Source organism: Eublepharis macularius, chromosome 7 (genome assembly GCF_028583425.1).
Source record: "Eublepharis macularius isolate TG4126 chromosome 7, MPM_Emac_v1.0, whole genome shotgun sequence".
NCBI lineage: Eukaryota > Metazoa > Chordata > Lepidosauria > Squamata > Eublepharidae > Eublepharis > Eublepharis macularius.
The window spans coordinates 54,746,413-54,797,763 of record NC_072796.1 but is presented as its reverse complement, the minus strand read 5'-3'; the positions used below and the strand labels follow the sequence as shown (position 1 = coordinate 54,797,763).

General features: G+C 46.8%; 1 protein-coding gene across 3 annotated transcripts; it reads left to right on the top strand.

Annotated features, from left to right (window-relative positions):
• The first annotated feature begins 8,815 nt into the window (after positions 1-8,815).
• LOC129333810 (cytosolic non-specific dipeptidase-like) lies at positions 8,816-42,651 on the top strand. Of its 3 annotated transcripts, none has more exons than XM_054985698.1 (11): positions 8,817-10,070; positions 10,180-10,323; positions 13,318-13,480; positions 13,697-13,779; positions 13,873-14,070; positions 22,406-22,490; positions 27,441-27,601; positions 28,753-28,917; positions 32,118-32,259; positions 41,450-41,597; positions 41,913-42,651. In XM_054985698.1, the coding sequence occupies exons 1-11, from the start codon at positions 8,919-8,921 to the stop codon at positions 41,974-41,976; spliced, it is 2,505 nt and encodes an 834-aa protein (XP_054841673.1). In that variant the 5' UTR covers positions 8,817-8,918; the 3' UTR covers positions 41,977-42,651. The 3 variants fall into 3 exon arrangements, with proteins under 3 accessions (XP_054841674.1, XP_054841673.1, XP_054841672.1); XM_054985697.1 differs by having other exon boundaries at positions 8,818-10,070; positions 13,870-14,070; XM_054985699.1 differs by lacking the exons at positions 41,450-41,597; positions 41,913-42,651 and adding an exon at positions 34,663-34,973 and having other exon boundaries at positions 8,816-10,070; positions 13,870-14,070.
• The last annotated feature ends 8,700 nt before the right edge of the window (positions 42,652-51,351 follow it).

Below are 51,351 nucleotides of genomic sequence, written 5' to 3'. Positions count from 1 at the left end.
AAGAAAAGTAGGAAGAAGAATACATTCAGCAGCAGCTGGAACAGCAGTTCTGTACTGGTGGCTGCTGCTGCTGCTGCTACTTTGTCACCACTCCAAGATTCTCAAGAGCATCACCAGGCTGATTTGCCCACCATTTCCCTTCCTTTAACAGGTTCTTCTCAGCTGCTCTTAACATGCAATCTCGTGGCAGCACAACAAGGGGCGTCATCAGAGGGCATCAGCCCCTGATGCCACCTCCCCCTTTTGCTTGTCGCCACCTACTTCCCCTGTCCCGAGCAGCCCATGCTCCTTCCAAGCTCATTCTGCAGGTTAGTGTTAGCAAACCCAAACTATTGGAAGAAGTAGTCTTGTGAGAGTTTGATGTCTGTTGCCATATTGTGTTTAAAGATCCCAGAGGAAAGAAGAAGTAAAAAGTGCCCTGACGTAGGAGTGAAGGCAGCAGCAATGAAAGGAAAAGGCCTCACCAGCGCTGATGCCATCCCTTCTGGGGACTTCCTTCCTTCCGTTACTTTACAAAGTCCTATTTTTCTGCATATAAGCCAAGGGGTGGGAGTTTGTCAAGTATTTAGAGACACCTGCCTTAGCTGTGGGTAGCCCTGTTGTGCTGCTTTCACCACCCATGCTAATTCACTATGGTGATGTCGCCATGTTAGTTTTAGAACCTTTACCACTTTTTGCATAAATGTTATCTTTGGGCCACTTGCATGTAGTGATCGAGTGGAGTGCAAGTGAACAGGGATGAATACACGTGAGTCTGTTCACTTGCCGTTCAAGTGTAATTCGTCTCTTCTAGCTTGGCCCTCAGGGTCCTAGAGAGTCATGAAGTGTTTCCCAAAGGCTTTCAACTCATTTGGAGTTTTTAGAGTAGTTTTACCATTAATATGCTAAATTTGTGGGGTTGGTCTATAAGGAATGATTGAGGCCAGAATCGAATTTAGCATATAAGGAATGATTGAGGCCTGAATCAAGAAGTTATTTTTGTGGATTCCTCAGGGGAGGGGAAGAAATGCTGGTTCTTGGTTTTACAGGTATGAGGTACCAGAGCACTAAGAGGGTGGTTGTATTAGATCAGTTGATGAATACTATCATGTGACTGGCACTAGATGAGGCCAAAATTTCATCAAATGCTATCTGGAATGCATAAAATTTGTCCTGGAACAGCAATTTACTTTATGAAATTGGAATCATCTGGCTCAAATGTTATTGATTATTATCACCCACCCAACCAGACAAGGCAAGGATTCTATGATAGGTCTGAATTACTTCATGAACTAATCTGTGTTAAATGAAGCTAAATGTGTATTCTTGTGGGAAAGCATACAAAATGCTTGCATTGTCTTGCTGGATCATCTAGTGTCAAGTATTCTTTGCCAGAAATACTTATTTAACCCACAAGAAATAGGACATGAGATTTACCAGATACCATGGTGTACTTTCTGCCCATCACTGCCCTGTCTGATTCAACGATGTAGCTTAAATAAGGAGCTGCGATTTACATGTCTGCACCCCAAAATAATCTATGAACTATCGCTAACTGTAAAAAGAATGGAATGCGCCTGGAACACAAGATACTTTGACCAGATCATGAATTCATCTGGGCTTTTCATAGGGCTGAGACACAAGTGCTGCTGTCTCTTGAATTTTCTTTCCCTTTCAGTCCCAGTGTATCCCTATTGTTGTAGTCATATGTGGAGGGAATGGTACATATAGAGGTCCTTGTTAAAGCTAAGGCCAAGTGAACATTATATGGTCTTCAATGGCATGCTCAAGTTGTAGTGATACAGAATCAGCAACCTCACCCAGCTCAAGCTGAGATCAGCTGCCTCCTGTCAGCATCTTCATCTCCTTTTATGCTGGGATCCTCCCAAGCATGGAAGACTTGTGCTTCACCCAGAATGCAGCAGATACATCAGGCAATCCCACATGTATCTGGGAATAGAGGAGGGAAGGATTAAGCACTTGCCGTTCATTACCACTAACCTTCCCTCCCTGCAGCTTCACAGTACCGAGTTTCCCTGGCTTATGGAAGGATGACCCGGGAAACTACAGGCTGGTCAGTCTGACTTCTGTTGCTGGGAAGATATTAGAGCAGATTTTAAAAGGATCAGTCGGTAAGCATCTGAAGGACCACTCAGTGATTCGGGGAAGTCAGCATGGTTTTGTTCCTCACAGATCTTGCCAGACCAACCTGGTTTCCTTCTTTGATCGAGTGATCAGCTTACTGGATCGGGGGAACTCTGTTGACGTGATTTATCTGGATTTCAGTAAAGCTTTTGATAAGGTCCCCCATGACATTCTGATGGGCAAACTGGAAGACTGTGGAGTAGACTATAGGACAGTTCGGTGGATAGGGAACTGGTTGAAGGACCGCACTCAAAGAGTGGTGGTCAACGGCATTTCATCAGATTGGAGGGAGGTGTCCAGTGGGGTGCCGCAGGGCTCGGTTTTGGGCCCAGTACTTTTCAATATTTTTATCAATGATCTGGATGAAGGAGTGGAAGGGCTGCTCATTAAATTTCCTGATGATACCAAATTGGGAGCGGTAGCAAACACCCAAGAAGATAGAATTAAAATTCAACAAGACCTGAATACTCTGGAGAAGTGGGCAGCTGTGAATAGGATGCAATTCAACAAAGACAAGTGCACAGTATTACATCTGGGCCACAAAAATGAGAAGCACAAATACTGGATAGGGGATACACTTCTGGGCAGTAGTATATGTGAAAGGGATCTTGGGGTAAGAGTGGACTGTAAACTGAATATGAGCAGTCAGTGTGATGCGGTGGCAAAAAAGGCTAATTCAATCCTGGGTTGTATCAAAGGGGCCATAGCATCGAAATCGCAGGAGGTCATAGCCCCTCTCTATACTGCCTTGGTCAGGCCACACCTGGAGTATTGTGTGCAGTTCTGGAGGCCTCACTTCAAAAAGGATGTGGACAAAATCAAGAGGGTGCAGAGGAGAGCGACAAGAATGATCAGGGGTCTGGAGACTGAGCCCTACGAGGAAAGGCTGAGGGCCTTGGGAATGTTTAGTTTGGAGAAGAGGAGGTTGAGGGGGGACATGATTGCTCTCTTTAAATATTTGAAAGGCTGTCATTTGGAGGAGGGCAAAGAGCTGTTCCAGTTGGCAGCAGAGGGTAGGACGTGAAGCAATGGGCTAAAACTACATGCACAAAGGTACCGGCTGGATATTAGGAAAAACTTTTTCACAGTCAGAGTAGTTGAAAAGTGGAATCAGCTGCCTAGGGAGGTGGTGAGCTCCCCTTCACTGGCAGTTTTCAAGAAGAGGCTGGATGAATACTTGTCAGAGATACTTGTCAGAGATGCTCCTGCACTGGGCAGGGGGTTGGACTAGATGGTCTGTATGGCCCCTTCCAACTCTATGATTCTATGTTTCCATGTACTTCCATCCTAAATCACTTGATTCAGGGCAAGGATATGAAGAGAGTAAAAACAATGCACTGTGAACAATGCTATCTATCTGTTTTGCTGTACTCCCAATTGATGATGTTTGCATAATAGTCCTACAATGATGGATTCTTCACAGAAGATCTCTCTCTCTAGATCTTTAATCTCTTTGAGCAACAATCTTTGCCACTCTTCTCTTTAGTGACAGCAGCCCCCCCCCACCGCCCATTTTCTGAATATACTTTTGTCAATATGTAATTTAAAGCTGCTAAGACATCTCTCAATACAGCTGTCTTTACTGGTGCAATCCTCTGTGAAGCATTAATTGCTTGCAGCATTTCATCAGAATCAACAGCGCTGATGCTAATTACATCAGAAAAGTGCTAAGACTAAAAGCAAAAACAATTATAGCACATTAATATGTGAGAACTTGCTCATGGCTATTTCGGATGAACGAATAGGGGAAAGGAAGCTTTCCCTATTTTACTCATATTTGTTAGATGATAATTATGTCAAGGCTAAAAGCACTAATCAACAGTGCAATTAGATTTTTTAAAAAATCCGTTAAAACAAGAATAGAGGGCCTGTTTGCACTTTGTGTATTTCAGTCACATGCCTGCAGAATCTTTATACATGGGGTGGGGGGAGCGTGATGCATCCCCCCCCCCCCTGGGTGCAGCATTCATCGCTATCGTGACTGCTGTGTGTGCAGCTGTCAAGGGCACTCGCTGGATCTCATTCTATCATCAGGGTGGGGGGCGGAGGGTTACTTGGCCTGGGCTTAAGCACAAGGGAGGCCTCAGATTTGACAGTTGTTAATTTTTTGGCATTTTATACATTTCATAACTTTTATGTGCATTATCTATCACCATTTGTTATTTTTATTATGGCTACCTGGACCTCTATGGACATCTGGAGGAGGGATGGCTGGAATTAACATCCACATTACTAATAATGACAGACAGACTTTCTCAATGTGCTCATGCCATGTTGTGTTCCTTATTTTTCTTAATCCTTCCTCCCCTGAAACTCTGCATTTCCCATGCTGTGCAACCTCGATATAGACCTGCATCTCTAGATGGATGTTTTTAAAAGGGGCAAACAACAATGCAGCTGAGTGCCTGAAAGAGCTCTGAATTCCTTTCCTCATCTGTTAGGTGCAGCCAGCAAGTAAGACCTTGTAATTGAAAACTGCTTGCTGCAGAATCATGCAACAGGTACACAGTGCTTGTACCGCTGATGTGGCCATACAGAAGGCCCCTAAGTAATGGATTATGCTCCTCTAGCTGATCCTAACCTTCCCTGCAGGAACATGACTGCTCTACTGCGCCCCTCCTCTTGCTGTATTCTCCTCTCCTTTGATTTGTAGGAGAACCCAACCAAAGAAAGTCATGGTTAAATTGGTGGCAAAGGACATACAGTCAAACCACTAAGAGCAGCATCCAGGATCACAGCCAAATATGAACCTGCTCCTTTGGCCAATACTACCCCCTCCACAAGAGGTTAACTCCACAGCCCCAGAGCAGTTTTTCCTTTGGCCAGGATTGAGTTGCAGTTTATTGGCCCTCATTCATCCTGTTGCCTTTTCTAGGCACCTGTTTAGGACTTCCACAGTCACACCTGCCTCAGCCGTTAAGGCGTAGAGTGGTGTATCATCCATACCTTACTTCAAATCCCTGGATGACTCTTCTCAGCTATGGATGGAACTCTGTGGGACTCTGTAGCATAAGTGCCACAGGGCTGAGCAGCTTAGGACTTGTGGCTGCTCTAATGTCTAGGTTGGCCCTAAGTCATGGTGGATGCAAGCAATTTTATTTGCAAAATGCATGGCAAAGGAATCACAGTGAGCTTGTATGTTTTCAATCAACATTCTCTGGGGCTTGACATAAAAGCCCCTTCACAACCCAGAAAATCTCCACTGGATGACATTGTGCAGACTCAGTGGTGCAGAACAGTGAGCTCACTTTGCTGCCATCACCACCACAGTGTAGACAGAGAATGTGTTAGGTTACATTGTTTTTCAGGTTTTCTCCATTTGTGTTGCCATCTGACTAAATGTTTCGTCATTGAAAGTTCCTTAGTTAACCAAGGGGCATTTCAGACTCCGTGGAATGAGAGGGGGCCCTCAAGGTCAATCATATTCACAGTCCGAGCCATCTCCATAGTTCAACTTCAGCTACATAGTTCAACTATGGATGCAACTACAGCTCTCCAGCCTTGCTGACCCAAGAGACATCAGGAACCCCTCTGGATCCATCAGCTTCCTGGGCCAGACTGACCTAATTGTCCTCCTCCCTTGCAGAGGTTCTGAGTGTGCAGGTCTAACTCTCATTATATAATGGTCAGTCCATGACAAGAGCAGAGTGGAAAATTCCCCCATTACCAAACCATGTACTTTACCCCCAGAGAAAACCAAATCTAATGTATGGCCTGCTGTATGTCTTATGTTCTTAAGTCTCCTATCTGTACAGTTGTGAAGATGGTTAAGAAGAAAGCCATACAGCACAAGTGCTCTGTGGCTAAGGATATGGGATTCTGTAGGGTTTGCCAGCTGATAGTTTAGGGCAAAGAGCTGAGCCACTAAATAAATTAGACCAAATTTAAATCTATTTTAATAAAAAAATAGCAGCCTGTTAAAAATTAACAAAATGTTTGGACAGCTTAAACAAACAGAGAAATGGAGAGAAGAGTTGTGAGAAATGACAAACCAAAAGGCCTTGGAAGTTACAGGGGCAACACTCATTGGTTGCCTATAGATGAAAAAACACTAGAGACATGGTGACTCTATGATGTGTGCTTATTTACAAATGTACCAAGTAATGCATACTGGACGGTGGAAGTAAAGAGGCAATGTGTACAAGGCCAGAGACCCACTGCCCTGCATGATTCCTAAAAGAGACCCTGCCCCCCCAAAGTGCTTCACCTTTAGCCATCCCACTGTTCATTCTTCAGTCTGTTTCTCTCCCTTCCTTCCCAAAACCTGTTTTTACAAGCATACCCTCCTGCCAGTGCCTCCTCCTTTGCTTCAGGTGGAAGCGCACTCATCTGGTCCAAGCCACTATTCAAGTTCGCAACTGTCGGGAGACCACCCTCTCAAGCCAAGCTCCCACTGAGGATGCAACTACAGTGTTATGCAGTCTTTTATTAAGGTCCTTTTCTCCCTCTGAGAATCATGTTAGGCAAAAAAATCCTATTCACATACAGGATTCTGACAGCAGTCTCACAACAGTATTTTGTACATAACAGGAAAATTCTGCAATGTGTCAAGGAAATGAAGAGGTGGTTTCCTTATAACTGAATACATAGCTATATCGGTGTGCAATTCTGAACTCACCTCCTGTGGGAGTCTTTTCCCTGGTTTCAATGGATTATTTCAGGGTAGATTATTTATGAAGTACAATGAGCCAAATGGTATCCCCTCTCACCTTTAATCTAAAGTAGGGACCTTCTATTATGATATCATTTCAGGTGCCTACCACAGTGTATGTGTGTGACAGAAAAGTAGTTATTCCAGAGGGGTAGCCATCTCAGTCTGATGCAGTAGAAATAAATAGGAGTCTGATTGCACATTAAAGACTTAACACATGTTATAATAACAACAACAATAACAGTGTGCTTATATACCCCTCTTCTAGACAGAGGGTTGAACGTAGTCAGTGTTGTTATCCCCGCAGTACAGCTGGGGATCTGGGACTGAGGGGATTGCAAATTCCAGCACAAAATTTCATGGATTAGAGCCCATTTCTCCAGATGCAACATAACGGGTTCTCATTAGGCAGATCTTTTGCACTGGAGATATGAAAATACACACACAACATAGTCAAAGGGGCCATGAAATGCAGAGTAAAATGTAATCAATGGAAATACAGGCATCATTTATTAGTTTTGCTAACACCTGTAATGGGTATAGGGTTGCCAACAGGTCTGGAGAAGAATGTCCTCTCTCTTTAATAGAGGCTTAATGAGGGGAAATGGGTTGTTCAGAACAAATGTTTCATGGTGGGAAGGTAAATAATTTCCCATACAGCCTCTGTTAAAGAGAAGTTCTGGAATCTGAAGTAAGCAGGGACAGCATGCTTCTGATTGTCGAAGGTGGTTTGTGACAAGGGGGGGGCAGGTGGATACTGCTTTAGACTCTGGTGTTGTCTGTCTTGGTACTGGCTTTCCCCTCCCCATGTCAACATTTTATATTTATAAGTAAACAGACACTATAGAAGCCACCCTAAACCTCCAGTGATCTTTCACCTCAAATTCCCAGCTGATGCCAACAGTGCAGTCCTAGGAAGAGTAACTCCAAAATAAAAGAAAGGCACCTTGAAGACTAACATTTATTTCTATATGACCTTTTGCGAGTCAATGGCCTCTTCTTCAGATATGTAGAGATCAAACTGGGAATCGTTCTTATAGGAAAATTACAAGAAGGGGTGAGGCAGAGAGGTTGGTGTGAATTCTATCATGAATCTTTCAAGTGTAAATCTTCAGTATGCGGGGGGGGGGGGGGAAGGTAGGAAGCTTAGGTGTGAATCCTGCCATAAATCTTCAAACAGTGAATTCTCTGTCTGCCTGGAACAGAATTAGCAGTTACTAGGTCAGATTTGAACAGATAAACACGGTGATAAGTTTAAGTGAAAATTAACTGATATTGGTGCAATATACAAAACATATTACGAATAGCCAATCAACATTTCTGTAAACTGGGGCCTGCAGAGCTATTACAGATTGGAATGTGTAAGGAGACCCAAGTTTCTGTTTATGCCAGAATAACATTTAATGTTTAGTTTCCTGAGTGATAATTCAGCTCTTTAATCTTATATATCCCCTTTGAAGTATTTTTGTAGAACAATGAGACCATTGAGCGGCTCTGCCTAGGCATGTATATTCAACCATGCAGCACCGTCTCTGAACTTCTTGCCACTTGATGAAGTGGGGAGCACACAACTGTGCAAAGAAGAAAGGGAAGCTATTGCAAGGAAGAAGGTGGTCGACCCGTTTGCTCATCGCAAATGAGAATCCGCTTAGATTCCCAAACATTAATCTGGACGAGAAAATCCACTGGTTACATAGGGTGGGGGTTAGTTACAGCTTCATAATTGGCATCCTTCGATGATAAGCAAAAGATTTCGCGCAAACGGTTTAGATTAGACTCAAATAAAGCTTCTGTTCCGCTGTTGAAATGGAAGCTTGCGCAGGCGAAGCTGCGCGGACGAGTCTCGAGAAGCGGAGAATAATGCGAATAACAGTCGCGGGTCTCTGGCGGATCGGCCCGGCGTCCCTCTCTTTCCCCTCGCAGTTGCTGGCGAAGCACCCCCTGCCAAGAGACCTGAGACCAGGCCGGAGCTCCGCCTCCCTTGGGCCGCCAGAGGCGGAGGCGGAGGCGGGCGCGGGCATCGGGGCACCTGCGGGCTGCGCTGCCTCGGCGCCACTCTCGCTTCGCCCTCGCCGAGAGACTCAGCCGCCGCGCCCGCAGCGCATCTCCGGCCGAGCCGGCGGCGCTGCTCCTGGAGAAGCAGATGCCCGACGAGGGCGACCCCCGGGCGCCCCGCCTGCGGGTGGGCATGCCGCGGCTGGCTCCCCTCCTGGGCCTCTGCCTCTGGCTCCAGCTCCCTTTCCCGGGCTCGGGCGCTCGGCTGGACTTCCGCGTGCTGGAGGAGCAGCCTGCCGGCACCTGGGTGGGCAGCTTTCCCGCGGATTTCGTCTTCCCAGACTCCAATGCCTTGTACCGGCTGGAGACGGGCGCCCCCCACCTGCGTGTGGACGGCAAGACTGGCGAGATCTACACGGCGACCCGCCTGGATCGGGAGAGCCTGCCGGAGTGCCGCCTGCTCTTCCCGTGGGAGCCCTGCTACCTGGACTTGGAGGTTCTCTTCGTGGATCTGCTGAGCAACAGCCCGCGCCTGCTGCAGGGGCGTGTGGAGGTGCTGGATGTCAACGACAACAGCCCCCGCTTCGAGTCTCCTGTCTTCACGCTGGCCGTCCCCGAAAACAGCGGCGTCGGGACGATCTTCCCGCTTCCACCGGCCACGGACGCCGATACTGGAACCAACGGGGTGGCTTCCTACCAGCTCCTGCCTGGTTCTGATGCCCGCCACCTTTTTGGCTTGCGGGTGGCTGAGGACCAAGACGAGAAGCAGCCTCAACTGATTGTCATGGGAAACTTAGACCGGAAAGAGGCCGAGTCCTACAACCTCACCTTCCGAGCGCAAGACGGGGGCCACCCACCCCGTGCTGGCAGTGCCCTGCTGCACGTCAGAATTCTGGACGTGAATGACAACGCGCCTGCATTCGAGAAGCCCCTCTATGAGGCGGAGCTGCTGAAGAGCAGTCCCGTGGGCCGCTCCGTACTGCAGGTTAAGGCTGAGGATTCTGACGAGGGGGCCAATGCTGAGATTGATTATTTCTTCCACTCCGCCTCGCCTGCAGTTCGTAGGTTGTTACAGCTGGATAGGACCACGGGACGTATCACTGTACGAGCTCCTGTTGACCGGGAAGATGTCAAGGTTCTCAAGTTCATAGTGCTGGCCAGGGACAGGGGGGTCAGTCCCCAAACTGCCCATGCCCGGGTAGTGATCAGCATCAGGGACATAATGAATGGCACCCCAACCACAGAGAGCCATGATAAAATATTTCAGTACATTGATGAACATCAGAATGAATACGTGCAGGTAAACGTAGATGGCAACTGCATTAGTTTGGAATGCATTCGGGGAAAATACAGTGAAGGAGTGTTACTCAGAATGTAGATTTTTCACTTCCAATTTCTCTCTTCTGCAGAGGCTCAAAGACTGGGTGGCCATTGAAAGTGATTCCAGTGACCCTCTGAAGAGGCATCTGCTAATAAACATGGTGCATCTAGCGGAAGAGCGGATTAAACAGTTAGGAGGAACAGTTGAATTGGCAGGACTGGGTGTGCAAGAAGTAAGCCGTTTCTGTTCTGCTTTCAGCATGCAAAGGTGTCTTTCATTGAGGTTATCATATAGCTACAGCTTTTAATGCACCAGGTGGATCACCCTAAGGTACTTGCTGTTATCCATGTATTTAAAGGGACTGTAATCATTCCAGTTCTGTCCCATGGATAAATCACGCGCAGACTTTATTGACGGTTTAAACAGGTGTTGGTCGTTGATCCAGAAACTTGCTTGTTTGTTTGGGATATTTTAGACAAAACCTGAGGCTTCTGAGGCAACTAAAAAAAAGAGAAACAATGCAATAAAATCAGTAAGATTTCCAATTACTCCTGAATTCCCAAGAATTCTGAGTCATAATAATAAATGTCTAAAATACAATTGGAGTAGCAGCACTTAAAACGAGTAAAAAAACCCAGCAGCAGTTAAAAATGCCAACTAAAACACTAATTGTTGCCAAATGCCTGGGAATATAAAAACAGTCATAAAGCACCTAAAACTCAAAAGCGTAGGTGCCAGGAGAAAGTATGCAGGAAGACAATACCATAGATCTGATGCCATCATAGAAACAGCCCTTTTTTTGTAGCCACCATATACAGGCATATGGATATAATGGTGACACATGTAAGTTACAGCCTCAGTACCCTCTAGCAGAAGAATATACTAAAAACACACATAGTACCTCCCATTGTACATGTGGAATATTTTATTACTCATAGAAGGGAATGTGGCAGTACCTGTAACATATATTTACAGGTACGCATTGGATCCCCCCCCCCCCCGAAATTTGCAGTGTTCTCTGCGTGTACACATTACTTCTAGTCAGGGGTCATTTCGTAGAAAAAGAGCTGGAGGAACTCATTAGCATAACCAGGGCCGGCGTGCCTATTAAGGCCAGGTAGGCAGTGGCCGCAGGCGCGGGGTGCCGGAGGGAGCGCTGGAGGAGGCGCGGCGGGCGGGAGCGCGCGCCACAAAGCACCAGCCTCCTATCCCTCCCACCCCGTGCCGCTGCCGCCGCCAGCACAAGCCCCTGGCCAGGCACAGCCACCGCGGGCAGGCATCTGTGGCAGCGCAGGCAACCGAGCGGGAGAGCTCGGAGGCTGCCCACCGCAGCAATCGGGCCAGCGGCGGCGCGCGCTCCCGTGATGATGTCATGCGTGACATCATCATGCAGGCTGGTGTGCACGCGCGTGCTCGTGTGTGTGCGGGGGCGGCCGGCCGGCCGGCCGGCCGGCCAGCCGCAAGCGCAGCAGACCCTTGCGCCGCCCCTGAGCATAACTCATTAGCATAAGCCACACCTCTTGCCATCACCAGAAGTGTGTCATTCGTATAGCTGATTTGCATATGCCACACCCCCTGGCATCACCTATCCTTGCTGTTTTGGACCCAATCCTGGCCATTCCGGGCCAAAATTGGGCCTAAAATGGCAAAAAGGGGCTGAAAATGGCTGAAAAGGGGCCCAAAATGGTCAGGATCAGGCCGCTGATGAGCAGGAGAGTGATCCTCCACCCGTAAGAGGCCCAATCCAGGCCGTTTTGACCCCAATCCAGGCCGAAACAGGCCCCCCCAAACGGCCGAGAGTCAGGTGGACAGGGGTACTTGACGTGACCTCTTTGGAGAACTGCTGGAACTGCGTTCCTGTGCGTTCCCCCTCGAAATGAGCCCTGCTTCTAGTTATGAATTAAAGGCTGCTGTGAGCCCAAAGGACCCACTCTTTGTAGAAGGATGACTGGCTTTCGGCGAATAGGACAGTTTCTCCCTACATACCCTTGCTTGTCAATTTCGATCAGCAAACAAATGTTTTCTGACCATGCAAGTAGTCTGCTATTGGCTCCTGCCAGGCCACTTCTCTTACCATGATGTCCTCTGCTATTCGGAACAGCCATCCAGATAAACTGCCTCATCCCTCTGATCTTTTTGTCAGGCACTCGAACCCATTTTGTTCCAAAGGGCATTTGGCTAAAAACAATCTGCTATAACAATGACAACAACAACAACATTCAATTTATATACCACCCTTCAGGACAACTTAATGCCCACTCAGAGCGGTTTACAAGGTGAAGGACATCTGATCAGAAAGAGCTTCTTTGACTGGCTGCATTATTGTAATGCTTTGTGTATTGCACTTAAATTGTTGGTTTATCGTAAACTTTAAACCATGGGGAGAAGTGGGATTTATATTTTAAATAAATGGCTTGCCTTTAAAGGAGACATCCTGCTGCTATTCACACATTTATGTCTGTGGAGAGCCAGTTTGGTGTAGTGGTTAAGAGCACGGAACTCTAATCTGGAGAGCCGGGTTTGTTTCCCCACTTCTCCACTTGAAGCCAGCTGGGAAACCTTGGGCGAGTCACAGTTCTCTGGAGCTCTCTCAGCCCCACCCACCTCACAGGGTGTTTTGTTGTGGGGATAATAGTAGCACACTTTGTAAACTGCTCTGTGTGGGCATTAAGTTGTCCTGAAGGGCGGTATATAAATCGAATGTTATTATTATTATTATTTATATCAATACTTAAAACTGTTACATTGAGAAAGGGGAAGCCCTGGGCGGTTAGGTGAATTCTTTATCCGTTCAATCCTTTCAAAAGGTTACTCCTGAAGGTCCAAAGATGAACCTGGGGCAAGGGATGGCCTGAGGGGGTCCAATCTCCCCAGGATTTCAAAACTCATCTGAATATTGAAATCATTGGATATTCCCCTGACACTCTTTTTCACTGGCCTCCAGCATAGATAATGATGGACAAGGGAAGAGCATCAGTCACCTCAGATGAGATATTCCTTTCCTGTTAGTAAATTGTCACAATCATGTTCTGAGGAGTTTTCATTGAATTCCGAATTAGCTTGTAACCACTATAACCGCAGCATCCCTTGTCACTGTTGTAAATGGAAACAACTGAACACTAAACTTGTCCTCTAAAACTATGAATTTTTCAAAATCACTTTATCTGCCCCCCCGCCCTGTTAAACCATTATGTATGTGTAATTTAAGCTGTTACTTCTGTTTCAGTTACCCAATGGAAATACAATTCCCTTGCCACCTGTCATTCTGGCAAATATTGGAAATGACCCTAAAAAGCCCACTGTTTGTTTTTATGGCCATCTGGATGTGCAGCCAGCCAAATTAGAGGATGGATGGTCAACAGAGCCATATATTTTGACAGAAAGAAATGGTAAGCACTGAAGCATTTTAAAGGTGATAGAGCTTTCCTGAACTTGTAAAAGAATGAGGATTGGGATGTCGGTGAGAGAGCAAGAACAAGCAAGCAAAGAGGCAGATGCAGGACGCCTACAAGGCAAGAGGGACTTCTCATTCAGCCTTCTGTTGCCAAAGGACTTGTTAGCTGCTCTTTTTGCTTGTCTCTCATGCTTTCACTTTTGTATTCAAGGTCGTCTGTATGGTCGTGGCACCTCTGATGACAAAGGACAGATTCTGGCTGTACTGAATGCGGTAGAAGCCCTTCAAAGACATGTATATGGTTTCTATGAATCTTTCTAATTTGCAGTTGTGTGCCATTTAAAAGAAAATTGTCCTAACAAAGTGTTTCAAAACATTCTTTAGCAGGAACTCCCTGTGAATGTAAAGTTTCTGCTAGAAAGCATGGAGGAAGTGGGATCCACAGGGCTCTTTGAGCTGGTTGAACAGAGGAACAGTACCTTTTTTTCAGATGTCAACTACATTATAGTCACAGATACCTCATGGATCAGCAACAAGCCTGGTATTACATATGGAACAAGGGGGAACTGCTATTTCTTTGTTGAGGTATGTTGAAGAAACTGGCATTGTAATGCTCTGATTTTATGGACACATTTCACAAATATCTGAAATACTTACCTAAAATCAACGGACTTGTTGAAGAACAGTGCTGTCCTAAGCAGAGCTCTCTCCCTCTAAGCCCATTTAGTTCAGTGGGCTTACATATCTGTACCTTTGCTTAGGATGGCACTGTAAATATCTCTTTAAAAGTCAGTAGAATATACAGCACAGCCACATCCTTTGAAATTAGTTTGGCCAGGATCCACAAAGCCCTATTCATGAATGTACAAAAGTCTTTTATTATTTTTGTATGTGTAATGTATTGGTCGAACTCTAGCTGATAGAGAACTCAAGGCTTTGCTATCAGTGGCCACTAAGTACGGGTGGCAGCAAATCAGGAGAGCCAGATAAAGACCAATCACTGAGCTGTAAATAAGTTACAATGTATGTGAGTTATGCAAACGAGGGTATTCTAAAGTACGTGTTCTCATTGGCTATAACTCTTTGGGAGGGAAAACTGGTATGTATATATATTGAGGGTTTCTGTCAGTTGTGTGTGTTGTGTGTGGTTATACTGAATAAAGAGCTGTTGGTTTACTTCAAGTCTGAACCCACTATTTAATACTGGCGACGAGGATGGGATCTCTGATTGGGTATGCAGCCCCAATACCCGAGCGATATCACTAACAAGGTGCTTGGGTAGGCAGCCCCAAGACCTAAGCTGAAATCTTAAGCGTGAGGAATTGTCACCTCCGCCATCCGACATATGCTCGCGTCGTCCAGAAGGCAGACATGGCCGCTAAGGGCCACTTCGAACCGTTTGACTCAACAGCCGAGGACTGGGAATCCTACATCACCCGCTTCGACTTCTACCTTGAGGCAAACAAGATTGAAGACACAGATCTCGCGAGAGCAACGTTCTTCAGCGTGTGTGGGCGTTCCACGTTTGATATAGCGCGGGCACTGGTGGCGCCAGCCCAGCTTCAAACTACACCGTTTGACACAATAAAGAACCGACTCAAAGAACACTTCTCACCACAGCCATCAGAAATAGCCAGCAGACACGCGTTCTACAACCGCAACCAAGCCCAAGGGGAATCCCTAGCGACATTCGTCACAGCCCTCCGGCAGGCAGCCCGGCATTGCAATTTCCCTGACCTAGAGATGGCACTTCGGGACAGATTGGTGTGTGGGCTGCGAAATGAAAAACTCCAAAGACGACTCTTTGCGAAGAAAGAGCTGACTTTCAAAACAGCGCATGAGGAGGCACTCGCTGCTGAAGCAGCAGAACAATCCGCAAAAGAGGTCCGGCAGTCGCACACTCCCCCATCCTCCCGCAGGGCCGAACAGGTACATCAGGGGGGTGTAGAGGACGTGTCATCATCAGAGGACGACGAAGAAGAGGTCCTGAGAACTAAGTTCCACGGCAAGCAACCGGGGGGGGGCCGCAACAATTCAGGGCACCCCTTGCGCAAGCTGTGGAGGACCTCACTGGAGGAAGTCCTGCCGGTTCCGGGAAGCACAATGCCGAAACTGCGGAAAAATGGGACACATCGCTCGAGCCTGTCGCTCTACAAAGAACCAAGTCGGATCGCCCAAGTCCAGCCACAAGTCAGCACTGGGCTACAACAAGGCACCCAACCGCAAAAGCGACTGCCATACAGTCACTATACGCCACGCTAATGTAGCCCAGACTAGTGAGTCATCGGTGCAAGCATTACGACCTCCAAGCAGCAACAAAATAAAAGTAACCGTGAAAATCCAAAACATGCCCTGTGAAATGGAAGTCGACTCAGGGTCCGCGTTATCCATCATCTCTTCACACACCCTCAAGCTGATACGCAGAAGGTCATCCACACCTCATCTTGAATCAGCAAACATGGTGCTGAAAGACTTCCAAGGCCGCCGCGTGCCGATCATGGGCATCAGCACATTCCAAGTAAAGTACAAGGACTTTATTGGCCCACTACGATTAGTGGTAGTTCAAGGCCGCCAACCTAGCTTACTCGGCCTCGACTGGTTCTGTCCTCTCGGCATCCAAATCGCAGGCGTGCAGCGGCTGCATCGTGATGAGGTAGCATCAGTATGCAGAGAGTTCCCAGCAGTCTTCGACGGGGCCCTTGGTAATTACACAGGACCGCCTGTCTCGTTTGACTTAGACCCAGCCGTGGCCCCCATCTGCCTGAAGCCTCGCAGGGTTCCATTTGCGCTCAAGCCAAAGATAGATGAGGAACTGGATCGTCTGATCGAACAGGGGATCCTGGAGCCAGTTCCTCACGCTAAATGGGAAACTCCCATAGTCACCCCACTGAAACCCAATGGAGCGGTCCGAATTTGCGCAGATTATAAATGCACAATCAACAAAGCACTGCAGCAACATTCCTACCCAGTACCAGTCGTGAGCCATCTCCTGGCATCGCTTCAAGGGGGAAAGATTTTTGCCAAGCTTGATCTGGCACAGGCTTACCAACAACTACCTGTGGACGAGGCGACGGCAGAAGCCCAAACGATCGTGACACACCGGGGGGCGTTCAAGGTTAAGAGACTACAATTCGGCGTCAACGTCGCCCCAGGAATTTTCCAAGGCATCATGGAAGGACTTCTACGCGGAATTCCAGGCGTCATCCCGTACTTTGATGATGTCCTAATCGCTGGGGAGTCAGAAAGCGCACTTGCAGAGAGGCTTCGCTGTGTCCTTCGCAAACTACAGGACGCCGGCTTAAAGGTAAAGAGAGAGAAATGCCAATTCGCTGTTGAGAGTGTGGAGTTCTTGGGATTCCTCATTGACGCAGCCGGTATTCATCCCACACCAGCAAAGGTACGGGCCATTAAAAGTGCACCTCCTCCAGGATCAAAGAAGGAACTACAATCCTTCCTGGGCCTATTAAACTTCTACCACGCATTCTTGCCACATAAGGCCTCAATTGCAGAACCCCTGCACCGCCTTCTAGATTCCTCAGCCCCCTGGGGGTGGGGCAGAAGAGAAGCCGCGGCGTTTGAAGCAGTAAAAAAACTACTGTCGTCAGAGAGCGTGCTGACACACTTTGATGAGAAAAAACCACTAGTACTCGCCTGCGACGCCTCCCCATATGGTATCGGAGCCGTCTTAAGCCACAGAATGCATACCGGGCATGAAGCGCCCATCGCCTATTTTTCAAGAACCTTGTCGGCCGCGGAACGGAACTATGCCCAAATAGACAAGGAAGCTCTGGCAATCGTTGCTGGAGTGAAAAAATTCCATGATTACCTCTATGGCCGGAAGTTCCTCATCGCAACCGACCACAAACCACTCCTGGGACTACTTTCTCCAGACAAGCAAACGCCTCAAATCCTTTCGCCCAGAATGCTGCGGTGGACGGTGTTCATGTCTGCCTACTCCTACGACTTACAGCACCGCCCCGGCAAAGCAATGGGACATGCCGACGCCCTGAGCCGCCTGCCACTTGCTGACCAGGGGACCGACCCATCTCCAGCTCATCACATCATGCTGCTGGAAGACTTGCCGAGTCCACCACTTAGAGCCTCCGACGTGGCGTCACACACTGCTAAGGATCGCACCCTCAGCCGCGTTCTCAACTGGGCGTGGAGGGGGTGGCCATCAGGCCAGCTGGCCGAAGAGTTTCGGCCGTTCCTCATTAGGCAGCACGAACTCTCAGTGCACAAGGGCTGTCTGCTATGGGGAAATAGAGTTGTAATCCCCAGCAAACTGAGACAACAGGTGCTGGAGGCACTACACAGCGGACACCCAGGCATAGTCCGCATGAAGGCAATGGCACGCAGCTATGTTTGGTGGCCAGGCATGGATAGGGCTATCGAGGAATGGGTCCGTACCTGTCAGCCGTGCCAAGAAACACGCCCAGCTCCAGCGCAAGCCCCAGTACATCCTTGGGAGTCAGCGAGAGCACCCTGGTCGAGACTCCACATTGATTTTGCAGGGCCATTTCAGGGACAAACCTTCCTAATAGTTGTGGACTCTTATTCAAAATGGCTAGAAGTTGTTCCCGTCTCCACAATGACTACTGCTGTGGTCATTAGGGCCCTACGTCAGCTGTTTGCAACACACGGTTTGGCTGACACGGTAGTGTCGGATAACGGAACACAATTCACGTCAGCGGAGTTCCGGCAGTTCCTGGCCAACAACGGCATCAGGCAAGTCACGTCTGCTCCGTTCCACCCTTCCACCAATGGGCAGGCAGAACGGATGGTGCGGACAACAAAGGACAGCCTTCGGCGAATCAGCCAAGGAGACTGGCAATCGCGATTGGCTGCGTTCCTGTTACAGCAACACGTCACGCCGCATTCTACGACAGGGCGTAGCCCCGCTGAGCTACTCATGAACAGGAAGCTCACCGTGACTCTCGACAGGCTGCACCCCGACCTAGCGGATGAGGAAAGGCCCATGCCGGAAGGAGAGGTAAGGACCTTCCAGCCGGGGGATCTCGTATATGCCCGCGACTACAGTGGACGTCTGCCATGGGTGCCTGCGACCGTGGACACCACAACGGGACCAGTGTCATACGCCGTTGTCGCTGCGGATGGCAGGAAACTACGAAGACACGTGGACCAGCTACGACGCAGATGGCCGACCAGGACAACGGGAGCCAAGAGCTTACCAACGCCCAGTGAACAGGATACCATCCCTCCAGAAACGGACAGTGAAGCTATACCACAGCAGGCACCAACAGTCAGCTCACCGGCTGCAGAGGCAAGTACTAACCCCGAGAACCAAGCGGAACTAAGTAACGGGCTCCCAACTGCCCAAACACCGGCTCAATTGTCGGACGCACTTTGTCCCTCGCCTTAAGTGACCTTACGGAGGTCCCAGCGGACTCGGACTACTCCCAGCCACCTGAAAGATTATATTTGTTAGGAGGTCAGTTCTGACTTAGGGGGGAGGAGTGTAATGTATTGGTCGAACTCTAGCTGATAGAGAACTCAAGGCTTTGCTATCAGTGGCCACTAAGTACGGGTGGCAGCAAATCAGGAGAGCCAGATAAAGACCAATCACTGAGCTGTAAATAAGTTACAATGTATGTGAGTTATGCAAACGAGGGTATTCTAAAGTACGTGTTCTCATTGGCTATAACTCTTTGGGAGGGAAAACTGGTATGTATATATATTGAGGGTTTCTGTCAGTTGTGTGTGTTGTGTGTGGTTATACTGAATAAAGAGCTGTTGGTTTACTTCAAGTCTGAACCCACTATTTAATAGTATGCATGCACAGGAGATATTGGATTACTTTCTTTCCAGTAACAGCTGATTGTGGGGATGTTTGGGCTTTGCCAGGTATACAAGAAGAAGCTGAAAAGCCTCCATGCATGCACCAAACACTGTGTGCAGCACACTGGAATTCTATCTTTGAAAGTAGCTTTGATGATGAACCCATCAGACATCTAGACCCATCAGATCTAGATGTACAGCTAAACCATTCTTTTAATTGTCAATTAAATTGTCAAGCACATTCACAAATATTACCCAATTAAAATCTGCCTATACAACTCAAGCCCAGAAACAGATTACAGAAACAGTGTTTAGTCAATACGCAAGATTTAGCTTTGGCAAAGCTTAAACTCTTTCATAGTAAATTATATGAAAAGCTACTAAGCAAAGGGCAAGGCAGAAGTCCTGAATTTATACAACACAGGTTTCTTTTTAAGTAGATGAGATTTTCTCAACAAAAAAGAAGCGCTGAACAACTTTGTAAAGCAGCCTGGCTAAAGTTTTATCATAATAATGGAACACACATTTACCTGGATCCAGGGGTCATTTCGTAGAAAAAGAACTGCAGGAACTCATTAACATATGCCACATCCCTTGATCGTACAAAAATGGCCAGGATTCAGCTGCTGCCAGATGGGGGAGTGTTCCCCCACCTGGCAGTGGCCTGATCAGGGCTGTTTTGCCCCCAATCCAGGCCAAAAGGCCCCAAATGGCTCAAAATGGCCATTTTGGGCACATTTTGGCCTGGATCGGGCCCAAAATGGCCTGGATTGGGTTGGTGCCGGGCAGGGCAGGGGTCCCCCACCAGGCAGTGACCCAATCCTGGCGGTTTGGGTCCTGATCCCAGCTGAAAAGGGCCCCAAATGGCCAAAAATGGGGGGGGGGGAAACGGCTGGGACCATGTTCATGCGGGGTGGGGGAGGCTTCCCCCGCCTGGCACCGACCTGAAACGGGCCCAATCCAGGCCAAAACAACCCAAAATGGCCGACAATGGCTGTTTTGGGCCCGTTTCGGCCCGGATCGGGGCTGAAACAGCTGGGACCATTTTGGTTCCAGGCTTCCCGGCACCAACCCGATCCGGGCCGTTTTGACCCCGAAACGGGCCCCAAATGGCCATTTTTAACACATTTGGGCCAGGATCGGGGCCGAAATGGCTGGGACTGGGTTGGTGCTGGGTGGGGGAGGCTCCCCCTGCCCGGCACCAATCCGATCCTGGCTGTTTTGGCTCTGATCCGGTCCATTTTGACCCCAAAACGGGCCCAAAATGGCCATTCTTGACCTGTTTCAGCCTAAACGGCCCAAAATGTTTGAAAATCAGGTGGGCTGGGCCACCTGACTTGGGGGAACTACCACAATGGTGTTCCAGTGCATTCCCCCTCAAAATGAGCCCTGCCTGGATTCAGTAGACATGATTATGTGTGCCACCTGTACAACCAATCTGACTCTCTTCTATGAAGGGAAATTCTCTTCACACGTGTGGGTATTTCCTACAAAAGTGCCAAGCTGTTCTCCTTTCTCCCCATATGCACAGGTCTATGCTAAACCCAGCTGAATTTCTAAAATAATGTGTCAGGGCTGAACTCATGCTTGTAAATCTCAGGCCATTTTTGCACGGCCTCTTCCAAGTTTTCTGCCTGTGCTTTTCTGTACGGGGAGAAAACTCGGAAGAGAACCCTTTAAATGCTGCATTGAAATCTGAAGAGGGAGTTACTTATCTGGAATTCAGATGAAAAGCTGAAGAGGTATGGGACTCAGGCTAAACACTGCAAAAATCGCTCATGCAAAGAAGGCCTAAGATTTGTGAGAGTGAGCTCACCATGGCTATGTGGTACTGCGAGGAAGGTATTCTGGACTTGTTTCAGAGCTGAATCTGTGATTCAGAGCAGGCTCCATGCTAGATCCTGGCTGATACTAAGCATTGGATCCAGCCAGCTTTTTAGCTCCATGTTGCCCATTAACTTACCTTTCATTTCATGCGATAATTTTCCCCGTATTACAACAGTGAAAGATAATATGTTCCCACCCATCCTCCAAGGAGCTCAGTGTAGCATACATCATTATCTCCTCATCCATTTTATAATCACAACAAAGCTGCGCGGTAGATTAGACAGGGAGTGGCCAAAGGTCACTCCATGAGCTTCATCACAGAGTGGGGATTTTAGTCCAACAACTGTATGACACTGATTCAAGATATTAACAGTCCTGTTTTGCCTCATATTTAAGTACTTGCAATTGGTCCCTTTCACATGCCTCAAGTCCTTTTCCTAAAACTCTGAAGAAATCTCAGTCTTCCCTTTTCTGTTTTCTCATCTCCCATCCGAGAGAGATCTGCCAGGCCCCCTGCATGACCTTATCCTTGTTTTTATCAGAAGTCACGTGGGAGACCATCCCATCTTACTTCTCCATGTGCTACTTCCTTCCACCAATATAATATTTAAAGAGTTATCATTTACTCTCTTCTTTTAGTGAAGGGAACCAACCAATCGACTTTCCCTTTTCCTATTCTATATCTTGGTCTGAAAGTTTAATGTATCCCAATTTAAACGTACCTTCTGCATTGACCCCGCTGTAGCTGAACTGGAGAAATTTCCTGTCTTCCAACACAATTTTACCAGATTCTCAAACCATTCCCAAATACCCTACAAAATAGCTGCCTTATTCATCCTACCAACTGCAGTATCTCAGTGCTGTTTGCAGAGCAGCTGCTTTGGGAATGTCTCTCCTAGACACAGATCTGAATCAGACTCAATAATAGGGAATGTCTGGGTATATTGAAGATAGTCCAAGAAAGAAGCAACTTTTACCAGTTTGGGGGTATCTCATCCCAACTCTAAGTGATGCAGTTTTGTACCCAGTGCCATTAGGTCTCCTTTCTACAGGTTAGGATTTAACTGTCCCCCTCCCTGCCCTCTTACTTCTTCATACTTAAAACATGATGCTGGATGTATATTTAAATGTAATTGTCAGTGTCAGTGTGATACAAAACATCAGCCTTCACTGATACAGCTGTGATAGGTTTTTTACTTCTGTACCGGTTTGTGGCAGAAGAAACTTAAGGATGCTTTCTTACATGTTTGTAAGTTAAGTAGCAAGTGTGACTTGACCTATCTGTGTGCTGCAGGTGGAATGCGCAAAACAGGACTTGCATTCAGGGAGCTTTGGAGGCATAATTCATGAAGCGACTAATGACTTGATATTTTTGTTGAGTAAGTATATTTTCCACTTCTATAGCACCACACTACCCAATCTAGATTTCGTTTCAAAACAAAATCAATAATGCTGGCTGACTGACTAGACAGCAGTGGAATCGATTACCTAGGGATGTGGTGGGTTCCCCCTCCCTTATTGGCAGTCTTCAAGAAGCAGCTGGATGAATACTTGTCAGGGATGCTTTAGGCTGTTCCTGCATTTGGCAGGACGTTGGACTAAATAGTCTGTAAGACCCCTTCCAACACTATGATTCTATAATCCAAAGTCTGACTCAAGCAAAGTGTCATGGCAGTGCGAAATCCCAAAATATAGCTAAGACAACATTGTTGGGATTCCACTCCTATAGTGCAATCAGGTTGGTTGGCAAAAAAAATGTTCAGGAGTTGTTGACAAAATTTTCAACCTGCAGTCATTGCAATCTTGTCGACCCCTCTGGCTCTTGGGACAGAAGCCAGCTCCATGGTTTACCATGGAGCTGGCTGACTTAAAAACGGTTGGAAGACATTTAGAAAGATGCTGGCAAAAAACTCTCATGGAAGCAAAGTGAGCATGCTACAGAACCCACTGGAGGACCTATGAAGCGGAAATGAAAGCAGCAAAGAAACGTTATTTCTCAGTGACCATTGTGTCGACTAGTTTACAACCATCCCAGTTGTTTAAGATATCCAGATGTCTCCTAACCCCTAAATCTTAACCTTTACAGTCCCAAGAACAGACAATCAGCTGTGAGGCCTTTACTAAGTTTTTTCACTGATAAACTAGCATGACTACGCTCTGATCTAGATACTAGCTGGGATGCAGATGAGATGAAAGAAATGCTTAATGCACCATCTAGCTTACATCTGGACTGCCTTGAACCAATGACAATGACAGAACCAGGTCTTGACATCTGTGAAAGGCACCACTTGTACACTCAGTTCTTGCCCATTTTGGCTGCTAAAATCAAGTAAAGACCACATAAGCAAACCACTGAGGTCTATTGTAAATCAATCACTAACTCAGGGCATCTTCCCCCAGCCGCTCAAGCAGGTGGTTATTCATCTGCTAATTTAAAAAACCATCCTTAGACAAAAATGATGTGGCCAAATATCGCCCAATCTCTAATCTGCCCTTTCTGGGCAAAGTGATTGAAAGAGTGGTAGCTGACCAACTCCAGATCTTCTTGAAAAAATCTAGCGCTCTAGACCCTTTCCAGTCTGGATTCAGACCAGGGCATGGGACAGAGACAGCACTAGTAGTGTTAGTGGATGATCTCCGTCTGATAATAGACAAAGGTCATGCCTCCTTATTGTTCCTCCTGGATCTATCTGCAGCCTTTGACACAATAGACCATGCCATTCTGTTGAGGCATTTAGAGACAAAAGTGGGCATCAAAGGATGTGCCTTGGACTGGTTTAAAGCTTTCCCCATGGAACAGACTCAAAGGGTTGCCATCGGAGATCAGCTATCTCCAGAATGGAAACTATCTTGAGGGGTTGCTCAGGGTGCAATTTTATTGCCCATGTTATTCAACCTCTACATAAAGCCTTTCGGAGAACTCATTCGCAGCTATGGAGCTAGATGTCACCAATATGCAGACGACACCCAACTCTATATCTCGCTATCCAGGTCCCCACAGGATGCAGTAGAAATCTTGGATCACTGCCTGACAGCTGTGGTGAAATGGCTGAAAACAAACAAATTGAAATTGAACCCAAACAAGACAGAAGTAATGCTTGTTGGGAAGGCAGAGTGTTACCAGAACTGCTTTTTATAAGGGGGAAATTAGCTTTGCAGTCTGTAACTAAAAATAGCGCAGATCTAACCTGTGTTTACAGAGGTCCCGATTCCAGACACTCTAGTGACAAAGAGGCAGACTACAAATAGGTTCAATCACGTGTATTTACTAATAGTGTGGCGTAAGCCTGAACTTGCACATACACACAAGAAAGCATACAAGGACTAGGAAATACAGAGTAAGAAATATAGAGACGTTCGCATTAGCAGGTTCCCAACGATGATAAGGGGAATACTCACTTATCCTAAAGCGGAGCAGAGACACAACAGCGAGGTGGTCCAATGCCAGCAATGGATCCATGAACAGACAGCAAGGGGGTCTGAATAGGGATGGCCTGGGCACCGTGTGGTCTGAGAGACCAGCTTAAATACCCCAAAACATACCCTGGGGCTGGTGCTGTACTTGGTGGTTCTCACAGATTAAAACAAAGGCTCTAATGGGTTACTGAATGGCTTGGATGGGCCACTTTGGTAATCTGATTGTGATAAGTGACACCTCAGGAAGAGGGGACAAAAGAGGGAGGGGGAAATCCAAGTGGGCTGAATGGATGTTCCAGCGGACAGGGCTTGCCCTGATGTCATCAGCTCTGGAATGCGGAGGTTTCTTTGAGATGCATTCTTTAAGTGCTTGGGATGGTCGGCACTTAGTTCCTTCTCCAGGGCGGCTCCTAAGATATGCAGAGCGGGGTGAGGTACCCTCGCTGCGGACGTGGTGTGCCCGCTTCACCGAAATGGCTTCCCAAAGCAGTCTTTTCCTCTTGGTCTTCTGGCTGCCTAAGAACATGGTTGCCGGCTGGGCATAGCTGGGGCTGGTTTGCAGGTTGCCCGGTAGCGAGGGCAAGCTCGGGGACCGGCCCGCGGGAGGCTCCAAGCGGGAACTGACCAGGGAGCGCCTAGCCAGGCTCGCTGGAGGTTTCCCCGGCAGGCGCCCGGCTGCTAGCAGCGGCTTGGGCCCAGATGAGGCAGGCTTCCATGGAGGCAGGGGGAACAGCACATAAAACACAGTCCAAAGCAGGGAACAGGCACGGTCCGTGGCAGATGGCAATGCAGGCACGGGGCACACTTGTAACAAAGTCCAAACACACACTGGGAGGTCCAGATATAGGTCTGGGCAGGGCTGCCCAGGAAGAGAGTCCTTTGTGCAGTTATCCAAACATGGAGTCAGGGAACTAACACAGTCTATTGCAGCAGCAAGGTAATTGACAAGCAGGCAGGAAACTGACACGTGTACCAGAACACACACGTGCAGGGCAATCTTTGTGTAGCAGTAAAACAGCAATGCAGGAAACTTTAACACAGTCCATGGCAGGCCTTAAAGCAGGAGAGGGGGCCTACTTGGCAACAAGAGATCTTAAAGGACATTGTACTCCTCACTTTCGAAGGAGTTTGTTTGACCCTTGCAGACTTGGTTAAGAGCCTAGGGGTTATACTGGATTCAATGCTACTTCTAGACAAAACAAGTTAAGGCAGTTGCAAAAAATGCTTTCTACAACCTCACTCTGGCCTTCTTACCTCGACATGGCAGACCTGGCCACCTGGATCCATGCTATGGTAACATCAAGGCTTGACTATTGTAATACATTATACATAGGTTTCCCATCTAAACTAACTAGGAGGCTCCAATTAGCGCAAAATGCTGCAGCTCAACTGTTATCAGGAGCAAGGAGGAGCATGAACATCACCCCCATTCTGCAGTTAATCCATTGGTTACCTATCAGTTACCAAGCTCAGTTCAAGGTATTGGTTAATACATACAAAGCTCTTCATGTCCTTGATCCGCCACACCCACGGGACCGCCTCCCTCCCTATGTTCCTCCACGTCAGTTTCGCTCATCTGAATGGGCTCCTGCAGGTGCTACCCTGCACATGGGCAAAAACAGCAGCAGCCCTACATGGGCTTTCTCTATAGTGGCCCCTACTCTGTGGAACAGCATGCCTGTGGAGGTCAGGAGAGCTCCCACTCTCCTAGTTTTCTGCAAATGATGCAAAACTGAATTATTCAAAAAGGCTTTTATATTGTAGGGAGGGGTTTCTGCTCCGCTAATGATTTAGGGACCTTAGACTTCACCCATAGACTTCATCACTATATTGTCTTACGTACTATCTGTTGCTTTAAATATGTGCTCCTATGTCAGCCCTAGAATTGCTTACATTCTGTTTCAGCATTTCTTCAACTCTGTATTGGATTCTTGCTAATGTTATATCTTCGTAAACTTATGTTTATTTACTCTATGGCATTGTTTTTGAAATTGACTTTGATACTGACTGTACTACTCTCACTCTGTGTAATCTGCCTTGAGTGAGAAAGATGGACCATAAATGACATATTTTTTTTTAAAAAGGTACAAAATCAGTGCCCTCTCTTATAAAAAAATGGTTTAGAGGTTAGATGATTCTTGCAGTTCCCCCATGTCTATATGTTTGAACTATAGACCACAAATTCCATCTGTAAAAAGACTAGTCAGAGTATATTGGCTCTTGAAGGAACTGTTAGCAACTACATTTACACAGTGCAAGCAGTGCAATCCTAAATCCATTGAAGTCAATGGGCTTAGACGGGCATAACTCTGTTTAGGATTTCACTGACAATAATATACATGCAGCCATTAATTGTTTTGTTTAAAAGTGTTTAGTGTATTTAAAGGGAATTTTTAAAAGCATAATTTGCTTTTTAAAATGTGAGGTGCCAGAAAAACTGGTTTTGGGGGGATGTAAATTCCAACAGTGTGGTCAATGATACACAAAATGTAAAATTAACATACTTCTTGCTCAAGAGTTCATAATTTCATTGTATTCTGTTCTCTATATCCTTACTTAGTACACAAATAATAGTCCCCACGCCACCCCAGATTCAAATATGTTTGCAGCATTACTTGATTTTATCTATTATCAATATAATGTTAATAGCCCTAAGCTGTTATAGTTTTCATGAATATTCTATGATGCTACTGTAGCTGAGCTAATGGCTAGCAATGCATAAGTGACAACCAACTTTTTAATCATATTCTAAAACATAATCAGGTTTAAAAAAAATTGATTAAGGGTAAACAATTTCTGTGGCTGCTCAGAATACATTTTTGTCATCACTATTTCTTTTAAAAACATGAAAATTGCTACAGGTTTTTATTACCAATGAATTAGTATCTTCAAAACGTATTATTTGTTTTCAGGTACTCTTGTTAATTCTTCTGGGCATATTCTGATCCCTGGAATCTATGAAGCTGTTGCTCCTCTTACAGAAAAAGAAAAGGAGCTTTATGAGAGAACTGAATTTAATTTTCAGAAGATAAAGGCCAAATTTGGAATAAAGAACTTTACGTATAACACTAAAGTATATGTCAAATAAGTTTTGTTCAGAATTTTAAATTGTAATTTTCACTGCTGGTTTTGGGATGTTTGGTTAGGATAATAATTTGGGGAGATTCTTTCAAAACAAGTGTAGCGGCTAACAGACTTGGTTCAAAGTACAGGTGATCCATCAGAACTGAGTCTTGCTAGATTACGTATACCATAAAGTGAGTGGGTGTGATTTAAAGAGCAAAAGAGGCATAAAAGTGAGGCAGTTACACTCTCCTTTTGCTGGTTGCTTTTCCTCCCTATGAGCCTGTCTTTCCACATGGCATTTTCTTCTCCAAGTCACATTGCGTACTGGAGCACAGCTGAAGGGAAAGTGACACAGGGGGATGGCTGAGCAAAAGGTTCAATGGCATTTGCTCTTAAAAGAACCTCCGGATCTGCTGCCATCATGTATGATTGATCCTGAGTGACAAATTAGGAAGTTGCCTTTGCTGTGTACTCACTACTAAGCCTTAGGAAGATATTCTCAGCCTCAGTCCCTCTTCTGCAAAACAGAGGAGCCAAGACTCGCTCACTTTACAGGGCTGGTTTCATGGATTATACAAATGAATATAGGAAAAGTGCTATGAACTCTTGAAGCACTGTATAAATATTAACGTTGTGATTACACCTCTTCCTTGTTCACTTGATAGCAGATGCCTGTGAAATCTTCTCTGACTACCCATGTGTTTGGGGGTGTATAGAGAAGCCCCGAAGAGATATAAAGGGCTTGTAGGAGCGGAGGCAAGTAGCCATTATAGCATCTGACTGTAGTAGTAACCCTTGGCCTCCATGCGAGTCCCTTGTGTTCCTGTAAACTGATTCAGCAACAATAGAACGCCATGCCATGAAAGCTCATCCCCTTCTTGAACGTCTTGCACCAATGTTCCAGAACAGAGACAGGCATTTCTCTTTGGCAATCAGAGAGTCCAAAGTCCTCCTCTTCACCACATAATATGGTAGTGAGTTTCCCAAAGTATCAAGCATTTTCCTCAGTTTGATTAACCTACTCCCAATCCATTCTGCTGGTTGTCCCCCAGTCTTGTATTATGAGGGAGAACATTTTTTCACATCTTTTTTATATGGATCATTTGCAGAATCTGTTGTTTATGACAGTATTGATTCAAAGTTGTTCTTTTTCTTTAGCAAGAAATATTAATGCATCGCTCACGATACCCATCTTTGTCTATCCATGGAATTGAGGGAGCTTTCTCTGCATCTGGAACTAAGACTGTAATCCCTGCTAGAGTAATTGGAAAATTTTCATTACGTCTGGTTCCTAATATGGAACCCACAGTAGTGATAAAACAGGTAAGAATTCTACATCATTAAAAAAAAACACCCATCCTTAGTCTCTTGGCAAGAAGGATATGGGTTCTGCAAAAATGTGACTGCCATTCAAGGTTGGTTTCTCTAGAGGCAAGCTTGTGTAGTCTCCCATTGCTGGAACAGGTGCCAATACAGCACAAGGGCAAATGGGGTTTCCACAAGGCAGTTTTCCCCACAGGTTTCCTGTCCCAATCCCCCTCTCCCCTGGGCCACCAGGGTTTTTCCATTTTTTTAAAAAAATGGCACAAGATATATATGGAGATATCATTGTTATGAGAGGGGCAGTAGGTTCTTTGAATTCCCAGCATTCATTTTTTAAAAACAAAGTTAAGCCCTTTATGTTGTGTAGATATGCCATTCTCCTTATACTTCCCAAATGGAAAGGAATTAAGACTTTTTAAGAAATGAAACTTGGGAATTCAGGGAAACTGTTACATATATTTTTATAATAGTATATAAATAAAGTGATATTCAATCGTCATTTTTAAACCAGAAATCTTCTGTGGTAGGGGAAGTAAATGGCTACTGTGGGAACAGGTCAGGGAAAATTACTTTCCTGCTCTCACAGTAGCTATTTCACTTATTACAGTCTTTTCCAAAACTTCACAGCAAAGCAAGTTTGTGAAAGATCAGAGAAAAGTTAGGGAAATCTCCAGAAGTGCACAAATGTACAACAATGCAGTGGGGAAGCAGGAAAAAAAATCCTGCTTCCCAAAAGCACTGAATTCAGTGCAGGAATGGAAACGGCCAAGCTTGTCCGGGGTCTGAGGCACAGCCCCTGGCCTCGTCGGGAGGAAGCAATGGGAGGCAGAAGGAAGACAGCTGGCCTGCCACCCCAGCCAGCAACCAGGGCCAGAACCTGCCTACACCAGGGGGAAGGGACAAAGGTCCAAAGCTTCAGAGGGCTAGAAGGGGCCGGGAGAGGCCAGCTAGTCCCACCCTCCAGGGGGAGGATAGGGGGCTAAGCAGAGCAGAAGGAGAGGGCAAAGGCAGGGGGAATAAGGACCCAGCAGCTGCCCAAACAGGGCCCTTGCCAGCCGAGGAGGAGAAGCAGCCACAACAGCTCAGAGCCACGCCCCAGCCTATACCTCAGCTAGAAGACAGTAACCTGGCTCAGGCGATGCCAAGAGCAAAGCCCCTCCAGGTGGAGCTGCTGGAGGCATTTGGATGGAGAAGCTGGGCAGCCAGCCAAGAGGCCACAGCTGGGCCTGCCTTCAGCAATCAGCTCAGCCAGAGAGGCCTGGCAGCCAGCCAACAAGGTACAGCTGTTGCCAGCCTATGCAGCCAAACCAGCTACCCCAGCTGCAACGGCTTGAGGCAGCCCAGGACAGTGCTGGGAGGCCAGGGAGGGGTGTGGCCTGGCAGGTGGAGCCTGCAAGGAGGGTGGGGCAGGGAGAGAAAGCCCTATAAATCATGGCTCAGAGCCTTGCTACAAGTGACATTTTACATGTGAAGGATAAAGGATCATTTTCGCAAGTCTTTCTGGGAACTGATGTTCCTCTCTCCCACCCCTTTTCCTTCTGTTCCTTCCCCTCACTGCCTGAAGAGACAAAGAGAGCCTACGGCAACATCAGCTTTTGCAAATTGTCTTGCTGGGGGGGGGGGGGGAATGCTCCGGAGAAAGCTGAGAAAGTTGCAGCTGCCTGCCCCAAAGATGATTGAGAGCAGGCTTGTGACTGGAGAAACGATTTGCAAAAGTTGCTGTTGCTGCAGGCTTTCTCTGTCTCTTCAGGCAGCGAGGGGAAGGAACAAAGGAAAAGGGGTGGGGGAGAGGAACTTCAGTTCCCAGAAAGACTTGCAAAAATGATCCTTTATCCTTCATGTGTAAAATGTCACTTGTAGCAAGGCTCTCAGAAGGGCACTGGGGTGCTGGGTTGTGTAGGAGGACTGGGAGAGTGGAGGAGGAGTGGTTGGAGCTTGAAGAGTGGGAGAGAATGAGTGAGCAAGGGAGGAAGGTGATGAGGGAGTTGGAGGAGGAAGATGGACACTGGAGCAGGGCTAGGTTGAGCAGGCTTGCTGGTGGCTTGAGAGGGTGCAAGGGTGAGGTATACCTTCCCTCCTTCCACGAAGCAGGACCCTGCATAATCCCTAGCAGCATCCAGGTGCCAGAGTCAGGTACTGTGGCGTCTGACACCACAGCGCCCGGGAGAAAACCTGACAAGCTTAACTCATTTGTAATATCTCTTCTGTGTGGGTCTAAACACAACAGATTGTCTTGATGATTTGCTCACAATTCAAGACAAACAGCAGTTTGAATAGTTTGCATCTGTGCAGTGGTAGAACATGGTAGAGCAGCTGGCAAGATAGGCATTGCCAGGGGTAGCTTGAGGTGTTTTGCTGCCAAAGTGCTGTCCTCCTGGGTCGTCCATAGAAGTCTCTGCAACCTGCCTTGGACCTGGCTTGGGCAACAGTGCCATGGGTAAGTGTGGCACATGCCTCCTCTCTTGCCATCTTTATCAGTTTGGTACCCCCAGCAACTGCTTTGGTCACTTGAACAGTAATTTGGCTCCCTATGGATTACTATAGGCTTTCAGGGGGAGTTTGCAGGTCATTTCCACTTCTGTTTTTTGGTTTCCTCCTCTTCTTTTAATGGCTACTTAACTGCTTTCAACATTCTGTGATTCACAGAGTTTGCTCAGTCATAATATTTTTGACAGGGACAACATAGTATTTTTTCTGCATACTCCCTACCTTATTCATTTATTTATTTATTTTCTTCATTTATATCCCGCCTTTCCACCCTGTGGATACCAAAACAGTTTACATCATTCTTCTCTTCTCCATTTTAACATCATGACAACCCTCTAAGGTGGGTTAGGCTGGGAGCACATGGACTGGTCCAAGGCCACCCAGGGAGCATCCGTGGCAGCATGGGGTTCAAACTGAGGTCTCCCAGATCCTAATCTGACACTCTAACCACTACACCTCCCGTTTGCTGCCATGCTGCTAAGCATTCAGCTCTAAAATTCAGTTTTAGAGGGAATGATCGTGTGGATGTAGTGAGAACAGGACCAGAAGGTCATCCTCCCCAAATGCATCTATATTAATTCATTTTTAGTCCACCTTTGTAAGCAGATGATTCAGAGAATTTTGTTACTATGAAATATTTAATTTACTTTAGCTACAAAGTAGAATTAATTTTTAATTCTAGTTTAATTTCTCTTTGATATTATTCTCTTGAGGTGACTGATTATTTGAAGAAGAAATTTGCTGAATGGAACAGTCCCAACCATCTTGAAGTAACTTCTGTAATAGGAGCGAAGCCATGGATTTCTGATACAGATGAACCACTCTATTTGGCTGGAAGAAAGGCAATAAAAAAAGGTTTGGTGGTTCTACAACAGAAAAATTAGAGAAGTATAGAGAAGTATTATTCCTGTGACTGGGTTATGTAAGTTGGAAGGTAGCCTAACTTTATTCATTTCCATCTGTTACCATTTTTGTGGTGGTAGGGGGTGGAAAATGCCATCAAGTTGCAGCCAACTTACAGTGACCTTGTAGGGTTTTCAGGGCGAGAGATGTTCAAAGGTGTTTTGCTATTGCCTGCCTCTGCGTAGCAACCCTGGACTTCGTTGGTGGTATCCCATCTAAGTACTAAACAGGGACAACACTGCTTTGTTTCCAAAATCTAATGATCGGGTTATGTAAGTTGGATGGTAGCATAACTTTGTTCATTTCCGTCTGTTACCATTTTTGTGCTAAATCAAAATATGGTCCAGAATACAATCACAGTGAACTACCACCACCATATTTTGGACTCTAAGCAAGTATCTGAAATAGACAGGTATTTGTGGAGTGCCGTGTATTTATTTTATTTAAAAAATTATTTCCTGTACTCCCTAGCCAATGCAGGCTTTTAAAGCAGCTTACAAAACACAAAGTATTATATATTATTAAAATGAACATTTTCAAAAATCAACCAATAATTTTAACTTTGTGCCGAAAGTTTATTTTGTGACTGATGAACAGAGGAGGAAAGGACAGTCTGTAATTGGCACGCTGAGTCTTTATGGTCAATAAGATTATAAATTTATGCTGTACATGTGCATTTGTCTTTTCTGCTTTGTTCTTTTGATTTTGAAATGCAGAATCACATTTTACACAACTTTTTGAACACATGTGGGTGCTAGTGAACTTGATATATGAATTATTGACATGATTTAATTAATTACTTGGGCTTCCATAGTATGGATTGTTTGTTTGGGTGCATAATATCCAAGCTCCAGTTATTACCATACTATGAATATCAGCAGGCCACATTTTCATAGAACAATCAATGCACTGGACAGCATGCTACATAACTGTGCTGTATGTGCAAGAAGGGTCCAGGAGGCCCTTTGTTCTAGCCTGGCATAGCTTGTCTACTTTCCTGCTTTGGGAAGTCACTGTGCTGAGCAAGAGAATTTGGTGCCTTTGGCATACATACCAGGGGCTGTCTGCTCGTGAACTAAAATGCTTTTTCCTACAAAAGACTTAACACTGCTGCTTTCCTGGAATATTTCAGTCACATAGTGGCCATTTTAAATTACAATCAGAGATCAGGCAAATTAGCCATATGTTTCTAAAAATTTAATCCAAGTTTGAGAAAACAAACCAAAAATTAATATATCTAATTCTCAACATGTCCCATGTGTGATATTTCAGTATAGAGACGGGAGCGATGAACAGACTGGAGTCATGAACAGACATAACAGATTTTTATACAAACCTGGAAAATGCCACAGATTTGCAGAAAAATCTGAAATTTTAAAAAATTGAGGGGTGCGGGTTAACCATTACAGTAATTAGGATTGCCAGTCTCCAGGTGGCAGCTGGAGATCTCCCAAATTTACAACTGATATCCAGCTGACAGAAATCAGTTCCCCTGAAGAAAATGGCTGCTTTAGAGGATGGACTTTATGACATCATACTCAACTGAGGCTCCTCTCTTCCCAAAGCCCCACCCTGTCCAGGCGCCACCTCCAAAATCTCTAGGAATTTCCTAGCCCAGAGCGGGCAGTGTCTGTACCTTTAAGAAACAAATGCTCCTCTGTAGTAGCCATTGTGAGGGTTGCTAGACCACAACAGAACTGCCAACCTTCAAGTCTTGGCTCCAGTCAGGAAAAGGCAGGGGGAAAGGAAACAGCCTCCCACGGCTGTTTTAGCTTTTGAGGGAAGACGCCAGGGCCAGGGCCAACAGCAACCACCAGGCTACTTGCTACCACTGGGATTCCTAAGTCCACCTTATACCCTCCTGGTGGGAGGGAGGGGAAAAACAGTGTTTCTTACCAGTAACTGTTGTTCGTCGAGTATCTTCTGTGCAGACACACATTGGGACTGCGCATGCGCAGGCCGGCCGCGGAAAGATTTGACTAGCTATAGAATCGTGAAGAGGGGGACGCTCGCCGGTTCCGCGCGTGCGCGGTTCCGTTCCCGCCAAAACCGGCATACTTAAGGCGAGCGTCCCCCACATTCCCTCAGTTCCCCTGAGCCGCCGGAGGCCAAACAGTACGAAACAGCACTCACAGCGGGGCAGGAGGGAGGGAATGTGTGTCTGCACAGAAGATACTCGACGAACAACAGTTACTGGTAAGAAACACTGTTTTTCGTCGTCGTCCTTCTGTGCAGCCCCACATTGGGAGTATAGCGAGCTACTCACCAATGGGGGCGGGTGTGAGTGTCACTGAAACAACGAGTGCAGGACAGCAGTCCCAACTGCCGAGTCACGTCTCGCATTCACGTCCACAGAGTAGTGTTTGATGAACGTCGACGGAGACGACCAGGTGGCAGCTTGACAGACGTCCCGAAGCGGAACTCCTCGCAGGAATGCAGCAGAAGCAGCTTGCGCCCGGGTAGAGTGGGCGATCACGGATAAAGGACACCGCACACCAGCTTTAGCATAACAAAGTTTAACGGCAGACACCAACCAGCGGGAAATGGACTGTGGGGAAGCAGGCAGACCCTTACGGGGTCCAGAATAGCAAATGAACAATGCAGGGGACTTCCTACAAGTTGCTGTTGCATGCAAATAAAACAATAAAGCACGTTTCAAATCGAGAGTGTGCAAGGCTCGTTCCCCTGGGGAAGAAGGGTTGGGAAAAAATGTAGGGAGGATAACCTTCTGTTGCAGATGAAACTTGGTTACCACCTTCGGGAGGAACTCCAGACTAGGGTGCAGGACAACCTTATCAGGGAAGAACTGAAGAAAAGGGGGATCAGCCCGAAAGGCAGAGATCTCCCCAACCCTTCTGGAGGAGGTAATAGCCACCAGAAACACCACCTTTAATGTCACCAATGCCAGCGGGCAGGTAGCCAGTGGTTCAAAGGGCGGAAGCATTAACTGTGCCAGAACCAAAGGTAAACTCCACTGTGGAACCGGGGGTACCCTGGGAGGGAAGGTTTTGAAAAGCCCTTTGAGAAACTGCTTGGACAAGTGATGGCTGAACACGGTTCTCCCATCAATCCGCTCATGAAAAGCGGAGATCGCAGCCAGGTGGACCTTAATACTGCTCACAGCCAGATCACGTGAGTGCAGATCCACCAGGTAATCAAAAATTAAAGGTAGGGGGCATACAAAAGGGGAAGCCCCTTTGGGAGCCAACCAACGGGAAAAACGGGACCACTTGCGCTGGTAAGACAGCCTAGTGGAGAGCTTTCGTGAGTTTAAAAGGATCCGCAAGACCTCAGCAGAGAAGGTCACTCTGGGGCCAGCAGGAGCCAGGCCGTCAACTTCAGAACCCCCACATTGTGGTGCCACACACCGTCCCGCAGCAAGAGGTCCGGGGCGGTTGGGAAGGGTAGGCAACATCCCTTCGAAAGGGAGAGCAGGAGGGGGAACCATTCCTGGCGAGGCCAATATGGAGCCACCAGGATGCAGTGGGTGCGATAAGCTCGAATCCTGCAAAGAACCTTGTGCAGGAGCGGGGTTGGAGGGAAGGCATAAAAGAAGCCTGGGGACCAGGGTATCTGGAAGGCATCTCCCAGGGATCGAGGATCCACCCCAGCCCTGGTGCAAAACTGCGGGGCCTGTCTGTTGGAAGCCGTAGCAAAGAGGTCCACCTCCGGAAACCCCCACTGGCGGAAAACTGGAAGGAGATATTTGGGCTGAAGGGACCACTCGTGCTGCGGGAGAAACACCCTGCTGAGGGTGTCTGCGGACACGTTCAGCTCCCCCGCGATGTGAATCGCTCTGGGGTAGACATTGTTGTGGGCCGCCCAAGACCATAGTCGTGCGGCTTCCTTGCAGAGCCTGAGTGAAACCGTTCCCCCTTGCTTGTTCACGTAGTAGCAGGCCGTCGTGTTGTCGGACAGGACCTGGACCCGCTTGTTCTGGAGCACATCTGTGAAGGAAGCAAGGGAGTACCGGATTGCACGGAGTTCTAACACATTGATGTGCAAGGAGGCCTCAGAGGGCGACCAGACATCTTGCACTGTCAAAGAACCACAGCGGCCACCCCAGCCGAGATTGGAGGCATCAGTGGAGACAGTAACGTCAGCCACGAAAGTGCCAAATGGAGAGCCCCGGGATAAATTCTCAGGGAGGGACCACCAAACCAGGGAGCGCAGCACACCCCTTGGGATGGAGAACTTCCGCTGAGGGGACATCAGAAGAGGGTTAAAACGTCGAAGGAACCAGGTTTGCAGGGGCCGCATATGGAGGCGTGCCAGAAGCACTACACTCGTAGTGGAGGCCATAAGCCCAAGGAGTGTCTGAATAAGTAAGGCCGTCTGGTAGCGATGAGACAGGAAATAACGCACCAGAGAAACCAGGCGGTTTAAACGGTCCAAAGGTAGGAACGCCCTCCCTAAAGAGGAGTCCAGAACTACCCCAATAAACCGTATCGTTGGCGTAGGCAAAAATATGGACTTTCCAAAATTAATGAGAAGGCCCAAGCTATTAAGCAGGGAAGTGACAAGGGAGAGCTGATCCCTGAGCCCAAGGGCAGATGGCCCAACCAGGAGCCAATCATCTAAGTAGGGGTAGATGACACATCCTTGAGAGCGTAAAAAGCCCACCACCACAGCCATACATTTGGTAAATACTCGGGGGGCGGAAGCCAACCCGAAAGGCAAAACAGTGTATTCATAGGCCACTGACCCACAGAAGAATCTGAGGTATTTCCTACAATCCTCACGTATAGAGATGTGAAAGTAGGCGTCTTTCAGGTCAATAATGGCCATCCAGACTCCAGTGTCCAAAAGCTCTATAACCTTGGACAGGGTGAGCATCCTGAATTTCTGGGTCACAAGGTAGGAGTTGAGACCCCTGAGGTCTAGGATAGGGCGAGAACCACCATCCTTCTTATCCACTAGGAAGTACCTAGAATAGAAACCATAGGGAGAGGTGGAAAGATCAACCACACGCACAGCACCCTTTAGAAGCAACTCCTGAACATTATTATTCAACAGTGAACCAGAAACAGGTGTATAACGAGGGGGCAGAGAGAGTGGGGGGGTGCAGGTGAACAACAATTTGTAGCCATGCTCTACAATAGACAACACCCAGGAGTCAGTAGTGATAGTCCGCCAAACGGGCAGAAACGGTCGGAGCCTCTTCCCAAACAAGGGGGTCTGGCCAACATCCTGGGAGGCAGGCAGGGCAGCGTCCAGATCTAGTCAGAAGAGCTGCTTTGGACCCGACGCCGGACCTTTCGGGGAGCGTTGAGGTCCCTGTTTCCCTCGGTTCCGAGAAGACCTTTTAGCAGCACCCTTCTGCGAACCGGAGAAGGAACGGTGGCCGTAGTAAGTGGAAGAATAGCGGCCTTGGCGCTGGTGGTAGGGCTGGGAAGACTGGTAGGGCGTTTGGAAGGACTGGAACCGAGGAGCACGATACCTCGAGGCCGACTGGTCAGCAATCACGCCGAGGGACTTAGCCGTTTGGTGATTTTTCTTCATGAGGGACAGGGCTTCATCCGTCTTCTCCGAAAATAAGAGGCTCCCCTCGAAGGGGAAATCTTTAACCTTCGTCCGCTTATCCAGAGGCAGGGCCGTGGAGCGGAGCCAAGCATGCCTTCGGAGGACCACAGAGGAAGCCATGGAGCGAGCCGAACAGTCAGCCACATCTTTCCCGGCTGTCATCTGCTGTTTTGCGAGCTTCACAGCCTCAGCTTGCAGAGCCTTGACCAAGGGGCGACTGGCAGCGGGCAAGTCGGCAATGTAGGTCGACAGATGGTTCCATAGGAACAGGTTGTATGATCCCATTATCGCTTGAAAGTTGGCGATACGAAAAGCAAGGGACGCGGAGGAGTAGACCTTGCGACCCAGGGCATCCAGTTCCCGGCCTTCTCGATCCACTGGAGCGGATTGTGAGTTTCGACGGAACCGAGCGTTGACCTCGTCGGCGACCAGGGAAGAAGGCTTCGGATGGGCGAAGAGAAAAGGACAATCCTCCTGCTTCAGCCGATAACATTTTTCCAGGTTCCGGGCAGTCGCCGGAACCGAGGCCGGTGCTTGCCACAAGTTGTGCGCGGCATCAACGAGATCCTCCACCGGAGGGAAAGCCACAGATGCCGAAGAACCAGAGGACAGCGCCTGGAGGACCTTACTCTTGTGCTTCGTGGCAGAAGAAGTGACATCCAGCTCCAAAGCTTCTGCCATTCGGATCATCTGCTCAGGAAGCATACGATGATCTTCGGTGGGAGAGGATGCTCTGGACTCACCGACGGCGTCGTCAGGGGACGGATCCCACGCCAGGTCGGAGGAAGCTTCAGAGGGGGAAGCCAGACCCTCCTCATCCTCGGAACCGGAGAACTCCGGCACCTGCGCAGAGGCAGATGGCATCGGTTCCGCGCGGGAGACCGGAGGCAGTGTCGGAGGAGCGACCGCGTGTCCTGGCTGTCTCACGGACGTCTCTGGCACGGCCGATGAGAAGGCAGGTACCGATGGGACCAGGCCAGCGCGCTGGACAAGCGCCGCCGATGACTGGAGCCAGGACACGAAGGATGACCAGGTCGCCACATCACCTATGCCCGGGAAGTTCTGCACCGGAGGCAGCCACGGGGTCGGAACCGAACAGGCGTCCGGGACCTGCTGTTGGGGCCAGGACGGAACGGACGGATCAGTAGAGGCAGGAGCGGATGGCAAGCCATGTTCGAAGGCCACGATCGGATCCGGGGAGTTCGGAACCGAGATGTAATCATCCTCTATATGCGGTGGAGGCGTGTGCGGCGGCGACGGCGTGTGCAAGGCATCAGGCGGAGGAGCTGAAAGAGACGCCGGCACAGGCGAAGGGCCGCGAGTGGCGGGAGCGGAGACGTCTCGTTTGTGATGCTTCGAACGAGACTTCGACTTTTTTGCCGGGGGCGCCGAAGCAGCCCGTTCCACAGCGGAGCGCTCCGCCGAGCGCTTCTTCGGGCGGGTAGCACCCTCGGTCACAAGGGGGGTAGCCGGTACCGCAGCCGGTTCCGAGGGGGTCGGATCCGAGGAACCACGAGCCGGGTCAGACGAAGGCCCGGGAGCGGGAGAAGCGGCCGAACGAGGCGCATCCTGCTTACCCGCCTGATCTTGGGGTAGAAGGTTAGACCCCCAGAGGAAGGCCTTCAGCCGAGCAGAACGGTCGTGGCGGGCCTTGGGTGTAAACGACTGGCAAATAGCACAGCGCTGAACAATGTGCCCTTCCCCGAGACAGAGGAGGCACAAGTCGTGCCCATCGGAGTGGGTCATCTTCGTCGAACATTTCTGACATTTTTTGAAGAGGGCCATAATGAGAGTTGGAAAAAGAACGCTAGCAGAACCAATTCCGACGGCGGCGAAAAAGGAACTGAGGGAATGTGGGGGACGCTCGCCTTAAGTATGCCGGTTTTGGCGGGAACGGAACCGCGCACGCGCGGAACCGGCGAGCGTCCCCCTCTTCACGATTCTATAGCTAGTCAAATCTTTCCGCGGCCGGCCTGCGCATGCGCAGTCCCAATGTGGGGCTGCACAGAAGGACGACGACGAACTGCGACTTACTTAAGATTCTTTGTGCGTACGCTGTGTGTGCTTCTGGAAAAGGCATGATGATGTCACTTCCATTTGGGACCAAAATCTGCTCAGGGAAGTGCAGGAGCATGCCTGTGGTTGGCGCGATGATGTCACTTCAGAAAGTGATGTCATCGTGCCCTGCCACGAGTGCACCTGGGGTGCACTTTTTCAGGTTGCCTGTCAGTGGCGGGTGATCACTGGGAGGGTTGCCACCTCCCACCGATTACCAGCAATCAGCGGGCAACTGAGCAAACCTTCAGGAATCTGCCCGCCACCAGGGGACAACTAATAAGCCTAGCTACCACCCAACTTCCATGATTCATTCAGGACTAGCTGCTTGTTACTATTCAACAATAGCTACCCTACCAAAGCCCAAAATGGAGTTATGCTTAGGATCTGGGAGACCCAGATTTGAATCCCCACTCTGCTATGGAAGTGTACTGGGTGACCTTCGACCAGTTATATATTCTCAGACTAACCTTTCATTCCCTCTGATGTTGAATTTCACAATTGAGCGCTTATCAGCAGAGCAGCAAAAGGCAGGTGTCATGGTTGAAGTGTCAGATTTGGCTGGCTGATCAACGCCCCCCCTCCGAGTGGCAGTGAGCAGTAGGCTGGGCAGGCTGTCTGGCTGCACTCTTCCCCAGTGGAGCACAGAAGGCTGGGCTGGCTGGCTGGCTGCTCACTCTGACCCCTCTGATGGAGGCTGTGCTCAGGAAGCTAGGCTGGCTGGCCATACAGGTGTGCATGCAGGAGGCACACTGGTGGGTGAGCTGGACAGGAAGGTGTCTGGTTTTTTAATTATGTTTTTCCTAGACAGTCCAAAAAAACCCTGGACTGTATGGGTGAAAACCGGACACTTGGCAACTCTACTGTGAGACCCAGGTTCAGATCCTCACTTTGCCATGGAAGTTTGTTGGTTGGCCTTGGGCCAGTCACACCTTCTCAATCTAACTTACCTCACAGGATTGTTGTGAAAATAAAAAGGAGCAAAAGTTGCTTTGGTCCCCATTATGGAGAAAAGTGGGATATAAAGAAGTAAACAAATAATATACAGATGAAGATGGGGGCACGATAAAAGAGGTTGATGTGTAGGAAGGAGAGAAGAAAGCAGGGAAAGTCATCAGGAGGAAATAGCATGAGGAGGGGGATACAGGGGAAAGTGAGGTGCCCCCTGCAAGTCCGTGAAAGCTCCTCACTGCACAACTGGGCCCGGTCTGATGGCTGGCATCGTGCTGCTTGGCCATAGTTATCCTGGGTAAAGGTTCCCAGGGGGATGGAGGAAGGGAAAGCTGAAGACAAGGGGACTGAGAAAAGTAAGTTGGCTGGTGGATGGGAAGAAGGAAACAGGAAAAGGTGAGAGGCTGTGGGGGCTTTCAGGGAAAGACGAAATAGTGGGGAAAGGAGAATTGAGATGCCCTTAGAAATCCTTGCAGGTTCCCTGCTCGTATTACCTAATTCTCATGTCTCACAAATGTTCTAAAGGGAACCTAATAAGCAGAATTTACAAAACATAAATGATGCAGCTCATGAAAATTATTGTTTTCTTAAATTTATTTTTTGTTATCCTTAGTATTTCAGGTTGAGGCTGACTTGATCCGTGCAGGTGGAACAATTCCAATTGGTTCACATTTCCAGGAGGTAACTGGAAAGAAAATAATGTTTCTAGGAATAGGAGGGCCAGATGATGCTCCCCATGGTCAAAATGAAAAGATCAACAGGTATTTTGTCATTCTTCCCATATTTCATTATGGGAAAATTCTGATATAATTTTAAATGTAATTCCTGGAAGGGAAATAGCATTTTTGTGGAGAAGAAACAATGATTTACCAAGAAATAAAACCCAATACATAATTTCTAAAAAGTGAGATAAATACAGCAGGACTGATTTGAATAATGAACCCTGACAAGTGTTATGCCCCCTTTTTACTAGTTTTTCCTGTGGAAATTTGGATTCCAAATTTGTATCTTACTTCTCATCTGCGCTACTGTTATGAATACCCATCAGCTGTACTTTTTCTTCTTTTTAATTTTAGGTCCAATTTCATCGAGGGAACCAAACTATATGCTGCTTTACTTCAAGAACTTGCTTCTTTCTAGAAAATATGGCACAATCATAACAACAGTCCAGAACTATAGCTTCCTGTGTCCTGTTCAAAAGGATTCTTAGAAGCACACACAAATGAATTCCATTAAAGTAAATGAAATGCTATTTAAATAAAAAACAGTTTAATTTTGGGAAACTATACAATTTTTCAAACTGAAATTAGTCGCTCTGATCTATTTGTTCAGTGTCTCCAAGTCCAATTAACTGCAATTCCATATACATTCACTTGTAAGCAAAATGGAGAGGAATGGGCCAAACATTTTCTAACTAAAAGAAAATTATATATAATCTGAAGGAAAAAGCGTGTTATTTTTCTTTCAGATTTTACAGTTGTCTTTACAGGTAAGTTCATAGGCCCACTTCACTATGCACTGTTGCCATACAATGTGCTTCATTTCAATGGGACTTAAGTGAAATCAAGGGTTGATAAACTGGACACATTTGTAATTCAGTCTTGCTCTATACATGCTATGAAATTAAGTGACAGAATGAATTGTACTTCTTTGGATTAAAAGTAAATTCTATTTTACCCCTCCTGTTTTTTTCCCCTGCTGCTATTGTGGCTCCCATTTATCATAAAGCCTAAATCCTGCAAATATACACAAAACAAGAAATGATATGCAAAGTATAAAAAAGTGAATAACCATGTATTAAAACAATGAACAAGAGTAATCTTTGTGATTTTCTTCATATTAAAAAAAGCCTCCACTCCAGTGTGAAAGCCAACTTCACCTACATTTTATAAATTTAATATGAGCTTCTGCTTGCCTTGTTCTATATTAGGTCACTGATAAATGGCTTATTTCATTCTTAAAATTATTTAGTAGAAAATAAAAGCCTTATTAATTCCAAGAAAACCTAATTAGAAGTAAGTGGGATTGAAAAGTAACAATAAAGGGAGTACTCCAGCTATTTATGTGTACTATGCACCCTCTGCTGGCTAAATTGCTCATATCTTTAGTGTGTCCCTCCTAAAGTCTTTGTCCTGCATTTTTACATTTAAACCTTTATCAATAAACTCAGTCAGCATCGTGTGTGCACTTGGACTACTGCATTTTCTGCATGGCTCCAGAAACAGGAAAATTAGTTTTAATTGTTGATGTCAGAACTTTATTTCAATAGAAAATAATTGTGATATTATTTTGAGAAACAAAAATCAGAATAACTAGTCTCTTTGTAAGGCTAACACATGCTATCCTAAACACTGGCATACATTTTCAGGTTTTGATTGGAATCTAACAGATTTCTATATATTCTCATGTGTTAATGTACATCAGTCTGGGGTTGAGGAGAAAGCCTAACACTGCTATCTAAAGTACACACTAGAGAGTAAGTCTCATTTAGTAAAAATTATTTACTTGACTAAATATGACCAGGACTGTACTGGATGAACATACACTGCATCTTTCTTCTCAAGTGCTACTGACTACATGTCAGTACCTTCAATGCTAAAGGTATTCAGTGAAACCAATAAGGGTTCCTGTCTATGTAGCAGGTGTGTGCTTGATCACAAAACATTTATAATCCTGTCGATAGTTTTAAATAGAAAACAAGGAAGTAAAAACATACATACTTAAAATAACCTTATGGTTATTTTATGTATTTTTTAAAAATCCTTTTTTTACCATTTTGGTGTAGTAGTTGAGCGCAGGACTCTAATCTGGAAATTCCCCGCTTCTCCACTTGAAGCCAACTGGGTGACCTTGGGTCAGTCACAGCTTCTTGGAGCTTTCTCAGCCCCACCCACCTCTTGTTGTGAGGATAATAACATACTTAAGTGAGGATAATAACATACTGCCACTCTGAGTGGGCATTAAATTGTCCTGAAGGGTGGCATATAAATCGAGTATTATTATCAGGGCTTTTTTTCTGGGAAAAGAGGTGGTGGAACTCAGTGGGCTGCCCTCAGAGAAAATGGTCACATGGCGTGGAAGGCAATCTAAACTCCCCTCTGTCTGGAGATCAGGGGGTGGGGCCACCAGCCATGTGACCATTTTCAAGAGGTTCCGGAACTCCGTTCCCCCGCGTTCCCCCTGAAAAAAAGCCCCGATTATTATGCTCAGGAATTCAGAACTAATCTAATCTAGAGAGCCGGGTGTGATTCCCCACTCCTCCACTTGAAGCCAGCTGGGTGACCTTGGGCGAGTCACAGTTCTCTGGAGCTCTCTCAGCCCCACCCACCTCACAGGGTGATTGTTGTTGGGTAATAATAGCATACTTTGTAAACCACTCTGAGTGGGCATTAAGTTGTCCTGAAGGGCGGTATATAAATCGAATGTTGTTATTATTATTATTAAATACAGAACACATATATTACTGTTGGCTATTCTCTTATATGTACTGGAGCTGACTTCAAATGGCACATATATAAATGATAGCATAAAATTTTTAAAAATGAGTTAAATATCAAGGTGTTAATCAATATTTCATAAATAAGAAACCAGGAACTGGAATTTCTGTTCACGGATGTGTATGGCAAACTGATACCATGCCATATGCCACACTTGAATGTGCATTACCAATTCAACAGCATATCCAGACATACATCTGCATCTATTCTATCCTGTATGTATGATTACCAAAGTATGGAAGCTATTTCCGAATGTGTATCTTCCTTGCAAGATGACCAAGTTCCCATTAATAATTGTAATTTATGGGCATTAACTTTCAGGCACCTAATAAGAATCCTTAGAGACATAGGTAAATAAGGCGGCAGTCTTATGCATGCCCATGTAGAAACAAGTCCTTTTGTTCACAGAAGGACCTACTTCTGAATAAGCATACATAGGTTTACAACACATATTACCCTGGTAAATCAGAGCAAGCATCTTGGAAACAACTACCACATTATAGAAACCACCTGAAAATGGGACTGAGTTAGTGAAAACACTACTAAATTAATATCTGTTGGTTACCAGAATACACTTCCTTTTTAGTGAAGACAGTTTTAAGTCCTGTAAACCACTTCGGCTTATAGTAATTATGCCATATTACAGACAATATTTTGGAAAAAATTTTCAAATAACTCAATTTTTGATGTATAGGGATGGTTAAATTTTAGATGTAGAAGTTCATAAACATGACATCTTACAGGTTTGCAACTGTTATCTGTGTTAAAATAATTTCCCCTGTATCATCTCATTCTCCCTTCCTGATACCCAGTAAAGAAAATAGGTGCTAGTACTCAGATATAAGGTTGCACCTGTTTCCACCAATGCCCGCCCTCCCTCTGCTGATCCCCACTAGGCTGTTCCTGAGGGTCTATTCTTTCTCTGGCTAGGGTGGGGGGCAGGCTGACATGCAAAGAGCAGGACTCGGGAGACTCCCAAATTAAGGTGCCGATACTCAGTACCAGTGAGTGCTGTCATTCTCTCTCACTTGCATACACACAGCCCTGCTGATACAGATTTCAAGGGGCATTTAAAAAACTGACTTGATATATATTTCAGAATCACATGATTTTAGTATTTCTTTAGTAGCAGGCCTTGAGCTAGAATACTGGCAGTCAGTCAGCCAGCCAAACAAATCCCTGAACTGCTAAACAAGTAAAATTCACTTTTTTCAGTGTCACAATTATTGTGAAATTTCAATACGTATTTCACGTTTGAGTGTTTCACACTGAAATATCTGGATTTTATTTTGGTTTTCACACTTGACATAGCTATATATGAAAAATTCAGATATTTCAGTATCTAAATATTAGGAGCTGGTGTAACATAATGGCTAAGAGTGACTCAGGTCTCTGGTTAAATTTTTTTTTCTACCATGAACTCACCAGGTGGCCTTAGGCAAGCCACTCCCACTCAACCTTGTACTGGTAGATCTTACATAACTTTTCTGACAGTTATATTAAAACTGACACTACATGAATGCTAAGTATTATTACAATTAAAATGAACTTTACTGCTCTTCTGCTTCGGGTGGGTGTAGCCCTCCATTTTTTAAGTTTTCAGATTTTTTTTGCAAAACTTGGGTTTTTTTACTGCCTGGCCCTGATCCACTGATTTCTATCTGCAGATGAGGCCATTATTGAGAACAGATATATTGATTATGGTCACCTGGTCATGTAAAACCTTTTGCAGCCATTGATGTGTTACATTTCAGAGTCCATTTATTTATTTGATTTTTAACCAGCATTTCCTCCAAGGAATTCCATTTAGCATATATAGATGAGATGATTTCATTTTGCTCGTTACAACAACCTTATGAAGTGGATCAAGATGGGTAGCCGTGTTTGTCTGTACCAGTAGAAAAGAACAAGTCCAGTAGCACCTATGAGACTAACAAAATTTGTGGTAGGGTATGAGCTTTTGTGAGTCACTAATGGAGACAGCTTTTAAAAAGTCATGGAACTTTATACATGATAATGGCAGCAAGATTATTATATGCACAAAAATGGAAAAGTTCAACATTACCCACAACAGAGGAATGGTTGGTGATGATGATGGAATTTGCAGAGATGGCTTTTCTCTTTGATTAAAGACATTATCTACATTTATTGTTACCTGGAAACCCCTTATATACTTTTTGCATGAAATGGAAAAAAAATGAACTGATGACTAGTGGATTTGATTATTCGCAGGGGGGGTGGGGGGGAATCTGGATAATAGAAAAGCTTGCGTTAAGCTTGTGATTTTACTTGTATTTGTCACAGAGAAATTCGGAAGTGATCTCTTTGTATTTCTTTTATCTTATTACTATTTTTAACCTTGTATTTTTATCTTTTTCTAACCTTTTACTAGTTTTTATCTTTTTGCTCTAAACATTCTTAGTAAAATATATTTTTAAAAAATGACTGTAAACCTTTGCAATCACAAGACAGTGTGTATACATACAATAGCAAAACGTGGAAACAAAAGATTGTGGTCACTTGCAAAATTGCTCCTTGATGTAGTAATAACTGATGATGGACAAATCTACATGAGAAACAGAAGAGATCTACAACTGATTCCTAGAGAGGAGAAAAAAGTGTTGGCTACAGATACAGCAAAATCTGAATCAGGAAAGCTTGGCAGTTATCAAGTGCATCAGACAAGATATGAACAGAAATTACCAAAAGAAAGCAGAGGCTGAAATGCTGGTAATGCACCACAGATCTACAAGGCTGAGGAAGCCAAACCAGAGACTAACAGAGAATTGTTCAGTGATATATTTTCTTTTATGGAAGGGATAGATGTGAGGACACTACGATTTTAAGTGCTTAACAGGTTCTACTATCCCAGAGGGATTTGCAAAATGAGAGATCTGGCTGGGGTAGCAAGTTGCTTGTTCTTTCTACATTATATAAATAATTAATAAAAGTTCATCTTATGTACTACTACATCTTGGATCCATAAAGTTATTCATAAAGAATGCTACAAAGGCTGCAACCTAATTATATGCATACCTATGCAGTATTTCATATAGTACACTTACAAAACAAAGCCTGGCTTAATATCATGGGCTGAGAATCCTTCTCCGGAATAGAAGATTCTGAAGAACTTGAAAGTTTCCACACTTTTGGGTTATTTGGCTGGTATGAATAAAATGGATGGCATGGCTTTTACGTTTTTGGAAGTAGGGTTGCCAACAAGCCAGGAGAGTAATGTCTTGTCCTTTTGACAGAGGCTTAATGCTTTGAAACGGGCGGGTGAAGCGTCTCAAGGCATGGATGCAAATAACACCTCCCCCCCCCGTTAAGTAACACTCCATTAAATCCCCACGAAGGACAGAAGCCAGTTTTTCTTCAGGCTGCTGCAACACTTATTAAGATGATAAACAGAAAGCTCATAGCATCTTAAAGACACTGAACCATAATCATGATAGAATAAAAAAAAGGATTCGTCTTCAAGGCGTCACAAGATTCCTGTTTATTTTCACAGCAGCAGGCTAAAGAGCCACCTAAGTCCACATTTGGGACGAGCAACAAGGACCGTCCGATCAGAGCCCCGGCACATCCCGCTTCAGAACATTCGGCAAAGGGCGAGCGCCGCCGGGCCGGTTCCTGTGGGAGGGGAAATCGCCTCCTGATTTTCTCTCTCAGACGCCGCGGAAATATCGTTAAGGCCGTTTTATCCAGTCAGCCACGCGCCGCAAGGCATAACGTTGGGCCCCTGAGCGAGACCTCCGTTCTCGGCCCTTCGCTACAGAACCGACGTTTCCGACTTCCTTTCTACTGCTACCTCTCCCGCCCTACGTAGGACGTTACACGTCGACGCTCAGCTAGTGACGCGACACGGCCGATCTACGGCACGCCACTTGTGACCAAGATCATCACAAGCGGAGGAGGACTGCTCCCCCCCGTCAGGTGAGCCAAAACCAGAGAGCGGCAGTTGCTTCACTCCTTAGGGAGACTCCTGCTCAACACCGTCCTCCGCGTTTGCTCGTCGGTGCGCGACTTCTTTCTTGACTCCCCCTGGGACTCTTCGCTTTTCCTAGGGCTTTTTGGGCCTCTGTGCTGCCGTCGTTTTTTCTCCCCCCTACTGGATAGTGGGCGGGAGAATGGGAAGCGCGCTTTTAGCCAATGGGAGAAGTTATCCGTAGCAGGCACGTATGAGGTAGTTTCTGAGTGGTTGGGCGAAGGAGGCGGGAAGACTGTCCTTCTTGGCTATTGGCTAAAGCTGCTTGACTTCTCAGTCAAATTTTGAGGGGGGGAGTCTTCATAGGCGGATGGAGTATGCGCGCAGAGGCATTCCCGGTCTTTGGCCTCTTGGATTCGCACTACGCATGAGCATGGAAGCTCATCTCTGTAGACATGGCAAAAGGGCGGGGCGCGTGGCCCCGTGACTTCTATAGCATTGTTCGAGAAGCAATGCGTTTGCGTTTGCGCATCAGCAGAGCGCTTGGTTAAAAAAAAAACACGTTTAACGCGTGCTTCTCTGTGATCTGCTCTGACTCAGAGAGGGGTCCGCATGCGCGCTGTTATGTTTCTCAAGACTCGAGGAAGTCTCCTATTAGGGAGACTGGCGGTTTTCTGTAAAGGGCTTTGCTTCACTGTTTGCTTGGGGCCCTTTAGGCTGACCGTACACGTTTACTCATGAGTAAGTCTCTTTGAGCGCAGTGGGCTGTATTCCCACATAACTGTAAGCAAGTCTTAAAAAACTTGTGGCTCAAGTTGTGAGAGCTGTTTATATATTACTCTTCTGAAAAAAAAGTGAGGTGGTTTCTAGTCATTAAAATATGTAATTTATTTGTTATATTTTCATTACTTATTTATTTAGAAAAATGTCATGCCTCCAGGGAACCTTCCCAGTATGGCTTACAAAATAAAACTTACACAAAACATAAATCCCAGCCAGAGCATATAAAATCATTGAGCAGCTTGAAATAAACTTAACAGTTTCCAGGCTAAAAGTGCTGTAAAATGATGTTTTAAAAAACCCTGTTTAATTAAAAGCCTGGGTTAACAAATGTTTTGGCCTTGTGTCTAAAAGAGAATAACGTAGGTGCCAGGAAAGCCTCAAGAAGCATTCCCTTGCCAAGGTGCTGTTACTGAAAAGGCCCTGTCTCTGGTTACTCTTAGCCTCCCCTCTTAAGGCAGGGACATGGAGAGCAGAATTTGTGAGGCAGATCTTAAAACGATGGGTGGGACAATATGGGATAAGCTTGTCACAGCAGACAATATCTTTGCTCCCGCTGCTGCTCTTCACAACAGCAAGAGCAAAAACGGGGTATGAGAAGCAACATTCTGTGATGTCGCTTCCAGGTATAATTGGAAGTGACATTGAACAATGTTGCTTTGCTGCCCATTTTTGCACCCTCTGGAGCGGAGTCTGGCTGGCAACCCTGTCATGAGATGAGGCAGGCCTTTACGTTCTCTAGTCCCAAGTCATTTAGGGCTTTAAAAGTAAGAGCCAGCATTTTGAATTGTGGCAAAAGGCAAATGGGCAGCTTGTGTGTCCTCCAACAGAGAGTTCCACCAGGTAGGGGCCAGGACCGAAAAGGCCTGGGCCCCTGGTTGAGGCCAGCCAAGTCTCCCTGGGACCACGGACCACCAGTAGATGTTTACCTGCCAATCTAAACACTCTCTGGGGTACATACGAGGAGAGGTGCTCCCTCAGGTATGTTGGTCCGAGTCCGTTTAGGGCTTTAAAGGTTTGAACCTTGAACCTGATCCAGAGCTCTACAGGGAGCCAGTGCAGCTGCTGCTGTAAGGTCAGAGTAATATATGTCCAGAGTCTGAGGCTCAGCCCCGGATTTACCAGGAAGAGGGGGTGGGAGACAGTTGGGGGACAACTACCCAGTCACCCCAATGGACACCCTGGGCCAGCATGGACCAACAATAGAAGGGGGGAAAGAGGCACCCCAGCCACAGGAGGGTGGAGCAGCTCCCAAGCCCCAGAGGGTCAGAAGGAGCAGGTGGAAGCCAGCTAGCCCGACCCTCCAGTGGGAGGCTAAGAGCCCTGACAGGGGAAGTAAGGACAGCCAGGAGGGGACCAGGGCAGAGGGAGAAGGCACAAGAGATCGAGACAGCCAGCCAGTCAGATAGCAACCTTACCGGCAGGGCAGCAGAAGCAGTACAGGGCCACGCCCCAACCTGCAAACAGGGAGGAAGGGAATAATAGAGACCAGCTGCGGCTGCTGGAAGCTCCGAACAAAGGAGGCTTGGCAGCCAGCCAAGAGAGCACAACTGTAGCTGCCCAGGGGCCTGAAGCTCGGAGCAGAGGAGGCTTGGCAGCCAGCCAAGAGAGCATAGCTGTAGCTGCCCAAAGCAGCCAAACTAGGTACCCCAGGTGCAGCTGCTTGAGGCAGCCAAGGCCAATGCTAGAGGGCAAAAGAGGGGTGTGGCTGGCAGGTGGGACCAGGAATGAGGGAAAGGCTATAAGGGAAGTCCACCCACAGGGTGGGGTGGGTTGTTGTGTGGTGGAGTGGAGGAGGGAGAGAGAGAATGAGAGAGCAGCGGAGAGGAGGTGGGGGAAAGAAGACAAAGAGGAGGAGGAGTAAGACTGACAGTTGGATGGGGACAGTATACCCCTCCTCCTTCCACAGAGTGGGATCCCGCATATTCCCTGAAGGTCCTTTAAGGCAGAAGTCAGGCAGGCTGGCGTCTCACAGGGCAGCGCCTATGGCAGAACCTGACAATATGTGCCCTGAATGGTACACCCATCAGGACACGTGCAGCCGCATTTAGAACCCACTGTAATTTCCTGGTCAGACCCAAGAGACGCCCTGCATAGATCGAGTTACAGTAATCTAATCTGGAGGTGACCGTTGCATGGATCACTGTAGTTAGGCCATGGGCTGAGAGATAGGGCACAAGCTGCCTGGCCCACCGAAGATGAAACAATACCGACTGGGAAAGTGCTGCGACCTGGCCCTCCATTGATAAGGAAGAGACCAGTGTCACTTCCAGGCTCCTGACCAATGGAACGGGCACAAGTGGTGTGCCA

Coding starts and splice junctions, on each gene's coding strand:
- LOC129333810 (XM_054985697.1), top strand. CDS start 8,919: ATGCCCGACGAGGGCGACCCCCGGGCGCCCCGCCTGCGGGTGGGCATG. Junction 10,071..10,179: donor ATCAGAATGAATACGTGCAG/GTAAACGTAGAT, acceptor TCTCTTCTGCAG/AGGCTCAAAGACTGGGTGGC. Junction 13,780..13,869: donor TAGAAGCCCTTCAAAGACAT/GTATATGGTTTC, acceptor AACATTCTTTAG/CAGGAACTCCCTGTGAATGT.